Raw genomic sequence first — 71170 nt, 5'->3', positions numbered from 1 at the left:
TGCCTGTGTTTGATTAACTTTGACCTTTAGGCACCAAAAAAGTCTCTATATTGGTTCTAGTGTGCTTTTTATTTTTATACTTGAAGAAAGTAAAGGAAGTGACTGACTGTCTGAAAATATCTTAGGTTGTGGGCACCGTTACTGTTTGTTCTAGTATTTTGTTACCAAAAGCAGGATGGGCTTAACAGGAAGGGCTCTGCTGCATGCTTTTAAAGGTCTTATTTGACAATTCACAGTATAATAGTTTCAGTTAACAAATCCTTTTCAAATGACATGAAACACTTTTATGCAGAATGCAAGAAAGATTATGATAATCATTCTGTATCTGAAAGAACAACTGATGTAGTGTTCATTCAGGCATTTTGTTCAGATATCAGCCCATTATTACAAAGGTTTTGTTCATATCATAGCATATTATGAAATGTTTTTACGTCAAAGTGAGTCTTTCACATTGACAAAACAAATGTGCTTTAAAAATGAAAATCAAGTTGATTTCATGTGTGTTTAAACTATAGCAATCAATCTTTTTACCTAAACTATCCTTGCCCTCTGCAATATATGGATTTGTTAAAGCAAATATGTGAGTAAGAGACAGAAACAATATATTCGCCATCATGCATCACTTTATAGTGGTGTTCACTGAGTTTTATTTTTATGGTTCTCAAATCTCAATTTAAAAACACACACAGAAATCCCGGCCTGTTCACCAATGCATAACCAAGCTGATTTGCGAAAACCTTTAATTTTGTAACCTTAATTTTTCTTGATCCACCTAAATGCAGACAACCACCAAAGGCTTTGTCCTCATTCAGACCAAAGAGGTTTCCATGCGCCCTGAGGATGTGAACCGAGTGTTTCAGAATAATGCAGAAAGCCTCACTGAGTGGATCACCAAAGGTTCAGTAATGTATTGTTACACCAAATAAGAACATGTACAGCCTCTTGTAAATAGTTGCAAATATAAATGTCTCTTATAACACACTGATCTGTGTCCCTGCAGGTCCAGTGGTAGCCCTCGAGCTGAATGGAGATGGTGTGGTGGAAGCGTGTCGATCCATTGCTAATGAAGTGTTCAATGGGACTAAGGTAACTATAAGAGGAAGCTGTTACCTCTCAAGTCTATTTATTGAGGATTTGCACTGACCATCTAAAGCTTTTCATGCTATCTGCTGCTTTTCCTGTAGCTGTTTGTTTCCGAGAGCAAAAATACGTCATCACGTGATGTCGACAACTTTTTCAACTTTGCTGACATGCAGATGGGACTGTGAAACTGGCACAAAGGAGCGCCTCAAATTAATGTGGGTTTATATTTGTTTGGTTTTGTCAATTTTGTCATTTCAGTGAATTGGAATTACTTAATATGTGAAGCCACTGATATCTCAACACTTTTAGGTGTTTATATAAACCACTATTTTAAAAGACAATCTCTGTGATCTGACAATTTTACATATATGGTCATATGGTGGCATATGGTCAGGGTTTTGGAACCAATCATGAAGGCAAGTGCCTTTAGATAGTGAACGAAATTGAGAACTGGAACTTTAGTCTAATCAAATATTGCTGTGGACAATTTATCACTTATGCTGAAAATAATGAATTTGATTATAGATATTAATTAATTTTTTCCCCTAAATGTATAGCTGGAAATTGTGTTTTATTATTCTTTGCTTGTATACATGTCATTTAGTCATTTAGTTGATGTGTACTGGATAGCTGTAAAAAAAAAAATTGTCAAATGCCAGAAAACATGAATTGTTGAATCAGGTTTTTTATATTTTACAAATATATATATATATATGTGTGTGTGTGTGTGTGTGTGTATAGCCATGTTTCTTTTTTTTCTTGTTAGCATGGCTTTTGACTTGTCTCCAAATTGTATTTTCTGTTTTTTTTTTTCAGTATTTTTTTTTATTATTGTAAACAAATGACATTAGTCCTCCATATATGTTTTTAAGGTAACACTGTTCTAAAAAGAATGTAAAAAGTTTGATCTGATATGTTGAATGTACTACTAAAAGGAGCTTTAGTTGTCTCCTTTACACTGCTCTATTTTTGTAGGAACATTTTAGCAAGCACAACTTTCATGTGACCAAAAAAAAGTTTGTACATTTGAGAGAATCACAGTGGTCTTTTTTTATTTCTAAATTGTTCTTATTTGTATGAGACAATTTTGTAGAATTGAATATAAGCTGTAATTTGTCAATACATTCATTTTAGTCAAAAGTTACGTGTCATCTCTTTTTATCTGCAAATAGACACAAAGATAGATTACATCTTGCTACACAAATGAATTAAGACATATCAACTGGTGCAAATATTTTTGTGAGTTGAGTACATGTATGCTTACAGAGATTGTGAGTTACTGGAAAACTCTGGTTAAGTAGCGTTGCATATTGTCAGAAACATGACAGCTTTGAATGCCAAAGTTGAAGGCTAATTTGTCCTGGTTATGTGGGGAACATTCAGACTTTCATAAAGAGGTCAAGAGGCATTTATCTATCATTTATCATCATTTGTCTAGTTAACACTGAGGAAAACTGGGCACTGAAATGCTTGTGATAAGGCTCAGACATACAGTGACAATAACAGGACCATACATAAATAATCAAGTGGAAAACATGAACATTCACAAATATAGACATAAGTGGAGGGCGCTGAGATATTAAAGTGCCATGTGCTATTTCACAGGCAGAACAATAGACGCAAACAGAGCAATAAATACAAATAAATGGCAGTAACAGGTACATTAAGTGTAGACCTTTCTAAGAGTATTAAGCAGTCCTGAGGTACAGAGATAGATTTGAAAACTGATAAGTTTTGGCAGAAAGTACTGGTCATTCACTTTTCCTCCCACCTACAATCCCTAGAGACTCGAACCCACAACCAGTCGGACTTGTAACCCAAAGGTCGCGGGTTCAAGTCTGTAGCTTGGCTCAAGGGCACCTCGGCTGTGTTATGGAGGGGATGGAAGAGAGCCCTGTTCATTCACCTGCATTAAAACTCCTGCCGGTACCGAGACTCGAACCCGTGACCTAGTGCAACTCTCTAACCATTAGGCCTTGACTGGCAATTTTATATAACATTAAAAAACATTTTTTTGTCCATTTCAAGCAAATTGTTCATGTATTGCAAACTACAGATACTATAAAAACGTAAATACGTCACAGTCCTCTATAGTGGCAACTAAAAGATGTTTAACTAACGTTACCCCTGAGAAGAAGTATGCTAAATAGTCCAGTTTCCACTGGTGCTCTCGGTTAGTAGGGCCATGAATTGGGCGGAGTTTAGGACCCAGCGTTCGGATAGTACAATAGAGCTGTTGTGTCGTGGTGAGAGGGTTATTTCTGCTTTTGGGATATTGACAGTGGGACAGAAAAGAAAAAAAATCAGGAAAACACGAGTATTTGCCGCATCTCTGGACTGCTGACTTGAAGACGGCCTTGCGGAGTCTACCGCCTTGTGCCATCGTCCCGAAACACTGGATTTTTGGATGTAAGGTAAGGGTGCAGCACGAACAATACTGCTCGTGTGTTCACACAGGGCTCAGTGTGCCAGTTCTCCAGGCAGCGGGGCCTGCTGCTTCCTACAGATCCAGAGCAGGGTTATACGTTCGTATTGGACAGCTGGGACAATATTGGTTACAGCGATAACACTATGCGTGCGTTAAAGTTTGCGATCACGAACAGAATGTTGTTATGTACACACACAGGAAGCGTTATTATAGCGGTAGACGGTTTTGTAGTTACTGGAGAGGGGCTCGAGTTTGGCGCCAAGGCCGTCCGAAAGTCTCGCGCGTGCAGCAATGGAGGACACGACTGCTCACACAGACGCAGTAGTGATGTTTAGTGAGACTTTACTGTAACGCACTGCTATGTTTACCCTTCCGTTCTTCATTTAGCTGTGTGAACTTGCAGAGTTGATCTGTTCACCCAGCATGGGAATAACTGAATGGGAAATAGTCATAACAACACGAGGACTCGTTAAACATTTCTTTTCGTTGCATCATGCTTTTAGCTTTACAAAGAGGCGATGTGCATTTGGTGAATGGGCACTGGGTTGTTGCATAATTGCACTTACATATTTATTCGCTGGATTTTGTCGCCCACTTTTTATGTAATGAATAGTATAATGAAACAACTTCGTTTTTAAAGTCTTGTGAAATGTATTTGGCTTCCTCGCTCGGTGAAGAACACGAATGCTAAATCATTAGCACAATTCAACCGACAGAACGAATAAGTGTATAGTGCACTCTGTAATTTTTTTTTAAAATGAATAAATTATACGAAACCAATATAACTGATTTTTAATTCTGAATCAGTACGAGCACGGTGCATTGAGTGCAACAAAGTTTGGAGCGGAAGTACTGTTGTTGGAATGCGGGTCGGGAATGCCCTCGTCGAGCTTCCGTTTCCTGCTCACTGCTTCCCGCGAAATCCCTGGCCGCAGGCTTTAATCTGTAAACTTTTAATTTAACGTTACAGAATAATTTTTAAACATTTTGAGGTACTTCTTAACAAATGTTGGTGTTAGTAATTTAGTGCAGCTTTACTAAGATCAGTTTTATAGTGTTTTTAATAGTCACTAAATGAAGGTTTGCTGGTACACTAGGCCAGTGTGGGGTAGGTGCCGAGGTGAAGTAGTCTGGACACTAGCTGGAGGGGTTTTGATTTCAGTGAATCGAGTCTTTTGAATTATTTCACTAAAGACATTTGTTTATAGAATTCAGAGATCATTCATTTAGTTGTCATTGTTATGTAAATGGCCACTACAAAGGATAACAAAGCTGTTTTCTTGTCAACTTTTGAGCTTAACTTTTATAAAGTTACAGAAAAAAATTCTACAAATAATAGCCTAATTAAATTAAGTTTCATTAGCTTTCTTTCTTAAAATATTTTAGGTGGTGTAAATGGTTCAAATAGGTAAAAAAGGTTATTTCGATTTTTTTTTTTAAAAGGCTCTCCACACATACTAAAGGTTTGGTCACATTTACCATTGTTCAGCAAATTCAGTCATTTCAATATGAATCCAGTGAAAGAGGTTCAGGTTGGTAAACTGGATTCACCCCGTTGACCACCAGAAAGCTGCTTGGTTTGAAAGTGATTTCTGTGTGAGATGTTTTAATAAATCACTAAACTTTGACTAAAGACAATGGACTTTTTTACTGTAAAATGTTGCCAAAATAATGCGAAAGCACCTTAAAAAAAGTTCTCTGAAATGGTCTCTAAAAGTGGTTCTTCTACAAAAATAAAAATAAAAAGGAACCCTTATTTTTAATATTATAGCATCATTTTAATTGTGCATGGTCATATGGACTGACTCAAATGACAAAATGAACAAATCAAATGTCCTGTCTTGGCCGGTCAGTCAGCAGTTTCTTGTTTGCAAATAAAATCTCCCAATTTGTTCATATCGTTCACAAACAAGATGCCCTAGTTAATTCCATTCACGCAAAGATATTTTGTTTAGTGCTGCTTCCAAGTCTCATAATACTCGTTCATTCAGTGAAGAGACATGCTTTCAGTAGGTCAACCAAATATTTCTGTGTGTACTCATACTATTGGTTCACACAGTAGTCAGTCTTTGAAAGCAGGAAATGAAGGAAAAATAAAAGACAGTGCATGGGAGTCAACAATAACATATTCTAAAAGATTTGTTCACTAGCAAAACACCACTACTTTAATCTGTATCATTCTTAATGGCCATTTCAACAAAAAATAACATGCACAGGAGAGAAATTTAATTTCAAAGATCACTTCTGCAGTGCATTTCTAATAGAGTCAGTCAATGAGATGGGTTGTTGGCACACTAGGCCAGTGTGGGGTTGCAGTAGCTCTCAGCAAACGCTGATCTGTTATGGCGCTTTTCCACTGTGTGTTACAACTCGGCTCGGCATGGCTCGGTATGCATTTCCACTGCAGTTAAGTGCTGCTTTAGAGTGGGCGGGATTTTTTCATTCTGCATCGCCCAAGTGGTAACCTCCCACTCTCTCTCGAAACCAACAGGGAAGTGACTTAAACCGTAATTTGTTAACTTGCCACTAGAGGCTGGCTGCAAAAGGGAGTCAATCCCATAGACTCTATGTTAAAATGCCCAACTTTACAGCAGAAAAAAAAGTTTACAGCCTGGTTCAAAAAATGATCTTGGTCTATATAACTAATTTTGCCCTTCATGACAACTGTGAGGGGGGTGATTTTTTTTTTTATAACTCATCCGTTTAAATTATATTAAGCATTAAAGTTCTGCATTATTAAGGGCGTGGTCACTTGAGTGACAGGTGGATTGCTGCTGCTGACACTGCCGTCGCGCTTGGTGGGCGTGGCTTCAGCAACCAGTTCCCACCTCTTGCCCATTTTTGATGATCCGGGAGAGAAATGCGGTGATGCGCTGCCAAGATGGCGTCGGCCCACTCCACCCACTTTGAGCTTCAAAAACGCTCTTCAGGGTGACGTCATGGACACTACGTCCATGTTTTTATGCAGTCTATGGCGTTGCCCCATCAAGCTCTCGCTGGATCCGCTCCTCTGCTATCAATGAGAGGACCGTCTGTACTTGGACTCAGTAGACCACGAAACAGCCATTTTTTGGTTGTTAAAAAAGGTGCGCTCATTCAAAACAGTTATGTTCGATCCTTCGCTGGCTGTGCTGTTTTAAATCTAGCGGTTCTGTTGTGTTTGTGTTGCAAGTTCAGTGACGCAGATAGTGACGATTCTCTCCGGCCGATCCGTGATCAGCAGAGTTTACACGTCACGTTTTGGTAACGGTACGGTTCACTTGGAACCTCAACCGAGGTGGTACTAAAAAAAAGTACCAGGTACTGTACCCAGTGGAAAACCCCCCAAAAGTGAGCCGTACCATGCAGTGGAAAAGCGCCATTAGTGTTGGGGTGGGCTGTCTGGGCAGAACATTGTGCTTTATCATGGCGCAGTAGGAGTGGGGGTTGGTTTTAGAACCGTGTCATTTTGTCATGCCATTTTGTACCGCAAACCAAGGCCACCCAGATTAGATAGTCTCCCCTTTCAGCAAATGTGTAGTTTGACTTAAAACCTTGCAAATTTGAGAAAAGCCCTTTATTTACGTTCTTAATCGGTATTGATTGACAGTTTACAGATAGGAGTCAATCACACAATGCTGACTCATTCTAGGGGGATTTGGTGACACTTTTCTATGATACTACAAAACAAATTCTTTAGTATTATGATAGATATGGCCCAACTCCAAATTAAGAATGTGGTGAGCAAGTCACACCAATCTTTTTTTTGTCTCATTTGTGCTGCCTTTTTAAAACATTTGCACTATGTATGGGAGTGTATGTGCATCAGAAGCAGATGTTCCTCTCTGGGTTTGAAAGCCAGTCTGTTACTGTCACAAATATGGCTTTAGATCCACGTCAAAAGTCATTCATGGAGCATTGAAGAGGCACACTGAGTGCTTTTTCTGTTAACTTAGTCTGGAGACATGTAGTGCACAGCAGTCATAATGAGGACGCAGTCTAAAACTTCAATTATAGAGTTTATCTAATTTAGATTGATAATGAAGAATCACACTAGAATTATGTTAACCAAGTGAGGTGTTAGGACAAAGTTTATTACTATTGTTGTGACAAAATAGACAAATAAAGTCAGTGGTTGTCCAAGAGTTGTCTCTGCACAGAAATGACACAACATCAAAATGCTATTTGTTTAATCAAATGTTTGAAAAATCAATCTGAATTTTTTTTGGGGAGAATAGTAAGATTTTTTTCTATCTTCTCTAGTCTCTTACACTCACCAAGACTACATTTATTACAAATAAATAGCATTTGTTATTATTATTATTATTATCAATATTGAAAACAATTTTTTTTGTCTCTTTTGATAATTTGAATGCATTTTTGTTGAATAAAACTATTCATTTCTATCAAAAGAAATACAACTTAAACAATGGTGTATGCAAATCAAACAGCAATGAATATTCAATATATTGTCCAGATTATGCTTAACAGGGTCACATTTTTTTTTTTTTTTTTTTTTTTTTTCTGTAGACTACCATGTCAGAACATAACAGCAGTAGTTTAGTTATGGGACAGGCATTTTATCTCCCTGAATCCTTCATGCCTAAATTACCAATTCTCTCTTTTTCTTTAAACTAAGGAGGTAGTGTTTTAAGGATGAGTGAATTCATCTTAACAGAAATATCATTACTTCTAATAATATGCCTTGCCTGTCAGTTGTGCTTTTTAAGATGTGTCTGGACATAGTTTCATTTGTGTGGTTTGGCTGCAGTTGCTCCTAGTGAGCTTGGTTAATATTTATTTAAGGAAGCCTCTCAGTCAGGTATTGGAGCATAATAAACCACAGTGCATGCTGTGCTTTGCTGGCTGTCTATCACCCTACCACCCCACGTTTTCATTCAGATTGTGAACAGTATGTGTTCACTCCTCATGTTTAGTTCTTTGTTTTCAGGCATGAGCGAAAGGCAGAAGAAGCACAGCAGAGAGAAACAGTAGCATGCTCTTTGAATTTATGGTGAGTGAAAAACTGCTCGGTGAAAGGAAAACCTTTAAAGCTGCCCTCTAATGGTAATAACATCTATTTCAGGGTACTGAAGGATTACTATGTTCATGTGTCATATTTACATGGTACTTTAATTTATGTAAGATAAACTGCAGAACTGTTTTCAACATTGATAATAATTATAAATGTTTCTTGATGACCAAATCAGCATATTAAAATGATTTCTGAAGGATCATGTGACACTAAATACTGGAGTAATGGATGATGAAAATTCAGTTTTTCCATCATAGGAATAAATTATGTTTTAAAATGTATTAAAATAGAAAATATAATTAATAATATTGAATATAAATTTAATATTATAATATTCCGCAATATTACTATTTTGACCATATTTTTGATCAAATAAATGGAGCCTTGGTGAGCATAAAATACTTCTTTTCAAAAAGATGAATAAATCTTAACAACCCCAAACTCTTGAACTGTAGTGTATGTATGCCTGGCTGTAGTATAAGCCAAGGTAAATTACTAGTATTAACTAGTTCTATATTAGCAAACTACTACTTTTTAGCTACTAGTACTTGCAATCCACTACTTTTTGATTTTTTTTTCTTGTGTTATGTGAAAACAGCTCTGTTTTTTTAGTGTAGGTGAAAGCTTTGTACCTAAATGCTTTAAGCAGAAATAGGTCGAGCTGAAGATGTGTTTTAGTTGTACTTCTGTCTTTCGTTGCAGGATACGTCAGGATGAAACGACTCAGGACTTCAAGCAGCAGTGACAGTTCAGACAATGAGAGTGAGTAAAATGAGCATTACAAAATGTAACTTTTATACATAACAAAGATGTTTTATTCTCGGCTCACTCTGTTGTTGTATCATAAAGGTCCCTCGACATCCTTTTCCTCTAACAAGTATGGAAGCAAACCAGGCACCCCCGCCTCTGCTCAGAAGAAACCAGCAGAGGTAAACACCTTAACTTGTTTTAAAACCCTTCATTTTTATCACCAGCCCTATGAATGAGGTTTTTCCTACAATAAAATTAGTTTTAGCACTCATTAAGGATATTTCTCCCTTGTCAGGTGTTCAGAAAAGACTTGATCAGTGCCATGAAGCTTCCGGATTCTCATCATATTTCTTCTGATGATTATTATCTGTTGGCGGACACATGGAAGCAGGAATGGGAGAAGGGTGTACAAGTACTTGCTAGTCCAGACACTATCCCTCAGCCCTCTGTGAGGTATGTCACTTTAAATAAAAGCTGGTAAAAACAGGTTTTTGGACGTGTACCATCTTGCATGTGACTTAAGTTGTTTTTTGTGTGTGTGTGTGTAGGATAGTAGCAGAGAAGCCAAAGCAGGTCCTTTTCACCAAACCAAGGAAATATATTCAGTGCTGGAGTCAGGACTCTACGGAGACGGGTTATGTGAACTTCAAGGAGCTGGCCGAAGCTATGTGCAGATACGACCTTGATGATATGGATCTATACTGGCTCCAGCAGCTCAATACAGAGCTTGGGGTGATGGGTAAGAGAGAAGATGCTTGTAAAAGCTTCCCTGTAAGATTCCATGTAAGAAATGTAATATTTTGGATGTGACATTTAGGTGACGGGCCAGTGGATGAGTTGACGATGGAGCGCGTGATGGAGGCACTGGAGAGACAGTGCCATGACAACATGAACCACGCCATCGAGACTGAGGAAGGGTTGGGAATCGAGTACGATGAGGATGTCATCTGTGATGTGTGTCGCTCACCTGACAGTGAGGAGGGCAATGACATGGTCTTTTGTGACAAGTGTAACATTTGTGTGCACCAGGTGAGATCTTTGTTGCTGTCAGTAAGACTTTTTTGTTCTTTTGTCTAACTATACTGCATATGATCTATATACTTAAATATACTTTTGTGGTAAAATATTGCTGTTGTTTATTATTAAAAGGCAAGGCAAGTTTATTTATATGGCACATTTCAGACACAATGGTAATTCCAAGTGCTCAACATTAAAAAAAGATTGAAAATAATCATAAAATAATCACAACAGATGCATAAGAAATATGAATAACAATAAAAGCAAAGAATAAAAATTGTAAAGTTTGATTTAAAATGTATTTTAAAGAAGAAGAAGATAAGTTTATCATTAAAAATCATCATATTCTGTTGCAGGCCTGCTATGGCATTGTGAAAGTGCCAGATGGGAACTGGTTGTGTAGGACTTGTGTTCTTGGCATCAATCCCCAGTGCCTTCTGTGTCCTAAAAGAGGGGGCGCAATGAAGGCCACCAGGGCGGGCACTAAATGGGCTCATGTAAGCTGTGCCCTCTGGATACCAGAGGTGAGTTGTCTGTCACAAGGATGGAATCACACCTGCATTATTGTTATGATTGTATGCTCTTAATGTTGTTTCATTAATAATATTATGAAATTGAGCTTACTTTCCTATGTCAGCATATTTGTTAGTTTTAATTAAGCATATCATAGAGTTAACGGACATGGACTGAAAGCGACAAAACTGCAGTTTTGAGTTTATAGGGTCTTTTAAAAAAAATAAATTAATTGTATTTGCCTTTAGGTGAGCATTGCATGCCCAGAGAGGATGGAACCCATCACCAAAGTGTCTCATATTCCTCCCAGTCGCTGGTCGCTCATCTGCAGTCTCTGTAAACTCAAGACTGGAGCCTGTATACAGGTAATGCTGTATAGTGCATGAGCATTTCTGCTGATTAACTGGGTAGCAACAATTACTCCATGATATTAATGTCAGTTCGAAAATGATTTATTATTGCTTAGTTGGATATAAGAACTTGGGAAAGAAGACTTCCTTCAGTGACACAATTTTTACATTACAAGAGAATGAGTGTGGTATAATGTAGGTCTAATATTAATTGTATTTAATTTAAATTATCAAGCAAGTAGTGATATTTTTGAATAACTCATTAAAAAACATGTAGTTAATTTTGAAAAATGTCATTCTTAAAATATGTAAGCTGTTTATATTGTAACATTAATATTTGAAACCTTTTTGGTACGCAATATATGCTGCGGCGCCCGGGGAGCAGTTGGGGGTTCGGTGCCTTGCTCAAGGGCACCTCAGTCATGGTATTGCCGGCCCGAGACTCGAACCCACAACCTTAGGGTTAGGAGTCAAACTCTCTAACCACTAGGACACGACTCCCCCCCCCCCCCCCCCACCACCAAAAGTCTTAAATTCTTAAAGTCATGGCATTATATGCTAGAATAATATCTTTCTCAGTATTTTTGTCTTGTTTTACAAATATTAAGATGTCCTTAAATCAAGATACATGTACTTGAGATGCAAAATTAAGATCTTGTTTTCCAAGAAATTGAACAAAATTAAGTGACAGTATTAGTTGGGGAGCAGAGATATTTAAACCCTAAGCTTTTTTGTATGTAAAATGCATTAGAAAAGTAATGAAGATCGGTAAATATTGACTCTAGTTTTGTCTTCCAGCCTGATGTTTTTTAACACTGTCTCTAATCTTCCAGTGTTCGGTTAAGAATTGCACCATCCCTTTCCACGTCACTTGTGCTTTTGAACACAACCTGAAGATGAAGACCGTCCTGGATGAAGGTGACGAGGTCAAGTTCAAATCCTACTGTCTGAAGCATAGCAAACCCACAGCTGGAGAAGCAGGCTTGAGTCCGGCCTGTCATAAACCTCCAACTGAGACTGAGAAACTGGGCTTGAGGGCACAGAAGCTTCAGGAGCTGGAGGAGGAGTTCTACACACTCGTTCATCCCGAGGAAGTGGCCCAAGACCTTGGACTGCCAATCAGCCTGCTGGATTTTGTCTTTCAGTACTGGAAGATGAAGAGGAAAAGCAACTTTAACAAGGCCCTGCTGCCACCTAAAGAAGATGAAGAGAACCTGCTATTGCAACCACAGGAGGACAGCATCCACACACGAATGCGCATGTTCATGCACCTGCGGCAGGACCTGGAGAGGGTATGTACTCCCGTCATCATGGATGAGATCTTTTTTTTTTTTTTAAAGACATAGAATGTTCAACTAGCTGTCCAACAACTGAGTAGTCTTTTTGTTGCTGTGAGCAATTTTCCCTGCATTCCCAGTTCAGCTGGTTTATGTACACTACCTATGTAAGCTTTAATAATGTTTTTGAAAGAAGTATTTTATGCACACAAAGACTGAATTCATCTGATCAAATACAAACTATAACAACACTATAAGTGTATTTACTGTTTACTTTAACAGTTTGTTTAATTGAATTCATGCTTTACAAAAAAAAAATAATAATAATTGACCGCAAACAGTAGTGTAAATGCATGCTTTAACAATTAGTATCATGTTGGGAGTTTTTGATGTTATGGCCTCAATGTGTGTGTCATTTTTTCAGGTGAGAAACTTATGTTACATGGTGAGTCGAAGAGAGAAACTGAAGCTGTCCCAGAATAAAGCTCAGGAGCAGATTTTCAATCTACATGTCAAACTCATTAACCAAGAGTTATCTGCAGGTAATTCACTTTTTTTTCTCTATTTATTATTTATTTTTTGTTTTATTTTTGTTTTTTATTTATTAATTTGTAGGGTGTTTTTTGTAGCTTGGAGGTCAAATGTACTCGTATTTAATAAAAAAAAAAAAAACATTTTAAATAATTGTATTTAATATTTTAAAAGTAGTTAAATTAGTTTAAATTTTAAACTTTTAACTCTATACTACTTATTCTTAAAGTTAAACTCTTTCAGTCAAAATGATCCATGACATTCCAGCACCACTGAATAATTGTCTAACTTCTACTTTTGTTGGTAGGGCTTCCAGCTTCCTCTTCTTTAGAGAACTTATTGTTCCACCCTCCTAGAATAACCCTAAAACTCAAAATGCCCAAAGTGTCACTTGGCAATGGCAAAACCAGCTCCAAATCTGTTAATGGACCCCTGTGCCCGGATAACAGTGGTAATGTATATGACACTGGTGAGGGAGGCATTGGTCTGGGCAAACCGCAACTCCATCTTGGACTGATAAGGATTGAGGAGCGCGCCAATGGTCTCTTGCCAGCCTCCATCTACATACGACGAGATGGTGGGACTCCCCCATTGGTCATGAAGCAATCTGGCAAACCTAAAGCTCTGCATGCTGCCCTCCACGGTCAATCGTCCAATAGGAAAGGTAAAACTGAACCAGAGAAAACCCACCAATTGAAATCCAATGGCATTATGGACAAGCCGGTACTCCAAAGAGACACTTCCTGCCAGACGCCCACTGAAAAGGACACATGCAGTGAGATTTCAGGGAAAAGTCAGCCAGGTGAATTCCACAAAACCTCTCTTGAACACTTCAGTCGATCCCTCAAGAAGGCCACTGTCAGTTTAGTACGGACTGAGGATCTTCGGGCCTTTGAGAAGAATGCACGCAAGTCCTCCGGATTCTCCAAACCAGTTTCTAATGAGCGGCCACTAGGGGGCAGCAAACCATACCAGGAGAGCGACGGTTACTGTCCGGATGCAGAGCTCAGTGACTCTGAGCCCGAGGCTAAAGGGAAGTGCCGACAGGGAGGGAGGGGGCAAAATCAGAGAGGACCAGCTGGAGGCTACGTCAAGTCTGCCAGCCGAGCAAAACTGTCTTTTGGCTCTAGGACGTCAGTGCAAAGGTGACAGTCTTCAAAAGCATTAAAAACATCTCAAACCCACTGCCACAAGTTACTGTAGTCCTCTGGCGGTAATAAAAAGTGCCAGATTCTGTTTTCCTCTGTTGAGGATCAGCCGATGGGTTTTAGTGCTGTGTGCCAAAATGCTCTCTCTGGCTGATTGCATAAGTGCAAGTGATTGGTCTATTTTTGTGTTGGACTGATATATATCACTGTGTCTCTCTAACCAGCCGTAGGGTTTCTGCTGCACTTGGACTCATTACGTGAGAGCACGTATACAGTAGGTTTTATGAGCCGTAAAGCAGTGTTTCTGTACATAAAAGGAACCTCACTTTTTAGACTGTACATAGTAGTTTGTGTTAAGATGTGGAGCACATTGAAATGCTTTCCACATACTTAAACGCTATCATACTTTCTTACTGATATGCTTATGCAAATAAATAAAGACTTAAGAACTCTGGTCTGACAAATCGTGTTGGTTTGATTGTTGTGAGCTGCTGATGTCTGGCAGGACTGCTTCTTTGCCTAATTTGCCTAAACTCTTTGGTCTCTCTTCCTTCACTTCTTTGCTAATGTTAAAATTAGCATGCTTGAGTCGAAGAGAAAGTGTGCTTGTGAAACTGAAATGGTCTTACATCTGTGTCTTCAGAGTGTGAGGGGAAATATCAAACCTTAATGTTTATATTTAGAATAAATTTCATGCTGTTTTTTTTTTTTATAATTATTATTATTATTTTGATCTCAGATCCATTTTTGTCACTTCTTGGCACCAGACCCTTTCAATGTTTGCTAAAGACCATGAAAAATGGCCTGTAATAAAGCGAGAATGGATTTTAATGTGATGTAGTGAGTATTTTAGCACAAGACAAATAACACTTTCTTTAGCATAAAAACATTCATATGTACATCCAAGTCAGCCAAATAACCTAGATTCAGAGTTAATTACCAATAATAATAATTATATATATATATATATATATATAAAATTTGAATTTTGGGGTCAGTAAGATCTCAAAAGATCTTAAAGTATTAAGAAATTAATACTTTTATTCACCAAGGATACATTAAATTGATTTTTGTTTCAAATAAATCCTGTTGAACTTTCTATTAATTAAAGGATCCTAAAAAAAGCCTTGCTCTCACATGAATAAATTACATTTTATAATACAAAACAGTTGGTTTAAATTGTAATAATATTTCACAATATTACTGTTTTGACTAATTTTGAACAAATAAATTCAGCCTTGGTGATCAGAAGAGACTTTTTGAACCCTAACTTTTGAACGGTAGAAAATCCACCACTTTAAATTGTGAGGTCATGTTCAACTAAAGCTCTAGAGCAGTAATAAGTGTTCTGTCATTTTCCTTCAACCTCAGCCCTCTAGCTAGTCCAAATGGAAGTGTTCTCCACAGTTTTAATCATTTTCTCCACTCCAGAAACCACCATATCTGCACTCTGCGGTGTTTCCTCAGGCTGTATCTGCCTCCTGCTGTCAACTAACACAAAAAGAGAAGTCGATAATGAGCAAATCATTTACATTCTGAAGAGGTTTAGTCAGATAAGTTGTGCTTACACTGGTGATTTTATGATTGTAGACCAACTCATGAGCTTGATTCGCCACACTGCCCTTTATCTGTCTTCTAACACTCTTAAAGGGATACTCCATCCCAAAATGAAAATTTTGTCATTAATCACTTACCCCCATGTCGTTCCAAACCAGTAAAAGCTCTGTTCGTCTTCGGAACACAATTTAAGATATTTTGGATGAAAACCTGGAAGCTTGAGACTGTCCCATAGACTGCCAAATAAATAACAGTGTCAAGGTCCATAAAAGGTATGAAAGACATCGTCAGAATACTCCATCAGCCATCAGACGTGCAATCTGGGTTATATGAAGTGACGGGAACACTTTTTGTAAGCGAAGAAAACAAAAATACGACTTTATTCAATAATTCCTTTGTCAACGGTCTCCTCTGTGTCTCTCCATATCACTGTATGCTGTGTATGCTCTTCTGTGTCATCCGCACCACAAAGATGCGCTGTTTCTACGTGTATTTAGCTTTGATTTAAAATAAAATAGCGCATTTTATGGACCTTGACCTTGTTATTTATTTGGCAGTCAATGGGACAGTCACAAGTCTCCCGGTTTTCATCCAAAATATCTTAAATTGTGTTCCGAAGACGAACGGAGCTTTTACGGGTTTGGAACGACATGGGGATAAGTGATTAATAACAAATTAATAAGTTTTCATTTTGGGATGGAGTATCGCTTTAACTTGCTTCAGTTTTAAATATTTAGCTGAGCAGTGTATCATTCAATATTGCTGCCCAGAATCATTTCAGTTTCACTTAAATATTAATATGGATAGATAATAATGCTGAGTACCACTGTCATCTGATGTTCTTTTCAAGCTTAACCAGTTTATCTTTGGACTCAACTGATGTACTGTTGGTTGGGGGGCTGCTGTGTTAGCTGCTCTAGGACTTCAGTGCTGCCTAAGGCTTATTGATCATTTGAGGAAAAAGCTGAGTTTGACTCGAGTGTTAAACCAGCGCAGCACCCGCTCTTAAAAGAGAAATAGAAATCATAGCAAGTACAACAAACATCTACTTCTGCAGCTTTAGGTAAGTAAGGTACAACATACAGTCAGATTATTGCAAAATAAACCCCCCACAGGACCTCGGTGCTAAGTGGATGTTCTCTTTGATCAAAGTCAAGTATTCCAGAGAACTGTGAAATAGTGTTTAATATAGTTCTGAGCATTATGTTGCTTATTTATAACTTATATCTGCAAACGACTGATGTTAATGTATATTACAGTGCAATTCTAGTACTAATATCATAGATAACAATATTAATGTGTAATTTAATCAACATCACAACCGCAGAGTGCTCCTTTTAAAAAGCACCAAATAACCTTTCTAGTCTCGGTTTAACGGTAGTTAAGATTTACATCAGAATTCTCAACAATGATCAACCTGCTCTTGAACACCTGTGTGTAATTTGAGAGAACTCTGACTTTCATTGGCTGGTTGTTTGAATAGAGCTGGATGAACTGGTAACTAGATCTCTATGAACAAGGATGGACACTCCTTGAATAGATGAAATTGTCCACATGAGATTAGAAAAAACTGGCAAATTAAGGTCATGAATAAGAAGTATTAACATTACTGAAACATATGAATCACTAACCAGCTCTAAAACTTAACTTCTTACAACAAATTTTTATAATCCAGGGTGCCTTGAATTTAAAAGTACACTACCATTCAAAAGTGGTCAGTACTTTTTTTTGTTTTTGTTTTTTCTGGAAATAAATTAATAGCCTACTTCTAATCAGGAAGGATGAATTAACTGGATCATAAATTGATCATATTTAACTTTTCATAAATCATAAATTGATCACATTTTTAGTACAAAAAAGACACCTTTCAAAAACATTTAAAACCCTTAGCTGCAGACCCCAAATATTTGACCCCTTCAGTGTCTATACATATATAGACTTCTGTACAAAAAACACATTATCCTGTCCTTTAAATATTATATTATTACAAAGAAAAGAGAAATATTTATAGCAGTAAAGCTCTAATTATGGATAGGATGTTTATTTTTCAAAAGCAACTTGATACTAGAAAATTAACTGATTTTAGACTGATAACTGAAAATATGTTCTTAACTATTCCTAATGAATGAGTTCTGCCTGATTAGACTGATGTGATGGAAATATGCATCCATTAGAATCTTTCTATCACCATGTGGACAATCTAACTAGCCACCAAAGGTTTGGAGCTTGGAGTGTAAAGTCTGATCTACTTGGGTTCTGTATTAATGTAATGAACATTAGACTATTCTTCTCATTGTTTGACAATTTGTGCTATATCTGAAGTACTATTTTGTCTTTTTTTTTTAAACTTTGTCTTTAAAAAAGAGCTTCTTTGTGACATAATACAAAGAAGCCCTTGGAGCCACTTCATGCTGGTCTTATGTGAAGTAAAATGAATGTCAGCTGGACAGCTGCGCCATATGAACTGGATTAAGTTAAAACTGAAAACAATAGAACTGCACAGCTGGAATGAATAGGTTCCAATACTTTATTTAGTTTTTTTGAAGATGATGGGTCTGTAACTGGTCAAATGAATCGGCATTAAAGTGTTATAGAGATGTCTCTTCTGTGTACTGTGGTGGTGCTGTGAGGTATTGGAGAAAGGTCCCGTGTCATCGCGAAACACTGTTTCTCTTACAATACTGAGGTCAGCAGTTTAGCAATCACAGCAGCAGAGAGGAGCTGCATCACCAGTCCCATCTAAAGAACACAATGTAGGAAATTCAACTTGCTCAGTCAGATGTATTCTGTAATAAAGAATGGGGAAAAAGAATATGCGTTGACAGTAATTCATCGCGTGGACAATTGTCATAAAGTATACTACTGTAGCATCTGCCTAAAAATTAAACCCCTCCTCCGCTCATCCGCACAAACTACGAATCCTACTACGGGGAAGGTTTATGAATATTAATTAAGCAAGGCTGACGACGCGTCCATGCGACCAGCCAATTCCCCTAATTAATATTCATGAGTCAGATTTTCCACATTCGGTAATTTGCTAGCTGCCTCTCCTTTCGGCCAATCATTTCGCCCTATGGGGAGAGCGTCTCGTTACGTCATTAATATTTATGAACCAAGCCTTCACCGTAGTCCGTTTCCAAAGCTGTCAGACTGACCGGGTGGAGAATGCAGTGGATAAATGCATCGTTTCTATCTCCATTTCTTTTCTATAATATCGCTGCAAAGGACGAATTTTCGGAACATCAAGCAGATTCGTTTGATGACTAAAATGAAAGGGAAACTCTAAAACAAGTTTAATCTCATCATTACACGGAGAAGAGAGAGTGTCTTCCGGAGTATTTCGGTTATCAACGCGGGATTTTGTTGTGGATACCTTGCCCGGTTCAACCTTGTGCCGCCAATGACAAGTTCAGCACCGCGTAACATCCATCTCACTTTAACACGACCACCATGGGGCTTTGGGAATCAATGAAGTGGACGGATTTCTCGTTTTCTTTTCAGTATCCGAGTCCGAGTCCATCAGAGTCTGTCGAAGCCGGTTTAACCTGTACTCACGTGTCACGTGTAACGAATTAAAATAGTTCAACATATATTTCCTGAAATCTATTCTTTCTGGACTAAGAAACCAAATTTAAAGTCTGGTAAATCCTGATATTTTATAACTCATGATAATGCACATTTCAATTCACTGCATTTGAATGAAATCCTATATTTGAATAGACACTAGTCTTTTCCCTGTTAAATAAGCCACAGTGAATTTCCATGCTGGTCCAAGCTGGTTTGGAGTTGGTCTAGAATAGATGATGGACCAGCATAACCTTGTTGTTGAGCAGCAACGTGGTCTTTTGTTGAAGCTGCTTGACCTAGGAAGGGTTTCTGGTTAAGCTTTATCCAGATGCTGGTGTCTTTTTTTCTGTCTCTTTTTTTCTATCAAGATGAACTTGAATGGTATACATTTTGACAGAAATCCAAGATGACATCAGAGGTCAGCCAAGTGTCATTGAGTGAGCTTCCCATGGACAACTGGATGGCCCATCTGCCCAGTGCACTGTGGGAAACCCCTCTCTGTTACATGGCCATTCCAGGTATTTAACCTCACAATTTCCTTTATACATCCACTAATTGCATGCAAACTGCTTTTTCTTGTTTGGCACTTTTGAATACTGAAAATTAAAATTTTAGTGGGACTTTGACTTTTTTCCTTTGTTTTTTTAATGAGTACCCACAATTCTGGACTTTTTATTGTTTCAATTTAATATTAATCCACAGTTATCTATTGAATGTGTGAATATTGTTATATTAGGAGGGTGCCTTTATTAATTAATTAGAGTGATCACATTTTTTTTTTGCTCTGTTTTGTTTTTACAGTCTGTTTATATTTCTGTTTACATTTTATTTAAGTGCCATTAGAGTTTGTGGTCATTGTGTCATTGTCTTAATTGTAGGGAGCCATAATGCCATAACCTACTGTCTGGATAGGAATGACCGCTCTCCAGTTGACCCCACTCAACCAGATATGTTGCAAAAGCTGGACAAGTACATGAAGCCCATCATAAGGCCATTTGTATACAAGTGGGCAATAGCACAGGTATGTCATCGCAGGTTGTCATCAATGAGTCATTATTCAGAAAGTGCTAAAATTAATATAATAATCGCCATAAATTTTTTTTTTTCATATATGTTTTTGCATTTTCAATTGGATTATTTGGAATTATTCTGGACAATGGTTTCACAATTCACATTTTCATTTACATACAAATAGTAAACTATCTGAGTTCATTGAAAGCTTTGTTGTCCTTCATATATTGAAATACAAAATCACTAATGCTATATCAGAAAATGCATGATCAAATTCTTTATATCCAGAAGTGTTGACTTTTTCGCATTTGAAAAAGCTCAATAATGGCTTAACATATATAAAAGCTGAAAAAAAATTATGCTGGTTATGGTATCAGATCCCTCATGAGGTTATAGACCATTTCATTTCAGCATGCATCAGCAGATTCCTGTAGAGCATGAGTCTCTGAAATCTATGAGCATGAGGGGGAATAAATTGCCGTCTGGTGTCCTGAGGAAATCAATCAAACACTCAGTGGCTTCGCTACAGTGAAAGCTCTGAAAGCACAATTAGATGAGATAGTTAGGACAAAAGTAACACTGATGGATGAGCACATTGTCCCAAATTTGTAGGTCAGATAGAGCGTTATGTCTTTACAGAAATTATTATTTCCCATTCATTGGTTTCACTAACACGGTTTGTCTCCGGCACTATCTGCACCTGCACTGTTCATGATTGTGCTTTACATTATTTATCATAGGAGTCTAGCATTAGGGAGCAGTTAGATTCTGGAGTGCGATACTGTGACCTGAGGATAGCACATCGGCCTAATGACAGCTCGAATGATCTCTACTTCTACCATGGTGTTTATACCACTATAACTGTGGAGGTAAGACACTGACTACACAGAACTATGAAAACAATTGATTAAACATTTAAAACCATTTCCCGTCTAGTCTATTTGTTGTGTAATTTGATAAGTGCAGTAGTTCTAATCTAAGTTTGATGTTTGAAGAATATACATTTTTACTTGAATCTAACCAGTTGTTTGTGTTATTTCAGATGGTATTAAAAGAGATCAGAGAGTGGTTGGATGTTCATCCAAAGGAAGTTGTCATCCTCTCATTTAGCCACTTTCTGGGCCTCAGTCAAGAGCTTCACACACTGCTTGTCTCATCTATAAAGAATGTTTTTGATTCCAAACTGTGCCCCAAAATGGTATGCATCCAGTGTTACTGTTTAATTTTAAAAAACAAATGATTGGAAGTGGCGTCAGTAACAAAATGTTTCCAATATATTACTTTTTTTTTTCGTATAAATTATGACAAATCTTGAAAAGATACTTCTGATTTTTCTGTGGAGTGTGTGACACTACGGAAATTATGGAGCCAGGGTCATCAAGTTATTGTTTCATATGAACACAATATTGCTAACTACCACAGAGAATTGTGGTTTCATATACCTTATTGGTGGGCAAATAAGTGCAAGGCCGAAGCGCTGATCGAGGAATTTGAACGTAGGAAACAAAATGGCCGACCAGGTAATCCTTAATAATATGCCATGAATTTTTTAATATACATTTTATTCATTTTTTTTTTTAATTTAATTTTATTAAAGGGATACTCCACCCCAAAATGAAAATTTTGTCATTAATCACTTATGTCGTTCCAAACCCGTAAAAGCTTCATTTGTCTTCGGAACACAATTTAAGATATTTTGGATGAAAACCGGGAGACTTGTGACTGTCCCATTGACTGCCAAGTAAATTACACTATCAAGGTCCAGAAAAGTATGAAAAGCCTCGTCATAATAGCTCTTCTGCCATCAGTGGTTCAACCGTAATGTTATGAAGAGAAAACAATACTTATTCAAATAAAAAAAAACAAAAACAATAACCAAAAACAACAATTTGTCTCCTCTGTGTCCCTGTGACAAATTGTTGAATAAAGTTGTTATTTTTGTTTTATTCACGTACAAAAAGTATTCTCGTTGCTTCATAACATTGCGGTTGAACCACTGATGGCAGATGGAGTATTCTGACGATGCTTTTCATACTTTTCTGGACCTTTACAGTGTATTTTACTTGGCAGTCTATGAGATAGTTACAAGCCTCCTGATTTTCATCCAAAATATCTTAAATTGTGTTCCGAAGACGAATGAAGCTTTTATGGGTTTGGAACGACAAAAGTGATTAATGACAAAATTTTCATTTTGGGGTGGAGTATCCCTTTAATTATTCTCTTGATAAAACTATCCTTGGAAAAGTGGAAATGTTTCCTGTAATAGTAAGCTTTTATTTTTTAATTCATTCTTGGAAAAGTGAAATTAAACATCAGTTCTCATGTGCATAATTTTCCACAGGTGGCTTCTTTGTGACTGGCATCAATCTTACTGAAGATCTGAAGTACATTTGCTCCCATCCCACAGAATCACTGAAGGATATGGTGATGTCTGCATATCCCATATTACTTAGCTGGGTCAAGCAACAGAAGCCTGGTTCTAACACCGGCTCCCTCAACATCATAGCTGGGGACTTTGTGACAGAGAGCCGGTTCATACCAACCGTCATTGCACTGAATGAAAATCTGCTCAAGAGGACCATAATAACAGAGCCTTGAGCCTCTTTTAGTCTGCACAATGTATTTAACATTTGAAGAAAGAAGTGTTTCTTGTTCTTGTGATGGTTTTTTATACTAGTCAACTTTGCACTTTTTATGAGGGTGCTTACACACTAGAGTTTATGCTGCATCAGCTCTATTCATTTCAATAGGGATGATGCATTGCAAGGATGTAGAGGAAAAACACAAGGGTTTGTGAAAATAAAGCTCCATAATGCAACCAAAAGCACTTTCCATACCCTCAAAATGGAACCTACACATTCCTGTCCGCCAAATGCTCCGTCAGAGAATGGTCTCTAGTGTGTAAGGACCCTGAGGATGATAGATCATTTTGGGTTATGGGTAGAATATTGTAATGTACTGACTTTTATGACTTGAACTTACTGTCTTAAGCTTATTTATGCAGCAATATATACCTCTGATTTTGCAAAAATGTTGATAATTTTAAAATACTTGGTTCCAAATGGATGTCATTATCAAGGTCCGGTTACCACAACTTTATGTACACAAGCACATTACAGGACACAATAAGTTCCCTGTGAGCAACAAGAGTTTGCATGAGAATTGCTGAAGTCTTCTCAGTGCAAGCCAGGATTATCAAACACTCAGGATTGATCATTCTCTACAATATACTTTTTTCTACTGTGTGGAATTGCAATAGAAATATGATTCCAATAAGTACATGTCTGCATGGTGCACAATGAAAAGCATGAAAAGACACTGGAATATTTCAGTAGTTGCACACGTTCTCTGCCATAGTAGCATGCAAGTTACGCCAGTTTAATCAAGATATCAATTTGCATTACAAACAAATATGCTTATACTAACAAAAATATCAACAGTTGAATGGCAAATAAATTATTCATATTTAATATCTGAATATGTAAATAAAACATCTGTCAATATTCATAGAATTGTGTTATGAGTTATTAATAATGAAGTCTTCTCTGGCACACAAACAAACAAGAGGGAGCAAGAATTAGCTGATGTGAAAAGTAATTCACTGCTTGTGCTATTGATTATGGAGTGTGCTGTAAGCCTTTAGTCAAACTTAACCATTGATAATGGGGGTTTTGTGTCTCTTTCCAGCTCAAAGATGACTAGTCTCAGCCTCAGACGTCTGATGCATATGGTACACAAAAGTGGAAACACTTCAGGAGTTTAGAAGTTGTCATCTGATTGGTTGAATTCTACAGGATTTCCAGGAGATGTGTTTGTCACATTCTTTAACATTCTTCCTGGAAACAACGACAAGTAACATGCATAACATGACTATTTTACTGCCATATATTTCTAAAGGGAATATCTCGCTTTCATACATATGCTCTGGTCAAACTTGATTATTTACATAATGGTTAAATCAATAATATGGAAAATGTAAGAGTGTTTACTTGATATTTTTAAATTGCTTTTAAAGGGGTCATCGGATGCTACATGCACTTTTACAAGTTGTTTGAACTGAAATATGTGTTGGCAGTGTGTGTACACAACCACCCTATAATGATAAAAATCCACCCAGTCCAGTCTGTGCTGCATGCTGAAATGCTACTGTCAATCAAACAATCGTGGGAGGGGTCTGTCTGTGTGACGGCTCCAAGCGGCAACCTCCCGCTCTCTCATAAGGCCAACACGGAAGTGACTTAAACTGTAATTCAGTCAACTGGCCACTAGAGTCTCTCCAAAAAAGAGACAAAACCACATACACCCCAAAATAAAAAAAAACACAACAGAAAAAAAAAAACATGTTTACAGCCTGGTTCAAAAAAATTATTTTGGTCTATATAGCTAATTTTGCTCTTCATGACAACTGTGAGGGGGGTGAATATTTTATAACTCATCCGTTTAAATTATATTAAGCATTAAAGTTCTGCATAATTAAGGGCATGGCCACTTGAGTGACAGGTGGATTCCCGTTGCTAACACTGCTGTCACGCTAGGTGGGTGTGGTTTCAGCAACCGCCTTTTTGCCAATTTTCGATTATCTGTGAGTGACACGCAGTGATGCACTGCCAAGATGGCGACGGTCAACTCCGCCTACTTTAGGCTTCAAAAATGCTCTTCGTAACCTATGGTGACGTCACGGACACTACATCCATGTTTTTTACAGTCTATGGATGGCACACAGACAGGCATTTGAGATTGGCTCGATTTGAGAAAGGGGAAATCATTTAACAAGATTAAAAAAGGGGGTGGCCCGATCATCTGCTTGAAACAAAAATGGCAGGTCTGAATGAGGCGCAAATTCACTCTCTGACAGCAGGTGGCGCTTATGAACCAGCCAGGATATGTTTCACTGGTTACCACTGTAAACAAAGCAGAGCAGCGATTAAGGAGGTAAGAGATGAAAATGCCATTGCCATCAAAACTTTTCTCGAGACAGTTCAGTAATACATTAACATAACCCCATACCCCCAATTTAATATTTATATTTTCTTCCTATATTTCGACCATTGTGAACACAGTGGGCTATTGTTCTCTTCCTGCTTACAGTATTTTCTCCTCTTTGCGCTCGTCTTAAGCGTCTTTGACCTCTGTTAATGTCCTGTTGACAGACTAAGGCGTGATGTATTTTTCTTTATCACTGCCCCAGTAGATCCCGAAAATAACAGGAAAATACAGTATAAATGTAATGCATTTTTGTTCTTATTTAACTGTTATTTTCGGGATCTACTGGGACAGTGATAAGATCTACCAGTGATTCCGATCAACGGATTGGCGACCAATGGTTTAGTGTGTGCGTTCAAAAGATTATAAAGCTAAAAATCAGTTGAACTCGAGCGGCAACCTTCCGGTCTCTCTCGTGAAACCAACACGGAAGTGACTAAAACTGCAATTCATTGACTGGCTGCTAGAGTCTGGCTGCAAAAGGGAGTCAGTCCCATAGACTCCCCACGTTAAAATGCCCAACTTTACAGCAGAAAAAAATGTTTACAGCCCGGTACAAAAAGTGGTTTTGGTCTATATAGATAATTTTGCCCTTAATGACAACTGTGAGGGGGGTGAATTTTTTAATAACTTGTCTGTTTAAACTATATTAAGCCTTAAAGTTCTGCATAATTAAGGGTGTGGCCACTTGAGTGACAGGTGGATCGCCGCTGCTGTCACCGCCATCGAGCATGGTGGGCGCAGTTTCAGCAACCAGCTCCTGCCTCTTTGCCCATTTTTGATTATCTGGGAGTGACGTGCGGTGACGTGCTGCCAAGATGGTGACGGCCCACCCCACCCACTTCAGAAATATCTTCAGAAATCTATGGGTGACGTCACAGACACTATGTCCATGTTTTTATACAGTCTATGGTTGAACTGTCTTCTTGTCCGTGGTCTCCCATGGTTTTATAATCAGTTAAGATTTTAATATATATAATTAAAATTATATATAATTATAAATCTATAGCCCCCCTAAAATTGGCCTAGTGACGGCCATGCCCCAAACGTATGAAATTACAGTGTGGCACAAAAAAAAACCACACACAAGAAATAAATAATTCTATATATGCCATGTCACGACATACACGTCATGGGCCTCATTTATCAATCTAACGTAGATATATTGATACGTTATCAATTTATGTAAGAGTTCACGTGATTCATGAAACATTCATATGCCACCAGTCTCATCGCGCGTTGATAAATGTGGCGGCAGAAAACAATCGTCATTTGAATATCACGCCTCTAAAAATACCCCGGTTTAGAAGCCTCGCCCCTAGAGTTTACAAAATGGAGAAATGAAACCCAGCCACAAAGAGGAAGTAATCTCATCAAAGAGAAATTGATCCTACTCCAAAAACACCCGTTAACCTTGTAATTGCAAACAATTAGGCTACATTAATTTATGTAATTTATATGCATATTAAAAACACTGGTAAATATAAACAGCCTATTAAGTTCACCTCACTCTAGAACAAATATTTTAAATTTAATGGTATTCAGAACAGAACAAGAATGAAAAATAAGTAGCTATAAAATTTTATATTAAACTATAAAATAAAACACAAATTAGGCTATAGTGGCATTCATTATAAACAGCATACAAATGTCAAGCAAAACTGAAACGGCATTGGGCTCAGGAGCCTGTCTCATACCACAAGAATCCAAATGTTTCCATTTTTGCCATATCTGTAACATTTGTTTGCATAGCCTAACTATTATTCATTATGTAGTCTAAACATGGCTTTATACTTCACTCATGTTCTATTTTACGTGTAAAATCCTTCACATGTGCAAAAATGTTTGTTTGAGCACTGCACGCTGATTTTTCAGTGGACCTTTTAAAGGGGTCATATGATGCAATTTCTATTTTTACTTTTCTTTAGTGCGTTATGTATCTATTTGTGCATGTATAAGATCTGCAGAGTTACAAAGCACAAAGTCTCCCACAAAAGGATTTATTCTTTCTAAAAGAGAAGGCTGGGTCCAGACCAAGCAAAAACGCCTCATTCAAACATGCCCCCACATGTCTACGTCAAGATGTGGAAATATTTGCATAATGCTGCCCAAATGTTCACACAAAGAAAGAAGGCGTGGTTTAGGAACCGCAGTAGTGTTGATGCAGCCATGTCAGGGAGACGCTGTGTTTCTGTGCGAAAGCACTTTATTTGGACTTCCAAAGGTTGTTGCAATGAGGAATCATTGGTTAAGATTTATTTACAACAGAACAGCACAACCCAGATGTTCGAATTTGTGCAACGCATTTTATGGACGACAGTATTGTGAACCTAGGAGAACCTAGTTCCTAGTTGATAAAACATAATACATCATGTTCTTGATGTGTTCAAAAAGTTTAGACATGAATTTGAATTAACATGTTTAATTTAGACATGTGTAGATGCTTGAAAATAGTTTTGTAGATAAATATTATGCACACATATTATGCCTATGTATGAATTCCTTGAAGGAAACATACAGGAACTCTTTCTACATTGTAGAATATAAAAAATTATAAAAATACATATACAAATTATAAAAATACTGTTAAAAATATGCTATTCTAAACTTAATGACTTTATCTCCTCTAATAAAATGACTAAATGACTTTTGAATGATCTGATATGCTGTATTTCCATGTTGGCAAGACAATTTATCTAATGCAGAGAATCCCAATCCACATCATCACTACTTAATAAATGCATTCTGGAACTATATTGCCCAAGCAGCACATCCCACTGATGAAACCCAAGGATAATGTGGAACGATATCTGCAGGAAATGCAAAAGTCTTTTGTTGCATCACCTGAAGATCTCCAGGCCCATATTTAATCTGAGTTACATTGGAATTCTCTTTCATATCTCTATATTGCATTGTGATGTTTCTTGTTTTTTTCCTTGTTATTGCAACAATAAAACATCTGCCATCTATAATCATTAGGCACTGATATGTAGAAGACTGCACGTCCAATTTAGGAATAAAAAAACAAAACAAACAAACAAACAAACAAACAAAAAAAAAACCCTTAAGATTAATAACTCCTTGCTCACACTGTTGATTATGCTTAACGATGAGGACCTTAGTGGTCATCTTGCATTGTATAAGTGTGCAGAAATATTACAGTAATATACATCTCTACATCTGAATTATGCACATGAATAAATCTATGATAAAAATAGACGTTAATTTTATCACATCATATTTTCGAGGAGGATCAGTCTGCCTCCTTGGTCCAGTGGAATTTTATAGGTTTTATTAAGTTTTCTTGAGATTATTTAATAATTTAGTCTCCATCAATATTTTAGCTAAATTTATAATATTTTCAACAATTGTTTCATTTGAGTGTGATTTTTCACTTCAGACTTTGATTTATGATTTTGCTTCTGTGCAGGAATTGATAATAACGTCAATAATTTAAATAAATAAATAAATAAATAAATAAATAAATAAATAAAAGGAATACTAACCCTTATGACATCACTAGCAGTGACAGTGCTCTCTAGTGGTGAAAAATGCAGTTTCATATTCTTGTACTCAATGTAGCCGATTCTTTATTTCCTGTCAGCTTTTTGTTTTTTATTTTGGAAAATGATATCTTAAACAAGTTATTTTTCTTCCTCGTAATATATTTTGATCTTGTTGGGTCATTAAAAGCAAATATTGAGAAATATCCTCTCTGGACTTCACTTTTGACAACTATGTAGTTTATTATAGGTCTAGTGAAATTATTAATAGGAATTAATAGGAATTTTATGATAAAATTGCATAGTTTAACCAGCTAAATATTGTTAATGAATTCAGCCCTGTTACTGAGGTCATGACAATTCCACGGGATACTTACAGGATCAGACTCTGGAGTCTATACTATTTGTATATTATTTAATAAATGGCAAATTATTATCATTTCTAATAAAAGTTATCTTCTAGATTTAAGGCTAAAGGACAAGTGTAAAGCTGCCTAAAGCCAGCAGAAACAGAAACAAGGTTTTGAGTGATGTGTCAGACCTTATCAGGGCGTGCAGAACATATTTTATCATTTGCTGTTTTATTAGGTCAAATGTTCAAACTTGGGGCTCTGTCTGGTTTAAGTACCTAAGATGGACTTTGAATAATTTGATTATTCAGGATGACTCCTTTTAGGATTTTTGTCAGATTTATATTCAATTATAGGTTAGATATATTTGTTTATGTAGATTTCTTGATTGTTTTTAGGCAGTGGGGAATTCTATTTTAAGTTATAAGTATTTGAATGACACTTGTGTCATGTTAAGTGCTAACTAAATAATATACACATACTTATTTTTACCCATTAAATATTCCATCAAGAAATTCATTAGTGTTTTCAAAGACAAAGTTCCACTCTTATCATTATCTGCACTGAATTTGAGAGTCTGTGGTGGTTGAAGGTATAGTCTGGACTTTGGGTTTCCACTACAGCAATCACCTCCCTAAACTATATAAATACAGATGTGAAACAGCCACCTTCACACTTGTTCTTCAGACAAGACAGCGTCAATTAAAACACACTGACACAGGTAAGAAGACAACCTTACTTTTTAGCCAGTTCAAAATTCAGCACTTTATATATAATAAATGTATGTAAAAGACAGATACTTGAAAGTGTCTTTTACTTATAGACTAAAACTGAACAACATGAAGGTTCTTGTGGTGCTTGCACTTGCTGTATTTACAGGTAAAAAACTGAGAAAATTAAATTTTAATTTTTAAACTTTTAAAAATTAAAAGTTTGATAAATTTGCAGAGCATAATAATGCAATTTGATCATTCAGGTTGCCAGGCCAACATATTCTATGCTGATGAGCCCAAGCCACAGCTGGAGCAGCTGACAGATGCTTTCTGGAGCTATGTTTCCAAGGCAACACAGACCGCAGAGGAAACCGTCATGATGATCAGGTCTTCCCAGTTGGGACAAGAAGTCAAGTAAGTCAAGAACATTTACCTGCATTTACCTTTCTTGTGTCCTGAGATGAAACTGAAATGTTTTTCTTCATATCGTAGTGCTAGGCTGACCCAGAGTGCCGATATGGCCAGCGAATATGCCGTCACCCTCAAGAAACAGATGGATCCTCTGGCTGAAGAGCTGATGACCAAAATCACCAAGGAGGCTGAAGTGTTGAGGGAGCGTCTGGGCCAGGACTTGTTTAACGTAAGAGACAAACTGGAGCCCTATACTGACAACCTCAAGAGTCAGATCCAGCAGAGAGTGGAGGAGCTCAGGACAGCCATGGCTCCATATGCTGACTCCCTGGATTCTGAGACCCTGAAGGCCACTCTGCTCCAGAAGAGTGAGGAGCTGAGAGGAAACCTGGAGCAGAGCGTGAAGGAGCTGCGGGCTCAGCTGGAGCCCTACACTGCTGAACTCAAGGAGAAAGTGGACCAGCATCTGCAGGAGTTTCAGAAGAGCGTGACCCCCCTGACTGAGGACCTCCAGACCCAGATCAGAGAGAGGGCCCAGATGGTCCAGCAGAGTCTCACACCCTATACTGAAGACCTCAAGGAAAAGCTGGACCCCTATGCGCAGGACCTGCAGGCCCAGCTCTCCTCCCTGTATGAGTCCTTCACCAAGAGAAATTAGATGCTTCAAAGACTTCTTCTGTCACTTTCCTCCATTTATTAATCCTACCATGCCCTACACTAAAGCAAAAAATTAAAACATCTGATAAAGTCTCATTAATTATTAATTAATTAATTATTCTTGTAAGTTTACAGATTCCACATTTATTTCAATGATGAATAAAATATTATTTATTAACAGAATGGTGTTTTTTTCTTGAAAGATATATGTCAGAGAAAACAGTATTAGCAAAACAAACAAATCCTTGCATTGCGTTACGAAGCGCAAGGTTGGGGGTTCGATGCCCCGGGAACACATGATAGGTAAAAATTGATAGCCTGAATGCACTGTAAGTCGCTTTGGATAAAAGCGTCTGCTAAATGCATAAATTTAAATTTAATTTAAAAAAAAGAAATCAAACAAACTTTTTTTTTTTTTTTTTTTGAGTAGGCACTGACAACTGTGCCCTAAATTAAACACAAAATTTAAACATACTAATCGCTAATTTTTTTTTTATTAAAAAAATCAAAGTCCTCTTCTAATCTAAACAATAAATTGGCCCTCAAAAATGTAAACAGGAAGAAATTTTTCCAAAATACCATAATTGTTGTGATGCAACATCAAAGGCTGACCTATATTTGTTCTTAAGTGACCACTGCTTTTAGCTACGCAGAGAATGGGAGGATCTGTTCTGACAAAAAGTCCCAATCAGGAAATTTAGTTATGAAGTTATCATAACAGTCAGGCACTACCCACTGGACTTTGGGTTTCCATTGCGACAATCATTTCTCTGTGGTATATAAATGAAGAAATGCAGCCACTACCTCCACAAAACCACTTCAGACAGGACAGCGTGAATTTAAACACACTGACAGATAATTATTAAAAGGGCCAAAACAATTATTTTAATATATTTGTATTATATTCTTATTTTATTTTATATTTAAATGTTTTATTATTATTATATTATTATATTTTTAATTTATATAATTTTAAATTAAAATACTCTTACTGAGATCTATTTTTCTTACAGGCCAAAACTGGAAATGATGAAGATTTTTCTGCATTGGTGGTGTGTACAGGTTAGACATATTACAAAAACAGATTGATCAAATATTATCACAGTGTTAATGAAAATATCTTGTCTTTAAATGTATTACATTCACACTATTCATATATATTTTCTTGTGGATGGCAGGAAATATGCCATGCATTAAGCTGACAGAAATGTTTTTTTTGTGAGGCATAATAATAAAACATTATATTACTTGAAAATATATCTGCAGGTTGCCAAGCCAACCTATTCTTTGTAGATGAGTCTAGCAGCAAATGATGCATTCAGGAGCTGTTTTGATTGAGCCGAGATTAGAACTTCCCAACTGGGGCAAGAAATCAAGTAAGTCAAAAAAATGTGCTTGCGGGAAACTGTAGTAATAACTTCCTTCAGCATTTTTAATGCCATGAAATGACAATGATAGACTAATGCTGTGTCCCAGTTCGCCTAATTATACTATGCCCTAAAAGTATGTACTCTTTTTGTGAAGAAAAAGTACATACTTTTGAGTATGTAGAAGAATACAGTAGTAGGCAAGCTTTGGGACATACTTCGTCATAGCTGCTTCTTTAACGGACGCTCTGTTGCTTAGTTACGTGTATTCTGTCACTGTTTAAACTGCACTGTCAGTCATCTTATCCTAGTTAACATCATCGACATTTCGTTTAATTTGATTTCCTACCGTATTGGAGAGAAATGAAGAGGCATGTTGATCTGCTAGTCGCTGGTCTATCATGCCAAGAACTCTGCTCATGTGCTTGCATAATGATGCATTTAAAAGTTAATGACCAAACGTATTATTATAAAAGTTCATAGTGTTGCTGCAGATGAAATGTAACGTGGACAACATTAAATTGGTATTTTTTCATCAGGTTAGACACTGATTATTTATCACTCAAATCCGTTTATCTACCTGTCCGTTGGTCGCGTATATCCGCCATGTTTGTAGTTTTTTAAACACTTTTAATGCGTGTTTGTAGTTCTTATTGAATCATCCTCCACCACGCAATGTGTTGTGCTGTGGGCAATATTAGCCGTTAGAGTGTCGATCTGCACTTCGAATTCTAACCTTAAATGGATTTACGTGAACGAGAACGATTCGTTCACCTAAAAGATTCGTTCAAAAAGAACGATTCGTTCACGAACGACACATTGCAGTCAGAATTGTGCGACACTCAATCGTCGTTTACGGATGCCATAGGAATGACAAGTGCCGTAAACTGAATCCCAACTGTCGCAAAAAGTCAGTGACTTCTCTTATAAAATGGCATTTTTTTTTCGGTGTAAACTCTGAAAATAGTTCAATCCAAGATTATTGTTTAGTGTAAACGATTTTGAAGATTAGCTGATAGGCTGTCGATTCATTAAATGATAAGCTGTTTCCTATAAAAAGCGGTTTATTCAGGGTAGTGAAGCCTCTCCTCCATTGACATCCATTTAAAAACAGCTTTTGGTTTCCTTTGTACTGCAAAAGCGGAAACGTATGCTCTTGTGTTAACGCTTTTTTGGCTAAAGGTTTCAGGCTTGCCTTCTAGTGGCTCTGATTACTATTACTGTAACGTTACTGTGTCTGTCTGTTCCGAGCAGTGCATCAATGTCTGGTATATTTAAGGCAGTGTCGAGTGAGTATATTTTTTATATTCAGAGTGGTAAAGTTACAATGTTCGGATCATGCTGATTGATCAAATGTAGTTAGCATTTATCTGAAGTTAGCAAAGCAAACATGCTTGATTTCACTTTGCATTGAGCTGTCAACTTTAAGATTGATTAAATGTTCAAACATTTGAACCTTAAAACAGATATCATTTTGTTAATGTTTTGATGCATTTAACTTCAATTAGGGTTGGACCGATAGAAAGTGTTTTGGAAAGGAAATGAAGTGTACTACAGAACTCCTAAAGGGAATAAATAGCCTACGAGATGGAAGGGGAAAATATATATATTTCAATACTTTCTCTCGCAATTATATCGTTGGTTAATTATACTGTATGTAAATTGCGGGCATCAGCAAGTGAGTCGCTACTAATGTGGAAGGCATTGAACTCGCTTTCGAATGCGAGCTCTCATTTTACTTTCACTTTCACTTTGGAGATGAATGGTAGGAGCTGAATGGTAGGTACCACCGCTACCAGACATTTTACAAGATTAAATATTTGTCAGTGGTGCTCAGTATCTGCAAATCATTCGCCATTGTCCTATAAGTAATCTCCCATCACTCTGTGTATGTGGTAAGTGAACTTTTATGGATCAACCTCCCTCTTCTGATGTCATCGTCCATCACGATGTTTCACTGTAGACTTCGACCAACCCTAACTTCAATCACCAAAAACTACAAAGAAACTAAAAACATGTTTTTGTTTTGGCTGCACCATCTCCTTTGACAAAAGTACAAAAGCGCAGAGAGTCCCAAAACAAAATCCAGTAAAAGAGTCTCCTGGTTGAAAGATGAAAGAGTTGTGAATCATTGATCCTTCAGCAGCTAATAAACAAACAATTGATCTTCTGACACCTAGAGTTTCGTTTGGCTTTGGTGCAGTTACATGTGTCAAAGATCAAGGCGGACAATTTGGGAAGAGCACAAAAAATTGTGAAGGAGGCTGCAGGACAAGGTGCAAAAGTTGTAGTGTTACCTGTAAGTATTACATTCTATATCTTAGGTTATATATTGCTCACCACTGTCATAATGTATGTGATTGTCTGATATATTAATATTGGTTTATATAAAATCATGGCATTTAATAATCCGTAATCCAGGAGTGCTTCAACTCCCCTTATGGAACCGGGTTCTTTGCTGAGTATGCTGAGAAGATCCCAGGAGAGTCCACACAGGTGTTGTCGGAGGCAGCCAAGGAGTGTGGGGTCTATTTAGTGGGCGGTGAGACTCTCAGACACAAACCAGCATGTTAGTGTATTTGATGCCATTCATTTCCATGTCCCTTTCATGACTGTGTCTTTTTTTGTAGGTTCCATTCCTGAGGAGGACGGAGGAAAGATCTATAACACCTGCTCAATTTTTGGACCTGATGGAAAGCTGCTTGTCAAACACAGGAAAGTAAGTAACAGTAAAGACAATATAAAATGTATTACAGTTTCAACAAAAATATTAAGCAGCACAACTGTTATCACACTGATTATAATGAGAAATGTTTCTTGAGCTCCACTTCAGCATATTAAAATTATTTCTGAAGGGTCATACGACACTGAAGACTGGAGTATTCACCTTTGCCATCACAGGAATAAATAAAATTTTTAAATATATTAAAAGTTATTTTAAATTGTATTAATACTTTCATAATATTTAGTATTTAATATTTCATAATATAAGTGTTTTAAACTGTATTTTTGATCAAAGTGCAGCCTTAGTGAATTTAAGAGACTTCTTACAGACCCCTACACTTTTGAACAGTTGTGTATAGATATATAATATATTTCAAAATGTTTCAGGATGTATTAACAAGCGTTTGAGTAAACAGTTTGGCTTAGGTAGAAAAAAATGACTCAAACTTTTATGCATTTATACTATTTTATCTTCATTTCCCTTCAGATTCATCTTTTTGATATTGATGTACCAGGGAAAATACGGTTTCAGGAGTCTGAAACACTAAGTCCAGGAAACAGTTTATCCATGTTTGAAACCCGTGAGTGAGTATTATAGAAATATTGTCCATGTTATAAAGGGATAGACAGTATATTAGTACTATATTGCTTTTTGGCCAATATTAGAGTTTTTTTTTTTTTTATCAGAATCAGTGTTTGTATATGGTAGCCATTTTTTTTTTCTGCATGCACATTTCCCTTTATTTTTATATTTAGTAATCTGTAAAAACACTAATGATTTAATAACTTTGTTGTAATCTTTAGCAGAATGAAACTGAATATCAATTCTCCATACTGTTCATTATAATGTTGTGATGTTAAATTTTGAGTGTTATTTTTTTATTTATCTAGGGAAAAAAGTATATAATTTTAATTATCAGCTATAACAGGAGCATAACTATTGCCTGATCAGAATTGGCCAGAATATAAATATTGGTGCATAAATATAAATATACAGTATATATAATAAATATCTGCTCTCTCCAGATGTGAAATCACACAGTTTATGTATTTCTTTGCAGCATTTTGTAAAGTAGGTGTGGGAATATGTTATGACATCAGATTTGCGGAGCTAGCACAGATCTACGCTAAAAAAGGTAAGAATTTTTTAATGCAAAGTTTTGTTAAAATGTAATGTAGGTATACTTGATATGATTTCCTCATATCTCTGTCTATGTAGGTTGCCAGCTTTTGGTATATCCTGGTGCCTTCAATATGACCACAGGTCCAGCTCACTGGGAGCTGCTGCAGAGGGGGAGGTCAGTATCTCAGACCACCTAGAGTCAATGAACTATTCAGTTCCCCATGAATGCTGTAAGACAGTTTGTCTCCTTTTCACAGGGCAGTAGATAATCAGGTCTATGTGGCTGCTGCTTCACCAGCAAGAGATGAGAGTGCCAGCTATGTGGCCTGGGGTCACAGCTCTGTGGTTAACCCTTGGTCAGTGCTTTCTGTCAGGTTATGCACTTACATTACATTTACATTTAGCAGACGCTTTTATCCAAAAAACTGAGGACAATAGATGCAATCAAAACTAACAAAAGAGCAACAATATGTGTAAATGACAAGTCTCGGTTAGCCTAACGCAGTACATGTAGCAAGGTATTTATATATAAATATATTTATATATATATATATATATATATATATATATATATATATATATATATACACACACACACACAGAAACACACACACACAAAAAGAAAAACAAGATAGAATAGAAAAAATAGAATTATGCATGCTTTTGTATGGGTTACTATGATAACTGTGCCCTCTTTCCATGCAGGGGGGAGGTAATTGCCAAAGCTGGATCAGAGGAATCCATTGTATATGCTGATATAGGTATATTTCACCTCTTTACACTGAGAGCTGTAGAGCCATTTTGGCATAATGTAAACATACTCTTTCTCTTCTGCTTGTAGACCTGCAGTATTTGGCTGATATGCGTCAGCAGCTCCCAATCACCACACAGAGACGGAATGATCTATATAGTGTTAATAGTGTTCAGGAGGGCTGAACACTCGTTCACACGAAGCACTGCAGTGGACATTTAGTCCTGACTTAAGACAGACTAAGTCATCACATTGGGTTAGCCACAAGTCTTCTTTAGTGTAATGTGGGGTATTGCACACAAATATGTTTTAATTATTCCAAATAACAAGTGCCTCACAATTTGTATTCTTTTGCTGATTCTTTTAGAACAGAAATTATATTTGTAATAGATAAGAGGTTTTTTAGTGGTGAAAAGATTGGTTTCATCAGTGGGAGAAAAATATTAAGCATGATATTAAGTTATTGATATTATCAAGTGGCTTCCAAATCAAAATAATTAGATTTTACACTGTCATTGTATTAAATCCAAAAGAGATTAAAATATTATCTGGAAATTGTGTACTTCATATTAAGTTACCTCATTTTTTTTCTACCAGTTAATGGAGTAATGTTGTACATATAACATGTATGTTACATATAAATTGCAAAGACGTTTCAGAGCAGAAAACAATTCCAGAATACCAATGCTTATGTATATTTCAATAATAAGGAAGTACTATTAGGAAGTAATATGGGTTACCACAGAGCAAAGACATTTTAATTATTGACAAGAACAAGTGCCTCACAGTTGCTACTAATCCTTTTACAATTGTATGTACAATATATCCCTTAGGTCTTTTATTTTCAATGACTTTGATACAATAGTAAAAATATTATATAGTGATTAAAAGGCAAGTATGTTTTTATATGAAAAAATGTGGCATTAAAATTGTCTTTCTGCCACATTTAGTGCTGCTGAAGAATATATTTTAATTATATTCAGTCTCAACAGCACTCCTTAACAGATAACACAGTAAGAATGACATGACAGTGTTATATGTTACGTCCTTCTTTCTAGTCTAGAGGGTTTGTGGAAGGCTTAACAAAGAAAAGTAAATTAAAATGGATTTAATTAATATTAAAACAAGGAGAACACACATTTTGGCAATTCTGAGCTGTACGCAGGCAGCATACGCTGTTCTGTATCAACCGCGCCACAAGGATACGTTTTTTTATGTGTATTTACGCTTTTGTTCGAAAGCAAACAGCGCATCGGTGCAGCGCGGGTGACACAGAAGAACATACGGCGCCTGCGTACAGCTCAGATTTGCCAAAATGGTGCTACGCTGATTTGGAGAGACACAGAGGAGATGAATTGTTGAATAAAATCATTATTTTAATTGAGTGATGTGACATACAGCCAAGTATGGTGACCCATACTCAGAATTCGTGCTCTGCATTTAACCCATCCAAAGTGCACACACACAGCAGTGAACACACACACACACACCGTGAACACACACCTGGAGGAGCAGTTGGGAGTTCGGTGCCTTGCTCAAGGGCACATCAACCGACTGAGGTGCCCTTGTTTTATTCGCGTACAAAAAGTATTCTCGTCGCTTCATAACGTTATGGATGAATCACTGATGGCAGATGATCTATTCTGACGATGCTTTTCATACTTTCCTGGACCTTGACACTGGGACAGTCTCAAGCCTCCCTGTTTTCATCCAAAATATCTTAAATTGTGTTCCTAAGATGAACAAAGCTTTTACGGATTTGGAACGACAGGGGGGTAAGTGATTAATGACAAAATTTTCATTTTGCGGCGGAGTAACCCTTTAAGAATGATTGTCACAATACATTTTTAGTTACCCACACATGGATTAACTATCAGACAGCACTAACAAGTGGCAATGAGAATCAATTCAAAAAGTACAACAGAGCTACTAGCAAGGGCAAACACAAGAACTGATGAGAAGTGTTCCTTAGCATAGCAGCCTCTGAAGGCTACATTCATACCCCTCCACTCTGTCTCAAGCACGCTCACAACGATTGGCAGCTGGGGGTAATTAACCTGAGAGAGATAGTGAGGGAGAGAAAGAGGAAAGCACAGCACACAACACAAGGTGCAAGGCTTACAATTATAATTAAAAATATCATAAACGCCTTGGGTGTAACATATGACATATACGGTAACTCATGTGCATTTGTGCTCCAGCCTGTTTAACCACTTTGGGTTAGACAGGTAAATGTATGAAAGTTGTTTTGAGCTCTTTCCCAACAACATAGTATGTTGTGAATATTTAACATGGTCTACAAATGTAAATATCTTAAAATGGTACAGCAAGAGTATGTGTAACATGTCTAAATACTTAATAAGAAAGAGTCCTTGGGCTGTTTATCTCTGCATTTTGAATACAAATACATTCATATTTTTTGACCTGCTTTATTCAGTTGTGCTCAGTTGCAGCTCTTTTGTTTAGCTTACTGTATGGAAAAGGGAGGATATTCAATGAAAGCAAAGAATAAACCAGTGGCCTCAAATGAAGTTTGTACCACCTCAAGCTGATTCATCCTCTGAAATGAAACTGTGAATCACTTCCAGTCAATCACAGTTAATAAACATTATGTAAGTTATTTGTATCAAGAAAGAATGCCTTTCCAAACCATGTTACACATCAGTCTCAGGAAGGAAAACCCATTGCTCCATATCGAACAAGATCATGTCAGTGCCCTCGCTGCATGAATCATCTGCAACACAAAGGAATGATTGTCATATACAAATTCACACAGATCGTCTAATAAATAAACTTGGGTACTTCCACATCTGTGTCACTTTAATTTTTGATCTCGGTGCCATTTCTTTTGGAAATTCAGAGATGTAGCCACCAGCAAGAAAACAGTTTAGAAAAAGTTTTTTAAAGTTCAGTGAGGAGTCTGCCATGAAAAAAGAGAACATATTGTGATAAGGCAGAAATAAGATGAAGAGAAACTATTTATATTGCAATCCAAATTTGATGACATGTACTGTAAAAGAGTCCAAGGTGCCACTAACATCAGACCACAGGCTTTGCCGCTATTGTGTTCATAGATGTAAAATTCTGAAACCAACCAACTGGGTGATCAGATATTATTTAGTCATGGTCATGGGACCAATAAGTCTGCTTGTGATGCAATTTGTTTTAATAGGTTTCCAGGTGATAAAACTACATACAGAGCAGATGCTCAGATTTATTGGTTAATGTTGGTTTTAATGCTGCAAAAAGTATATATTTTCATGTATGATCATTAAACGAAATATGTCTATTCATGCTCACATTCATCAGTCTATTCAAACCCTTCATTTATCTATTTTTCGTCCTTATGCTTGACTAGTATTTGTGCTTAATACATGATTATATACTTTGTTTTTCTTGTTTGTGTGACCTAGATGTTTAAGGTGATAGAGTATTTGTTGCGTTTTTCTTAGAACTCCTAGAGGTACCTTTGCTGCAGTTTGCACAAGTAGTGTCTGCAGACATGAGATATGACATACACTTGCTTTGCTATTTCTTCATGAAGTCAATATTTCAACATTCAATTGCATTTCATAGTACGTACACTTTACATTTTTTTTTTTTTTTAGAAAATGACCTAATGTTTTGCTAGATAAGACCCCTAGTCCTCGAATGTTGAACTTTTGACCTCTTCAAGAGTCTGCCATTCTAGTGAATTACTTGTGAACCATAAATAGCCTGTCTTAAACCTGTCACAATTGTTTCAAAAGGTTTTCTACAATGTTCTCCGGGAATTTTTAAAAACTTAATTCTAGAGCATATATATATATATATATATATATATATATATATATATAGATATATATATATATATATATATATATATATATATATATAAAACATTAAGTATGTTCTCTGTTTTTGTGAAATGCTTATGAAAGTATGCTTGGTTGTAAAAAATGTGTATGTATGTGTGAGCCCTAAACATTTTATTTTGGATTGCCACGAGGGGGCGTGAGCGCTTTAATGTTGTAGTAAAAAGAAATTGCAGACACAACACTTTTCTTGTCTGAACAGTTCTTAACAGCCTCATTATAGAACATATTGTCTTTTGAAACATCATTGTGACAGGTTTATGATATTTATGGTTCACAAGTAATTCACTAGAATGGCAGTGATAACGTCACTGAATTATCTCTCGCTAAGACTTCTTGATATCTTTTCCAATGTTTTCATGATTTATCCTGGAAAATCTATCAAAAACTCCTTTTGAGGGAACTTTTTGCATGGTGTGCCCTTTCTTTTCCAGAGCAAGTATGACTCATGCTTCAGTGTCTGAGGATGAGAGGAAAGCTCATTCGTCTGTCAGTGGGCCTGGAGGACGAGGAAAATATTACTGCAGACCTAGACCAAGCCCTCGCTGCTGCAATGAGCATTTAAGAACACACCTTTGCACAAACTTACCTGGTAAGAAATGTATATTTATTTTATATACATTCAGTGTCTGTACATTTTTCTTTATTATTTTAGGAAGGAAGCATTATTTTGTTCAGAGTGACATTAAAGATATTTACAAAAATACAAAAGATTTATATTGTAAAAAAACAAAATGCTGTGCTTTTTAACTATTCATTAAAGAATCCACAAAAAAGTATCTGTCACAGCCACACCATCTACACTCCCTGAATCAGACACTTACGCCACGCCCACTCGTTCCCAATCACCAGCATTCTGAACACCTGTGCATCATCACCAGTGCCACACATAAAGCCCTCAGTCACCATCACTCATTGTCTGGTCTTGCACCGATCTCCCTACTCACCTTAACGCCCTTCGTCAAACCTACCTGAACTGTTGAACCCTCTTCATCCTCCTCTGCCTACCTGTTCCCATCGTCTTCGTCGGAGTCACCATCTGTATCACCATCACCTCTAAGGAAAGTTGTGTTACCACTGTTTGTCTACGTGTCAAGATTCACCTGTGTCTGAAACCTCTGATTAACATTAAACACTTTTGCACTGAACCCTCTGTGTCCTCGTCTGTGTCTGACAGAAGACCAGACCGCATGCAGAGCTCTTCAGACACAGGCGAGGACCGCACCGCGGATCCCTTCACTGAATTGGTTCACGCTGTACGGTCCTCACTCATGCAACTTCCCTCACCTGCTGTCAACTGCTCATCGCCATCAAACACCGCTACAACTCCGGGTCACTTCTTCAGTTGCCCCTGCGAGTCCCATGGCCAAACCAGCGACATACAGCGGCGCGGCGGAGGATTGCAGCGGGTTTCTGCTACAGTGTTCACTCTACCTGGAGTCCAACGCTCACTTATTCACCACCGAACGCAGTCGAGTTGCATTTATCATCAATCTGCTCACAGGTAAAGCTCTCCAATGGGCCCAATCTCTCTGGGAATCGAATTCCTCTGCTACTGGATCTGTTACTGATTTCTGTTCCCAGTTAAAGTCTGTCTTTGGTCAACAAGCGTCTGAATTATCTGTTCATGATCAACTGTTTACAATTCGCCAACAGCGAAATGAGTCCGTGAGTGATTATGCTGTTCGCTTCCGTACCCTCGCTTACATCAGCGGTTGGAATGAAACGGCCTTAATCACCGCCTATCGCCACGGTCTATGTGAGAAAATACAAAGTTTGATTGTTGTATATGAAGATTCACTGGGACTGGAGTGTCTAATCCAGAAATCCATCAGAGCCGCCCAGAGACTCACTGCATGTCGACAACTCACTCCCGCTGTATGTCCTCCGCCCGCTCTACCATCTGTCGCTCCTCCAGCACCTGAACCCATGCAAATAGATTCACACCATCTATCTACCTCAGAACGTCAGCGGAGGATTAACACCGGGCTGTGTCTCTACTGTGGGGGAGAGGGACACCTATTACCATCATGTCCCGTCCGACCTCCACGCCCCAGCGGTGAGTACCATCCATCTACCACCTCAAACTGCTCAATTGATTCAAACCTGGGTTACTCTAAGACATCTCCACTCTTCTATTTCAGTACAAGCCCTCATCGACTCCGGCTCAGCGGGGAACTTCATCAACCAGCAAACATTAAATCGTCTAAGTGTCAAGCGTCATCGAAGCCCCGTCGAACTCAGAATCACGACCATACAGGGAAAGCCGCTGGGCCGAGGTCATATCCGCTATTTCTCCCCCACAGTCATCCTCCACGTGGGTTCCCTGCATGAGGAAGAAATCACGTTCATGGTGCTGGAGGAATCCACCGCAGACATCATCCTGGGACGCCCCTGGCTTAACCAACATCAACCACACATCCATTGGCCCACAGGTGAGATCCTGAAATGGGGAAAATCATGCCATTCTACCTGCATCACTCCACCAGTTAAAGTTCCCAAGGTCATTCCATCCATCAAGAAGTCATCCCTACCGGTCCAGTCCACATCAGTGGAAAGCCCCGAAACTCAGGTGGAACATACCATCCCTCCAGAATATCTGGCGTTCCAGGATGTGTTCAGCAAGCGGTTGGCAACGAAACTTCCACCTCATCGGCCATGGGACTGCGCTATCGACCTCCTGCCTGGAGCAACCCTTCCCAAGGGACGAGTCTATCCTCTGTCCATCCCGGAGCAGAAGGCCATGGAGGAGTACGTACAGGAAGCTCTCGCGCAAGGATTCATCCGACCATCTACTTCCCCTGCCGCTTCCAGCTTTTTCTTCGTGGCCAAGAAGGACGGAGGCTTGAGGCCGTGTATTGATTATCGCCATCTCAATTCTCAAACCGTCAAATTCAGCTATCCTCTTCCCCTGGTCCCAGCTGCCTTGGAACACAACTACGCGGAGCAAAGATCTTCACAAAACTGGACTTGAGGAGCGCCCACAATTTAATCCGTATCCGGAAGGGGGACGAGTGGAAGACAGCTTTCATCACTCCTTCCGGGCACACTATGAATACAGGGTCATGCCGTATGGGTTATCCAACAGTCCTTCCGTCTTTCAGAACTACATGAACGAAATCTTCAGAGAATACCTTAACCAGTTCGTAATCGTCTACATCGATGATATCCTCATTTACTCCACATCCCAGGAAGAACACATCCAACATGTCATACTTGTACTCCGGGAACACCATCTGTACCTCAAGTTAGAAAAGTGTGAGTTCCACACGCCCTCAGTCCAGTTCCTGGGATACATTATCGGCCCACGTGGCGTGAAGATGGACCAGGGGAAGGTGGAAGCCATCACACACTGGCCCCAACCTGGCTCCATAAAAGAACTCCAACGCTTCCTGGGCTTTGCCAACTTTTATAGGAGATTCATCAAGAACTACAGTTTACTCAGCTCACCTCTAACTTCACTCCTCCGGAACCGGCCCAAGTCTCTGTCCTGGAACCCCATTGCCACTGAAGCTTTCCACCATCTCAAACAAGCCTTCAAGACCGCTCCGATCCTAGCTCATCCTGATCCCAACCGACAGTTCATAGTGGAAGTGGATGCTTCATCAACCGGGGTCGGAGCGGTACTCTCCCAGCGGCAGGGGGATCCTCCACGACTCCATCCATGTGCCTTCTTCTCGAAGAAGCTATCCCCGGCGGAGCAGAATTACGACATAGGAAATCGTGAACTACTGGCTATCAAGCTGGCTCTAGAAGAGTGGCGTCATTGGCTGGAGGGAGCCAAGGTCCCTTTCGAGGTGATCACTGACCACCGGAACCTGGAATACCTCCGTGAAGCTAAGAGACTGAATCATCGCGCAAGCTAGATGGGCCTTATTCTTCACGAGATTCGACTTTAAAAGTCACGTATCGCCCTGGCTCCCAGAACAATAGAGCTGATGCTCTATCCCGCCTTCATCAGGCAGACCCAGAACCAGAATCTCCTGAACCAATCCTCCCTCCAGCCGTGATTGTAAGTCCCATTCAATGGGACCTTAATCGTCTAATTGAACAAGAAAACCTTCAACACCCTACTCCGCCGGGAGGTCCAGAAGGGAAACTCTTCGTCCCTCCTCAACATCGGATTACCCTTCTGGACTTAGCTCACACCTCTCCGGGATCTGGACATCCAGGCAGGAGGCGGACCCTCTCGCTCCTGCAACAACGTTACTGGTGGCCCTCGATGAGTCAGGATACCTCCCGTTACCTCAAAGGATGCTCAGTCTGCGCCATAGCGAACACCCCTAGGAGACTCCCGGAAGGTAAACTGGTGCCTCTGCCCATTCCTGAACGTCTATGGACCCATATAGGTGTAGATTTCATGACTGACCTCCCCCTTTCTCAAGGCAATACTTGTGTGCTGGTAGTAGTCGACAGGTTTTCAAAATCATGCAAACTCATACCTCTCAAAGGACTTCCCACAGCGTTTGAAGCGGCAGAGGCACTATTCCACAATGTGTTCCGTCACTTTGGCATTCCAGAAGACATCATCTCCGACAGGGGTCCCCAATTCATCTCCAGAGTCTGGTCAGCTTTCTTCCGCCTCCTAGGAGTATCCGTCAGCCTCTCTTCAGGATACCACCCACAGACCAACGGCCAGACTGAGCGAAAGATCCAAGAGATCGGGAGGTTCCTGAGGATCTACTGCCACCGGAATCAGGACTGTTGGAGCCAGTACCTACCCTGGGCAGAATATGCACAGAACTCCCTCCAGCAATCTACCACCGGGCTCACCCCCTTCCAATGTGTCCTCGGATACCAGCCTCCACTCTTCCCATGGTCGGGTGTGCCCTCGGAGGTCCCAGCGGTAGATCACTGGTTCCGACAGAGCGAGAGGGTCTGGGACTCGGCTCACGTGCATCTCCAGCGGGCAGTTCGGAGGCATAAAGAGCAAGCAGACGCTCGTCGAAGACCTACGCCACAATACCAACCTGGACAGCTGGTCTGGCTCTCGACGAGGGACATCCGCCTCCGGCTGCCCTGCCGTAAGCTGAGTCCTCGATATATCGGACCATTCAAGATCGAACGGCAACTGAACGAAGTGACCTATAGACTCCAGCTACCAGCACAGTACCGTATCTCACCTTCATTCCATGTCTCACTCCTCAAACCATTCACTGAACCTTTGTCTCCTCCATCCACAGAGCCTGGTGATGATGCCGTACCTCCTCCTCCCGCCATCGAAGAAGACAACAGCATCTTCCGGGTGAGAGCTATCCTCGACTCTCGACGACGGGGTCCTCAACTGGAGTACCTTGTAGACTGGGAGAACTACGGCCCGGAGGAGCGTTGCTGGGTTAATCGTAATGACATCCTGGACCCTAGCCTGCTCACCGACTTTCACCGTGACCATCCAGACCGCCCCGCTCCCCGTGGCCGTGGTAGACCCCCGTCGTCGTTCAAGATCCCAGCCGTCAGGAGCCGCCCGTGGGGGAGGGGGTACTGTCACAGCCACACCATCTACACTCCCTGAATCAGACACTTACGCCACGCCCACTCGTTCCCAATCACCAGCATTCTGAACACCTGTGCATCATCACCAGTGCCACACATAAAGCCCTCAGTCACCATCACTCATTGTCTGGTCTTGCACCGATCTCCCTACTCACCTGAACGCCCTTCGTCAAACCTACCTGAACTGTTGAACCCTCTTCATCCTCCTCTGCCTACCTGTTCCCATCGTCTTCGTCGGAGTCACCATCTGTATCACCATCACCTCTAAGGAAAGTTGTGTTACCACTGTTTGTCTACGTGTCAAGATTCACCTGTGTCTGAAACCTCTGATTAACATTAAACACTTTTGCACTGAACCCTCTGTGTCCTCGTCTGTGTCTGACAGTATCACAGTTGGCACAAATATTAAGCAATATTTTTGAGCAGCAAATCAGCATATTAGAATTATTTCTGAGGGATATTTATTTATTTTATTTATCCTTTCTTTTACCAGGAAGTTCCCATTGAGAATCACTTTTTCCAGACAATCCTGGTCAAGATGGTGATATAAAGTTTCACATAAAGAGCACAATACACAATTTAATCAACAAATACAATTAAATATATACAAGATCAATGAAAATAGCACCATGATTCCTTCAGTGCAGCCTGCAGATGGAACTGATTCTAAAGAAATGGTGGCTTGCTTATCATTCCATAACCAGGGTGCATTAAAAAGAAAAAGCAGTTTTACCATGCTCTGAATAAACCCTAGGAACATTCAAATAAATAACAGTATTGATCTAGATGTAAGTAGGAAGTTTGGATTCGCAACAAATAATCCTTTTGCTGGCTTCATATGTAAGGCATTTTTAGAAGAAAAAGAAAGCCAAGCTACTAAAGTTTTGTGTACATTAAAAGCCAACTTTGTAAGACATGACTCATTCTATACTGATACCTTGTATGGTAGGGATAAAAGAAACAGATGTCTTAGTACGACTGTGTGAAAAAAATTATAGATTTAGATTTTTCGGCATTTCATTTGAATTTTAACAGTTGAAAGCAGCAGTGAAAGAAAAGAATCCTGCAGAGGTTCTATGTCTTAATTCAAAGACAGTGCAATTGTATAAATAATGGTGTCATCGGCATAAAAAAAGTAACTTAGCCAAATTAATTCCTTGGCCTAGAGCTTTTATAAATATAGAAAATAAAATTGAGCTAGGCTAGGCTCAAAAGTGCTTTATGAACGTGAGTGGCTGAATAGAGTTAAAAGTAAATATTTGAGAAGGGCAACATGCGACTCATTTAAAAATTTAAAGTCATGTTTTTAAATTATCATAATCAATTGTTGGGCTAGCTAAAATAAAAGAAAAGTGATTTAGTCAATTTTCAGAATTTAACAGGACAATTTATATTTTTATACTTATAAATACTTATGCTTATTTCTTAATGTTCTATAATGTGTCTAGTTTACTTGACTTGTTTTCTTTGCTAATGCTTAATGATTATGCATGATTTATTTGTCTAATAAAGGCTGAAATTAATTAATTAAACCAAGGGTTGTTTCTGCCACTTATCCTGAATCTTCTGAAAGGAGCATGTTTATCACAAATAGCTAAGACATCAGATTTAAAATATTCCATCTATAATATGTGAATCACTGTCACACACATTGTGGAAAAAAGCTTGTTCATAAAATGTCTGAATTGTCTTTTATATATAAAATGAGGTCTACTCTTATGAGTTTTAAAATTTCTCACATAAGCTATTTCACAGTGATCACTGACATTGTTATTATAGAAACTCCAGCTGCAGAGAAACCATGTGGTACATTTGTGTAAATAATATCATGTACAGTAGATTTTTTTTTTCATGTAATGGGGTTGGAGAATTAAAAAATTGTTCCAAAAGTTCAAAGCAGTTTGGTTTACTAATGGACTGAATACAAGTATAGTATTTTTGTTTTGTTTTGCAAAATCTTTTCTAAGGACATTATATTCCTCTATATGTGTCTCATAAACTGTAATTATGTGTTTTCAAAGATGTCTTGGAGAAGATCATATGAAATTGAGCTGAAGAATTCAGATACAGGTAATCACACTCGCTCAGTCCATCTTATAATACTTTAGATAATCCAGTGAGCTTTTAATACAGAAATACAATACGTTTTCAATGAAGCAACTCAACGTTCCTTCATTTGTTCTAAAGTGACTGTTTCAAATTAGTAACGGAGGCTTGCACTTAGCTGTTAAACTGTCAAACTGAGATTTGTATCTGTGGCAGAAGGAAGTAGTTCTGCACAAAACAGTGTTTTTAAATACACTCCTTTGATGTTTCTTATGTATTTACACACTTGTGCCATCTAATTTTTGTATAAAAACAATATCACACTAGCAGTGCGATATGGCTGTATATCAGCACCCTGAGCATTACCTATGGCTGAATCACAGCCGTGCCCAAATACAGCCATATTGCACTGCTATGATATTGCTCATATATATAAACCTGAAAATAAACAGTTTCAGTTCAATTTAAATTTATAATAGCAAAATGATTCAACATTAAGATAATATTGTAAATTAATAGATTTTTTTACACTTAATTCCTGAAATACATTGAGATTAAATAATTTGATTGGCAGATGAATATAAAAGACATAAATAATACAATCCTACAACACAAGATTGAATAACACACTGTAAATCAATATTGTAAAAAAATGGTAAATGACTGGCAGCTCTGGCTGCCAAACAAAAACAGTAAAAATTATAATAAAATATCTTAATTCAAATAAAGTGCAAAAAAAAGTAATTTAACAGAAACTTTCATTAAATGTGTTAGTTAAATTTTTTTTTTACATAATTTTTCTTGTTTCAATTAAGATATTTTACTTTAATTGTAATTTTTACAGGACTTTTTTTTACAGTGCAGCTTTGATTGAGAAGCAGGACTATTATTTATCAAGGTTGAATTTAATGACAAGGTTGGACATGGCATTATAATTGCTTTGCAAGTGTACTGAAGTGTTGTACAAGGCTAATTTGCATCCTTTAATTTCATGTGCAATGTAGGATTATAAATGACTTTGTAAGGAACACTGAATGAAGGAAATTATTTTTAACATATTAAAAACATTGCTCCAGGATTGGGAAGACATTTCCCAGCACAACACAATTCAGGAATACTAGTAGGCTACTTAAATGTAATTTAATCCATACAAATTAGGAACTCGGTATCTAAACTAAAGCGTGAAAAGGAAGGAAAAACAAACAAACAAACACATAGCTGTGGTTTTTGGCTCAGTGACACAGGTACCGTGCATAGATGTATGGGTTGCCATAGTAACTGTGCCCTCTTTTCATGCAGGGGTGAAGTTGACAAAAGCTGGGTCAGACGAGGCTTCTGTATATGCTGACATAGGTGAGTTTGGTAACAGTCGCATTTAGATCATTAAAAGTAAAAGCTGTAGAGAATGTTTAAAATGGCTATCTACAGAATGCTGTTCCAATATTATATGATCATATCACTTGATTTAATGTATTTTCATTTATTGTACATACAAATGAACTACAGACAATGGCAGAAGATATCTCATGTAACCAAACAAGATACAAACAGTAATGAACCGTAATCACATCCATTCAGCATATTAAAATAGTAATAAAACTAAAAGCTCAAAAAGCTCAAGTACTTCACTCATGGTTTTATGCTTCTGTGTTTACAAGTCATTATCAGTTGGGGTAAATAAAAGCAGTTAGGTGTGGTTTACCACAGAACAAAGACATCTGTATTATTGACAGGAGTGAAAATGACATGACAGTGAATTTATAACTAATACAGAACCTCATCTGCATTTGTGCTCCAACCTGTCTAAGTGCTTCAGGTCAAACAGGTAAAGTTATGGAAGTTGTTTTGAGCTCTTTCCCCATATCATGTTGATTTTTATCATGGTCTAAAAATGTAGATAATTCATTCTAAAATATTAAAATGAAACATCAAGAATGTGTATTATGTCTAGATACTTATTAATAAAAAGTGTTTGAGCTGTTTATCTCTGTATTTTGAAGATACATTCCTATTCTTTCTTACATTATTCTTGTACGCAGTTGCATATGGCAAAGAAATAGTCAAATATATTTTTATATATATTTCAAAATATCAAAAAAGTACTATATATTACTATAATATATATATATCTCCAAGAAATTATGTTCATGTATGTCGAATTATCTATAACACGTATGAATATATAACACATCTGAATAAAATTTTATTACAAAATAAGCTTATAAAATAATATAATTATATAAATAGCGATAAAATAATATAATCTTACAAAAATAGCATTATTAAGTGATTATTAATGTAGTTTGGATCTCTTGGCTATTCCATCCACAATTACATTTAGCCTAAATGCAGACTACTGTGAGACTGGAAATGTATTTTCTTGCCCCTGAAATAAATTTGGAAATATATTTTGGTATATAAAATTTTCTATTTCAAAAATATATTTCATTGAGCTTCACTGTTTACAACACATTTTTGGCATATACAGTACAGGTCAAAAGTTTGGAAACATTACTATTTTTAATGTTTTTGAAAGAAGTTTCTTCTGCTCATCAAGCCTGCATTTATTTGATCAAAAATACAGAAAAAAAATGTAATATTGTGATATATTATTACAATTTAAAATAATTGTTTTTAAATTTATTATACTTTAAATTATCATTTATTTCTGTGATGCAAAGCTGAATTTTTAGGATCATTATCACATGATCCTTTAGAAATCATTCTAATATGATGATTAATTATCAAAGTTGGAAACAGTTCTGCTGCTTAATATTTTTTTCAGAACATGTGATATACTTTTTTAGGATACTTTGATGAATAAAAAGTAAAAAAAAAAAAAAGAAGCTATGTTTTCAAAATATAAATATTTTGTAATAACAATATACACTACTGGTCAGTAATCTGGGGTCAGTAATTTTTTTTTCCTTTCTTTTTTTTTTTTAAATAAAATCAATACTTTTATTCAGCAAGGATGTGTTAAATTGATAAAAAGTGATAGTAAAGAAAATATATTATTAGAATATATATTATTAGGATTTTTTTTTTATTTTGAAAAAATGCAGTTCTTTTTAACCTTTTATTCATCAAATATATTAGACCGCAGAACTGTTTCCAACACTCATAATAAATCAGAATATCAGAAATGATTTCTAAATGATCATGTGATAGACTGGATGTTACATGTGACACTGAAGGCTGGAGTAATGATGCTGAAAATTCAGCTTTGCATCACAGGAATAAATTATTTTTTAAAAGTATATTCAAATAGAAAACTATTATTTTAAGTTGTAATAATATTTCACAATATTACTGTTTTTTTTCTGTATTTTTGATCAAATAAATGCAGGCTTGATGAGCAGAAGAGACTTCTTTCAAAAACATTAAAAATAGTAATATATACAAAATAATCTATGATACAAAATCTCAAATATATTTTGGTCACAAATATTTATGTGGAAAAAGGAGGATATTCAGTGAAAGAAAACGACATACTGTATGTATCAAGCCAGAATCAGGAGATTTTAAACACAACCACACAGGACTTACACTTGTGATGCTAAACAGCACCAAACCTCTGTCATCGCTTAAAGATAGATAAAAAAGTGCACCTCAGATAAAAAGACAGAGAAAAGATTCTATCAAACTGCCATCAAACTGCTGTCACATTAGTCCATTGTTATAGACTAGATCATTTTTGGACTGAAAGCCAAAATGACGTCAAACTGCCGACATGCAAAGACCGGTCTAGTTTAGTTTAGCGAGAGTATGATCATGTAGCCTAACGTCCAGAATTTTAGGAACTGTAAAGAAATACACTTGCTTAAAGGGGTCATCGGATGACCATTTTCCACAAGTTGATATTTTGTTGATAGATTCTTTAGGGTCTTAATGAAAAGTCTGTAACATAGTTTGGTTAAAATTTCTCAATGGTAGTGTAAAAACACCTTTTTTGCCCTTTCAAAAACAGATCTTTTCAGAGCAAGCGTTTTGGAGGATTTTCCTTTAAATGTTAATGAGCTCTGCTGACCCCGCCCCTCTCTTTCCAGCCGCTCTGTGAGAGACTGTTTACTTTAGCCGCATTCATAGTGAAACTTACTAATTAGCACATTATTAGGAAAGGAGATTTTCAAAGATTCATTAAAAAACCTTATTCTCACTTTTTCTATATAGGTGAAGCTGGACCATGAATGATTTGCACAAAGATAGACGCATTTAGGTAGCTCGGGGCTGCTTCAGGGGGCATTCCCTTCAGAAACAAATCCACTGCGTCTTCAGCGGCTCATATATCGGGAGTAAATGACGACTGCTATGTTCATTTTTACATCCAACAACAAAACACCTCAATCGCTTAGGAGTCATTCTTGTCTACGTTACACCTGCTCCAGCGTCGAAACAATGGCGGACTGATGACAGCTCATTCAGGGCGGGTCTATGGTAAGATGCTAGTCCAGTCTGCTGAAAGACTTCTGTCAATCAAACTGTCGTGGGAGGGGCCTGTCTGTGTGACGTCACACAGACAGGCATCTGAGATCTGCTCGATTTGACAAAGGGGTAAAGATTTTAGTAGATAATAATATATATATATATATATATATATATATATATATATATATATATATATATATATATATATATATATATATATAAAAAACGCTGTGTGGATTTTTATCATTATAGGGTGGTTGTGTACACACACTGCCAACACACATTTCAGTTCAAACAACAAAAGTGCATGTAGCATAAGAAGACCCCTTTAAGAAAATAAATAAAAATTAATAATATAAATATAAAAATAAATACAACTTTCTAAAAAAGTAAAAGTGTAAAAAGTGACTGGCAATTGATTACTTAAAGAGCTATTTCTGCCTAATTTAATCCATAAAATTTATTTTTTGTTGGTATGCAGTACATTAATGTATTTAGGTTGATTCAGCTATACTAAATAATAGCCTAGTTTTTACTTGAATAAAGCCAGTTAATTTAGATATTAACATTTTAGGCTACATTTTTTTCAGTGATTCTAACTTCTTAATTGCTGATTGTCAGATAGATAAATAGATAGATAGTCGGTTGGGTTATCTTGAATGGGAGAGTACATTATGTAAATAATGTATATTTATTTTTTTGCATTCCCATTTGCTCAAATAGCAAAAGAAAAACTCCACGATAGTGTTTTCATGAATTTCAATAAAGGAAAAATATTGAGAGAGACTGATAACTGCAGTCAGAACAGAGAACGATGTCAAATTTACCGTTCCTCCGCTGCATTAGAAACACCATAGCATTAGCGATAACTGTTTTTGTGTGTGTGTGTGTAATTCGATGCAAAGATGATATAATACAAAGAATAGTGTTATAAATGTACATATTTATTTTAAAAATACAAATATTAAAAACTTTCTTGTGAAATGGGTCGCGCTGAACGGTAACTGATCACGTGACTCAGCACGCCCCGGTGTGATCGCCAATCCACTCCATTCCCTTACTCTACACATACAGTGATTGGCGTGAAAGGGGTTGTTGTAACAACCCTTCTGTTCATTGTAAACCATTTACTGTACAAGAGAGAGCTGTGCACTCTTCTGTGATCTCAGGGACCCGGTGTCTCAGCCTCAGTCATATTCGGAGCACGCATGGCTTCACGCGCGCAGGACGACAGCTCAGCCGGCTACCAGCCGCTCTTCAAATCATTCGCCACAGACGCGATCCACGTCGGTTCAGAGCCGGAGCAGTGGAACTCCAGGGCCGTAGTGCCTCTTATTTCATTGTCTACAACCTTTAAACAACACGAACCGGGGAAACATGCGGTAAGTCATTGAGGTATTTTGTAAGGTTTTGATATTGAGAATATATTCATTGTTGTTTCGTGTCAGCACGACATTTGAGTTTGTAGATTGTGAGTTGTTGTTATGAACGCAATCGGAGCGTGTACTGACAAGGTCCCTTTAATGTACTCTATAATAACAGACTTTGGTACTGATCGAGTGACAATAATAGAGTTCTCATGGATTTTATGGATTTTAAATGGATTTGACGTGAAATGAACAGTAGAAGGATTTTTAGTGTGAAATATTTTTTTATTATTATTATTATAATAAATGAATAAATATCAATTAATAAAACAACCGTAACTACATGAAAGACTGAGTTAAATCTGTAACGTTAGGTGCCTGGCACAGTGACTAAAGTTAAGCACAAAGCATCTCGTATCCTGCTGAAAAACCTGTCTAACTAGCTTACTGGTTTTAAATGGTCTAACGTTACCAAGCTAGTTTGCTGGTTGGTTTTGGAGGGGCTTTGGGCACTTTTCAGCCTCTCCTGCAAACTACTTAGGCAGGCTTAAGTGTTTTTATGTAGAACCTGTCGACTTTGTTGGAAGATTTCAACCTCAAGCCAGGCCTATTTATGTAATTCGGCTATTGAACGAAATTTGCTTGACATTTAAGACAACACCACAGGTTGAGGTCAAGAACTTAATTATTACGCTCAATTGCTCTGCTGAAAGAATTGTACTTAAAGGATTAGCTCAAGGAAAATTCTGTCATCATTTTCTCGACCTGCACTTATTCCAAACCTGTATGAGTTTCTTTCTTTCCGTTGAGCACAAAAGAAGATATTTTGAAAAATGTTGAAACTGCTGATGGGCTCCATTGACTTCCATAGTATTTTTTTCCCCAGAAAGAAAGAAACTCATACAGGTTTGGAACAAGTGGAGGGAGGGTAAATGATGACAGAATTTTCATTCTGGAAGTGAACTAATCCTTTAACTGTTTTTGGCTGTTTTAATCTGGTATTAGCTGTTTTAAAGTGGTCCCTCAACCCAAAATCCATCTGGAACCAGTCAAAAGATAAGAATATATATAGGATACCTTTTCAGAAGAGTGGTTACAGATTACTTCAGCAAAGAAGCTGCAAGTTGAATATTTATTAACAACACGAGTCATGAGAACAGCCAGGTGGTTGAAGTAAAAGCATATGCTCGCAATGTTAACTGTGTCTCTTTGTAAAGGAGTTACATCACAAATCAACAGTATGTATATCTTTAAGTGTGTGTTTTTTTTTTTTTCCTCATTGCTCATTCACAGATTTTACATTTTATTTGCACAATTCTAGTTTATGTAAAGCATTTTTAATTAATTTTTTTTTTCTAATATTTTATCTGCCAGGGTTTTGAGTACAGCAGGAGTGGAAATCCCACAAGAAACTGTCTTGAGAGAGCAGTTGCTGCTTTGGATGGTGCGCAATACTGTGAGTCCATCACCAACACATTTTTATTATATGTTATATGACATTGCCATAAACCTAAAGCTGTGTCTGCTAATAGGTCTGGCTCTTGCCTCTGGATTGGCTGCAACTTTGACCATCACACATCTTTTTAAGGCTGGAGATGGAATTTTGTGCATGAATGATGTCTATGGGGGTGAGTTACTGCTTCTAAAAAATAAATAAAATGATAGTTGGGCTTCAGCGAAAAGAAAGTTAAGAGCTGATATTAAGCTGAGAGTCTTACTGTGTCTTTCATGTTTTTCCCACCAGGAACTAACCGCTATTTCAGAAAAATAGCTGCAGAAGTTGGCTTTGATGTCTCTTTTGCTGATCTCTCAAAGATAGAGGAGATAAAAGCAGCTCTAAAACCAAATACGAAGGTACATCTGGCAGAGAGCATTAGAAAATTATTGGGGGAAAGTGGATGGATGAGTAATTAATTGCTCACATGATTAATTAGCTTTGAGAAGTACCACTCTAACTAAATGTTCTAATTTCTACAGATGGTATGGATTGAAACGCCCACGAACCCTACAATGAAGATTGTGGACATCCAGGGCTGTGCAGATATCGTCCATGAGCACAACAAGGACATAATTGTTGTTGTGGACAACACTTTCATGTCAGCCTATTTCCAGGTCTGAACATTGACATTATTTTAACACATAACCCAGTGCTGCTGGTATTTGATGTATAAATATAATGTGAGAACAAAAAGTAACATTAACATGTCCATAGAACAAAGCCCTAATGTTTCACACTATGCTACGAATTGAAAAGTGAGCCAACAAAGTTAAAAGCACATTGAGTACAGATGACGTGCATCATAAAATTCCAGTGCAGGGATAGTTTTAAATGTTTCACCATTTTTCTCCTTCCTTGGAACAGCGCCCCCTTGCACTTGGAGCAGACATCTGCATGTACTCTGCAACAAAATACATGAATGGTAAAAAACAAATAATAAAGTCAGGTTAGCCTTTTATATTACTGAAAGTTTGTTGATCAAAGTTAAAACTATCCATGTAATTCCAGGTCACAGTGATGTTGTGATGGGACTGATTTCTCTCAACCGTGATGATCTCTATGAACGACTGAAGTTTTTGCAGAATGGTAAGGCTCTACTAATCGAATCTTATCTAACTAATCTAAACAGAAACCTTTAAGATTTAAGGATGAAAATGTGGCTGATAACATCCTTATGACATCCTGTATGCAAACAGCTCCTCTCTTTATGGCATGACTTTGTGACTCAAGATCAAAAGGGCTGTAAGATTATATAAGATGTATTTCACAAGCAGTTTGATTTATTTTTTACCCTTTGAAATAAAGCCAATTTTTTGGAAAGTACAATGTTCACAAAAATCATCAATTTATGATGTGCTAAACCTGATTGATGTTGTACAATAAGCTTTGATTTTTTTTTTTAAATTTTGATAATCACAAGGCCAAAGAATCATAGGCTTATGAGCTTATCACTTAAGAGTATTAAATGTTCAGCTCAATGTTATAAAGTACATAAATATGCAGAAGATGTGTTTTAACATGCCCAAGAGAAGCACCAGGTGCAATCCTCAGATATAAATTTATGAACAAGGAATTCGAGCAAGAATGAAGTTCTTTTATCTGAACTATTGGGAGTCTTTTGCAAGGGACAAGAAAAATGTACTTCATTCACTTGAAAAGAAAGTTACTTGTCTTGAGGTCAAAGTAATATCCTGTACTAATTTCTGCTGGCAATATTTCCCATTTGTTATTACATGTAGTCACATTGCTAAGCAGTTATGTAAAAAAGAGAGAAATTTTCCATTTCCTCTTGATTTCGATGTATATAGCTCAGAAGAAGTGTCAGGAAATATTATTGCTATATCCTTTATTTTAATGTGATTTTTAAATGGTTGAATCACTGTATGTGTACTTTGAGCAAGTTATAATTTTATCAACTTCATCCCATTCCTCCCACCTGTCACATTGTTGCAGTCCTGATGTGATGATTAAACCTTGTGCTTTCTGTTAGATTCTTATTGCAACACATTGCAGATTTATCCTTGACTGTAACAATAGAAATGAGTCAACTGCATAGCAGAAGTAGAACTTTTAAGGTTTGATTTAATCTCGCTTCTTCCCCGTTTACTTCAGCTCTTGGGGCTGTGCCTTCTCCATTTGACTGTTATATGTGCAATCGGGGTCTGAAGACTCTCCACCTGAGAATGAAGCAGCACTTTAAGAATGCAATGGCCGCGGCACAGTTTCTGGAGGCCGATCCAAGAGTGGACAGAGTCATCTTCCCAGGTGTCTATGATATTATTGTCACTTCATATAGAAGTGTATGTTGGGTGATTCTGACATGTAGGTAAATACTCAAATAACCCATCTGAATATAAACATTTGATAATAATACTGTATTGGTGTGACTTTGTGAATTTATGTACAGTACAGAACAAGTTTAGGGTTGGTAATATTTCTGTAATGTTTTAGAAATGTTTTTATTTTTTTTATTTTTTTCTGACAGTGTAGAATACTTCACTGTCACTTTTGATTAGGTTAAAGTGTCCTTGCTGAATAAAAGTTAAAAGAATGTTTAAAGAATTTGTTCAAAGGAAAAATTCATACTGATCCCAAACTTTTGTTTAGAAGTGAAGGTGCTTCATTTATATAGTACCACCTATGGGCAGCCTTGAACGGTGTTGTTCAAAATTAACTAAATATTCCAGTCAGACTTGATTGACTCATGATCATCTCTTTTCCTTCAGGTCTTCCATCGCACCCTCAGCATGAGCTGACAAAGAGACAGTGCACAGGATGTCCTGGGATGATCACTTTCTACATCAAAGGAAAACTGGAGCACGCCTCAACTTTTCTCAGCAATCTAAAGGTGTTTTGAAGCTTCATATTGTTTGAAAGTCTTTTACATCTTACATTTTTGAAGAAACTATATTGTGTTTTGCGTTTCAGTTGTTTGCACTTGCTGAAAGTCTTGGTGGTTATGAGAGTCTAGCAGAGCACCCGTAAGTACTGAGCACACTACTATCCAAATCCACTGACAGTCTGATTTAAATCCAGCGCATACAAAAAACCCCATTAATGTTCACTTTTTCATTTGTGGTTGTAATAAGTGTGCATGGATGTGTGAGCCCCCAAAAATCAAAAAAAGTCTGAGAGGCTTATTTTGGATTGCCACAAGGGGGCGTGAGAGCTTTAATATTGTTGTAAAAAAAATTGTAGAAACACACTTTGTTGTCTGAACAGTTTGTCTCATTTTAGAACATTATTTAGCTTTTGAAACATTGTGACAGATTTATGGTTCACGAGTGATTCACTTAAATGGCAGTGATAACATCTGTATCTCTCACTAAGTCTTCTCGATATCGTACCTTGTCCAGTGTTAAAATGATTTATCCTTGAAAATCAAATCAAAATCAATCAAAACCCTTTTTTGAGGGAACATTTCATCCACCTCCATTTCCCACGGTGGCTTTTTTGTTTTTGTTTCCCAGAGCATGTATGACTCATGCTTCAGTGTCTGAGGATGAGAGGAGAGAGTTGGGCATCAGTGATACGCTCGTTCGTTTGTCTGTGGGTCTTGAGGATGAGGAAGATATTATTGCAGACCTAGACCAAGCCCTCGCTGCTGCAGTGAGTATTTCAGAAAACATCTTATCTGAAAACACACACATACATTCAGTGAAATTTTTACATTTATACAGCAAGGAAGCATTCATTTGCTCAAACATTACAAAGGTTTTTATTTCAAATAAATACTGTTCTTTTGAATGTTCTATGCATTAAAGAATCATATCATTTCCATGGATTAATGACCTCAGACTTTTGAATGAAGTTTGTAAATATAACAGTCCAGACAAACACTTATGTCACCAGCCCCAAGTAGATCTACAGATGGCCAGTGCATTATGTGTACACACCCCGATGTTATTATCTCCATGCTAAAGACATTTAAGTAATCATGTGCATTTCTAATTGTAGAGCTTCATTTTAAGGCCAAAGGTGCTTTCATGCATTTAATGGTGCATACCTTATTAAAATTTATTTTATTCCCTGAAATATGGCTTTTTTTTTTTTAAGCTTGTGACAACATTGAGATCATTTCGGCCGTAAAGTTCAGCGAGCCATCTCTAAAAGCGCAGGCCATTTCCCCTGTCTCTAAAGTGCACTGCAAAATAAGGTTCCAGGAAATAAAGACAAATCGGCTCAGGTCAGAGTCTGAGAATTATTCCCATAGAAACGTGTTTGTGAGGAGAAAGCTAGCGGATTGTGGGCTGTGCGGTCTCTCAGGAAGCCTGTTCGCTCTGTTGGAGTCTTTGAGCGTGGTATCGCAGCGGTGCAGACGTGTGAGCAGATGCTTATTAGAAAGCAAAGGTGCAGCAGTGTAGTTTGATAAGATCTGTACATCGGTACACCATGCACCACATTATTTTGAAGGTCTAGTGATCGTGGCTCAGAGGTGAGAACCCTTTTCCTCTGTCAGCAATTCAGTGCCAGCCCCAGTTCCATATCTGATCCCTTTATATGCCATACTTTTCTGCACATCTGAAGAGAATGGAAATGAAATAATGACTTGTATCAATTGATATCCAATACCCCTCTGAGATCATTACAATAAGAGCTTTTGTGATTTGCTGTGTGCTTTAATTTAACAACATACGTTCTGAGGGGTAAATTCCATTAGGTTCTGGCACGCAGTTTTCCTCAGAGAGCTATAGATCTTCAGTCTCCTCCATACTTTCTGAAAACTGTAGGTTAATTATCTGCACTTTTGTGAGGTTAAGAGCTGTCATTTAAAAAAAAAAGAGTCTGAATATGCTAATGTTAACAGCATTTATTGAACCACTCTGTGGTGAGCCTCAAATTACTGCCTCTGTGGTTCGTTGCTGTTTCAGCCAGTTGGCAGAGACTGTGAGGCGCTAGCTAGTGAACTGAGGACAAACCTTATGATGGTAGATACGATTTGATAAATATATATATATATATATATATATATATATATATATATATATATATATATATATATATATATATATATTTATATATATATATATATATAAATATATATATATAAATGTGTATAACACACACAAACCAATACTTTTATTCAGCAAGGATTCATTGATTTGATTAAAACTGACAGAAAGGGCTTTTACATAGTTACATAATATTTTTGAACTTTCTATTTCAAAGAATCCTGACAAATATGTATCATGTATTCCACAAAAAATATTAAGCAGCATAACTGTTTTCAGCACTGATTATAATAAATGTTTCTTGAGCACCAAATCAGCATATTAGAATGATTTCTGATGGATCATGTGACACTAAAAACTGGAGTAATGGCTGCTGAATTTTTTTTGCCATCACAGGAACAAATTCCATTTTGAAACATTAAAACAGAATTTTTTTTTGAATGGTTGATTTTAATGGAATGAAATAGGGATCCACGATATTTAATGCGCATCTCGTCAGTAAAGCCGGTTCTGTAATCAGAGGTAAATCTCTACACGTGCGCGCTTTCACGTGGAGCAGCATTTACTACACAGAGCCGTTGTTCACTGACAAGCTGTGCAAAACATGCGCAAAATATGATTGTGGTTTTGTGCAGCTTGTCAGTGAATAACGGCTCTGTGTAGTAAATGCTGCTTCACATATTTATCATGCATCCCTAGAATGAAATATCACTATTATTAATTTACTGTACTTTTGGTCCAATAAATGCATCCTTGGTGAGACAACTTTAAAAACAAAACAAAAAAAACTTACTGACCCCATATTTTTAAACAGTAGTGTGTATATAGTGTTTTTCTTATTTATATTGTATACCTATATACAAATCTTTTTCAACCAAATATTAATTTGCTATATTAAAACCAGTTGTTTTTTCCTGTTAAATTTTTGATTAATCTAATGCTGTACAACCTGTTTTATTATTTTTTTAAACAGCATCCAAAAAAGTAAAAGGCTGATCAAGCTCAATCAAGAACAGTGGTGCCACATCTGGACGAGACAAGGACACTCTTTTGTGGCACATTTTTAATTTACCTAGTAAATGACAGTTATGCTTGAAAAACTTGAATCGCATTTGTCAGGGAACAAATATTTTTAAGAAACTCATTTGCCATATTCCAAGAACCGGAGATTTGCTGCTTTTGTGTTTCTACTTTTTGTAATTATAGTTTGATGAGGTAGTTGGGTTCTAAACAGGCTCCACTATTAAAACTTTTAATACAGGAAAAAGCCAGGACTGCAAGGGAAATCCTATATAATGCAAATGAAGATTTTTTAAATCTTTTTTTGTAAGCATTGTGATTCAAGATAATTCAGCAAGACGGACAAGCAGCCTAAAAAACTGTATGTTTTTCAGCATCAAAAAAAAAAATGCTTAGTCACCTCATAGTGTTCTAAATCACTCTTCATTGATCAGTTTGTATTTTAAATACTAGATATTGGTGAGAGGCTTGAACATTTTCAATTCTAAAGGGATCACATCTGATCTTTGTCTGCGCTACCAGACCCATTAAAAGCCATTTGTAATCCCTGCCTCTGTTTTGTCTTCTTCCTGAACGTCTTTGATGGTGGTACACCATAACCAGTCACTTTGAAGTCAACAAGCATCACACATGTAATTACAAGATGAATAGTAAAAGACACATCTAATGAGCTGATCTAACAACACCATCAATAATGCTACAAGGGCAGCTTGAACTGAGAAGTAATTATTTCTCCACAGCATTTATCAGGCTTGAATTGATTTATATGATGGGCATGACATGATAATTACTTCTCTAGTCCTGATATAGCTATTTTTTTGTTTTTTAATTTTCTGAGCAATATAAGATATTTAGGATATGTTGCAAGAAACTAAATAATGGAGAAAATTGTAAAAAAAAAAAAATTAAACAGGATGTCAAATATGCCTTTTTTATATACAGATGTTTTACTGATAAATGACATTTCAGTGGACGTCAGTTTAAGCTTGTCAAGGTGTAAATTGTCAGAAAGCATATCAATGACTTTTTGTTTGTCACTATATTTCAATATATATTTTGAATTTAATCCAGACATACCATATGCAAAATTTCAGGGATGTAAAGTTCATTCTGTAATGTTTATAAGTATATACTGGGTTGAAACCTTGTTTATGTTCATACAGTTTGGGAACAGAATGTGCACGTATTACAGGCTAGTAATAGAATGAAATGGAACATGAGCAAAGCTGAAGTTGCACCTCTTATGTGACCCAATGTTCTTTTCCTCCATCAAAATACATATTTGATTTTGCCAGGGTCCTTTCATGCTGTGTTTTCCAATTTTCACATATCTAAAAGAAAAGATATTGCTTGATTTGTGCCCACAAGCCTATCACAAAGATGATGGGCGATTATTAACAATTCCATGATCTAAGCATTAATTTTCTATTAATATAAAATGCTGTTTAGAAAGATGGTTCATTTATCTAAATATTTTTAGTCAGTTATAGGTTGCACAACTGAATTTTTTTTTTTTTTTTTTTTTTACTTTGCAACAGTTTCACAGTAAGGTTGCTGGCAGCATCAAATCCTTCTCATGCTTCTCCTGACTAGAGATTATACATTTAGCACACATATTTCCTTTCCAGCGTACAGTTTCTTGAATATATCTCAGTGTTAACTTGAACAGAAGTTGGCATAATAACAGATTTTATACACATGAAGTTTGAAAGTTTACATACACTTGATTCTTAATACTTAAAACATTCAGATCTGCCTCTATCCAATCAATGGATAGAATCAAGAGATTTTTTTTTTCTGTATTCTGTTAAACTCAGAAGTGTCACAATTTCAAAGAAAAGAACTGTTGCTACTTTTATTACATTGCGAGAAAAGTCTGCTTAAAAGCTTACCTTTGAGGATTTGATAAAATGAAGGCTTTAACTATACGTATATCATAACTGTTGTGATTCTAAATAGCCATTTATTGTGCTTTCATACCTTGTTTGATTTATAAAGTTTCTTTTCCCTTAAATCGATAATAACAGTTTCTTTCCATAGTAGGTACAAAAAAAAGAAAAAAAAAGAAAAGTGACTTTGGCTGGTATTATGCGTCATATTGGAAATTTTATGTGTGTAATTACAGAATGAAGACACATTTCGTTTCTCAGAGTGTCTTTGTGAAGATGTGCCAGTTCATATGCAGCTCTGGCCCTGTAGGGTCATTCAGATAGATCGAGTGGAAAATTACTTTGTTAAACTCTGAGCCATCCATTTGGTTTAAAAAAAGCAGTTGGATTTAGAGATGAGACATTTTCAAAATGTCTAAATGGTCAATTTTAATTATGGTCATGTAAGGAAAAAGGTATGATTTGTGAATGTTTTTTTGTAGCAGATTTAAGCAATTTCACTGCTGTTTATTTATACACACTGTATGAGTAATTTTTCTCTTTCCCTTAACCTTCTCTTCATGATCCATTACGGTGCACAGATAAACACAATGTAGCTATGAATAAGCTTGGTTCATTCTGATCACTTCTTAAAGATGCTATTTATTTTTTTTTATCTTGGACATCACCAAAAGCTACTGGTAACATAAAATTAACCATCCAAACTAGGCTCTTTGCGTACATTTTTGGAAAAAGGTTACTAATGATCAGCTCATTTTATCCTTGTCGGCGTCAATGCTAATCTTTCCTCTTTTTATTAAACTTTAAGCACTCCAATCATAATAGTGTTCAAGAGCATGTCTGCCAAATCATGCTAAACTATATTTCCAATAGACAAAAACAGCTCAGAGCTTCTCAATCAATAAGGTCCTGTTGTGTACGTGGAACCTCTCATCATCAGTTTTTCTTTCATTTGTACTGGTGCCACTGCAACTAATAGACTCATGCCATGTATCCATCTCTGAGAAACATAATCAAGGTAACTGTTTTGGCTCTTGTGATGCTATCTTTACAAATTGTTTCCTCTGACACTTCTTTGCGTACTTTGAAATACGAGGGAGGCATAAACTGTGTAATTTCAAATAAATTAAAGCTGATGTCTTATGAAACCTTACAGAGTAACCATGCCAGTCCTGCTTTATCCTTGCAACCAAGAGACAGGAAGTGCAACCTTCATCTCTGCTTAAATGCTTACTTTGCCTTTTATTCCCTCAATTATATCTGTTATTTATTATTATTATTATTATTAATAATAATAATAATACAATAGCACTCCAGGTTCAGCTCTGTAATTCCTCATTCTGGAAGGAACATGTTGTGCTGTTCAACAGTGTAATCAAGTCGCCTGCATCACACAGGACACAGAAGCATCTTTTGAATCACAGACTGAAGGTTCATCTACAGTGTACACTTTTACAGTGACGCACATTAGAATGAAGATTACTGGTTACTCAGTGGAACACAATGTTAAATTACTTTGTTTTTCTTTGTGAGGGACAGTATCAAATGCATCACTGCACGAAGATGGTCCACTTACCTGTACACTAAAAGCTGAACTTTATCATTGTGTAAAAGCACTCAGGTTTTGAGTTTCAGACATGGAGAGTATATGCATTTTGTCATGTTTTCTTTCTTTCTGGGATGCATTACACTCTTTTAAGAAGCAAAAACAACACATTTTCTTCTATGTTACAGTAATTTGTTATAATTATCAGTAACAATATATGGCATCACATTTCTGCATGACACACACACAAAAAATATATTTATACACACACACTTGAATATTTACATTCTCCACTGCACGCTAGCTGTAAATTGAAGTATAACTTTAAATTCTAGTTTTTATAGTTCTTATTAATTACCCTAGTTGCAAAATCATTTATTTCCTTCAATTTTTTTAGGTTGTTGATACCTTCTATTGAAATCTGTTTACTTGGGAATTTACGGAGCCTCTTTCATGTCCTTAGACAGGCATTGGTCTATTGTCTGCCCATGTACAAGGTGACACTGACTTTCAGATGAATCATTCAGAGAACATTACAGACATCTAGATAGGGTTTAAAGGAACATTGAGTTCCCTCAAACAGTCATTTCACAGGCTGTGAATCACAAATCAGGAGACATTTTTGCAAGACCAAAACTTAAATGGAGCACGAATGGAAGTGGAAGTAGGTGTGTTATAGAATGTGATACAAAGCAAATAATAATAATAAAAAAGCCACATAATAATAATAATAATAATAATAGTATTTTTTAATATTTTATTTTTTTCTGTTTGTGTTCCTGAAACAGATTGGAATAGAATGTAAGAATTTGGTTTTTATAATCAACTGGTAAAATGTTGATATGCAAAAGCTAGAAAAACATCAACATTTCCTAAAAACATCATGACCAACACACAGCGCAGCACAAAGCAGAGGACGAGCCAGCTCAATTTGGAATGACCTTTGACCTCCATTTGGTGATAGTGGCCTCTCTTTGTAAGCCCTAATAGGATATTGTCCTCTATTCCCGCTGAGATGTACTTGCAACTCCATTTTTCTCATTATCTTAACTCTGTCTGAGGATTTCTGTCACAAACTCATGGTGCGTTTAATGAATGAGACAATTACTTCACTAAATGACGATTCAAGACCCAGTCTTCTTTTGAAATTGCAGTTTGACATTTTCATATATACACTAGCAGTCAAAAGTTTAGAACTATTAAATTTTTTTAATGTTTTTGAAAGAAGTTGTTTATGTTAACCAAGGCTGAATTTGTTTTAAAATTAAAAATATCAAATAAATTTAGCTTTGGTGAGCATAAGATACTTCTTTTAAAAACATTTATTAGTAGTATTATCTCAGTGTGTTCCCTGGGAATTCTTACTTGGGTACAGTAGGTTTTCATAGTACATTAATTATTAAACTCTTTTAAAAAGATAAGGGAAATCCAATGTTTATGATATAACCCCTGTGAGTAAGTGTGCACAGTATAATTTTTTTGTGTATAATACATGTGGAACAGAGGGTACAATTCTGACTCTCTTTGTATATGTACAAGATTCAGTGATACGATTACTGTAGATAGCTCTAAAACAAGTTAATAGGTTTCTCAGTATCCTGGGAAAGCCATAAGCAGCACTTTCAGTGCACGGTCATAAATCAAAAAGCTGCACCACAGCACCAAACGATGGCAGCTTCATAGACTTTGACTCAGCAACATGCTGCGGATTTGCCTGAGCAAAGGGCTGTCCAGTCTGAGTTATAGGGTCTTCACTCACTTAGACAGCATCACCACAGGTCAGGCAGAAATGCACTTAAACACCTTATAATAAACAATCTTCCTTTTATGTGTAGCCTACATTTATTTCATTCTTTCTCAAAATACAGCAGAAAAAATAATCAAAAACAAACAAACAAATCAAAAAGCACTTTTAGTCCTCCAAATCATTTTTCAGACTTTCAGATTTTCCCTGACAGATGTTTATTGAGTATGTACTGAATACATTTTATTACTCTACCTTGACTGAAGAAACATGATGGTACATGACGAATGGACGAACTGCATTTATATCACCCTCAGTGAAAACCGTTCATTGTTAGTTATGCTTGTATGTGTCTGAAAAACTGAAGCCAAATTAAAGTCTAGAAAAAATCAATAAAATTTTATGTGAAATTATAGTTTTTGATTTAGCAAGAGAATGTGGTCAGCCAATCCAGATGTTTAGTAAACAGATGTAGAATTGATTATGGTGAGGTGTGTTCATTTGCATGGATCAATGAGAAAGAGAAGTGATGAGAAATAACTCCCAGATCTTGACAGATGTACAAATACACCCTTAAAAATGAATGGGAACATACCTAAAGTCCTTATAAATTACTGAACATGAAGATCTTATACTGCTTTTGCTCTATTTTATGTATGTGTCATATAGTGTTTTATGTGTAATCTGATTTAATAGTATTAGCTGCTACTTTAGGAAACAGACCACTTTATGCAAAGCACTAAACATAGAACCTAATCAATTCTGAATATGCTTTTAGAGCAGTATTCTGGCCAACACAGCAAGTTATTTAAAGTCCTTATAAACCACATATTTAATGTACTATACTTTACAACCACAACTGCAGGAATGCTTAGCTATCTGCTGTGGTTGTTCAGCCTATATATCAGCTCTGCAGAGGTCAGAAAAACCTGCAGTAGCTGATAAAGTGAGGCGTTTACAAAACACTATAATACGGGTCTCTTATCTTAGTGGACAGTGGGGAAAATATATATATATAGAATTTCTGTGTGATTTCTTTACTACTAGTGTCTGTAGTAAAGAAATTTGAGTCTGTATTTGAGTCTGTGTTATCTTTAGATTAAAAATAAAAAGATAATTGTGTCATAAAGTAACATTATGAGATATAAAATTGCAATTACAAGACCAAAAGTCACAAGAGTTACCTATAAATTTGCAACTCTGCATTCTTTTTTTCTTCTTCTTTTTTTTTTTTTAAATCAGCTACAGTATTCACCTTTAGTGAAAGTCACACGGTTTTTAAATTACATCAGAGTGAATAGATGATCATAGTGAATAAATGATACTAAATAAAATTTTATTACTTTATTACTTTTATTACTTTAAATTATAAGTTAAGCTTAGATCACGGTTCCTTTTTATAATCATGGTTCCTTTCCAGACAGGACACATTAAATTGACTAACAGCTAATGCCATTTCTCTGTGACCTTTCTCACATCTAAAAACTGAGATTGAGACTGGCAGTCAGTCAGCCTTTGATGATGGCCTAGTAATGTTATCCAGAAAACAGGTCTAAATGGACCACAAAACCGATGGGAGGTAAAGAGTGATTTAGTATAAAACCTTAGATGACACAGTTCATATATGGTCTCAGATTCTGTAAGTTAGGCCAGGGGTTTTCAAACCTGTCCCTGGAGGCCCCCCAGCCCTAGACATTTTTGCATTTCTCCCTCATCTAACACACCTGATCCAACTCATCAGCTCATTAGTAGAGTGTCTGACTACTCTTACCTTTTAATAAAACTGGCTCTGAATACTAATCTTACTTATAATATCCAAGAGCCAGGATACACCTGGATAAAACAAAACTGTAATTTTAGGCTGTAAAGCAATAAAATGTGATTATTTGGGGGGTGACTATTAATAGGTTGATATCTAGACACAATAAGTATTTTTTGTCAGCTGTGTTTGTCTTCTATCTCATTCAGATTGTATTGCCTGTCAAAGCCCTTATGTCTAAGTTGCACTGAGTAAAAACAGCTGGATAAAACGAAAACTGTGTCTGTCTTCATTTCAGGCTGCAAAGCAACAAAATGTAATTATTTTAAAGGGGGGTGAATTTTTTCTGTACCCACTGTTGATGACAATGTGTGTTAGCAGAGCCAGAATATTCTGTCACAAAGTTTTTGTCAACCAAATATGGTAAGAATGAAGTTGTTAAATAACAGCACATTTTTACATTTTTAAACACGTCCCAAAAAATTCTACAATATACACAAATAAAATGTCATATATACGTTTTATAAACACTGTAATTGCCTGTTTGAGCAAAAGAATAAACAGAGACAATGAAGCTGTCATAAAGTTATTTTTAGATGATTTCTCTAAGGGAGTGGGCTACATAAGAGTACATAATCCTCTACTAATAATGTTTTATAAACAGGCCAAATATGCATAACCTTTACTATATCTGTGTGAACTTGTGGAAGGGACCTTTAAACCGTGGTTGTCTAATGAATCGAGCTTATGTCTCTGTAATTACATCTCTGTAGATTAATTTGTGCTGAATGTCCTAATGATTTTTTTATGAAGTCAGAAGACTGAATCTAAACAGCTCGATAGCGTACAGCACAAACAGCTCACTGCAATCATATTGGACTAATGTTTGTTTCATTGTGATTATATTTGATTCATTTATGGCCAGCGTCATATTTTCTGCCCATTTCACATCGATGTTTTCTGACACAATGCGTTCCATGTCCTTTATGATGTTTTGTAAATCGTTTAGTAAGATTATGTACAAAAACATAAAAAATATATTTAAAATGGCACTATACTGACAGTGTAGCTACTGGACCCTTACGTATTGTTAGAAATATGACTGTTTATCCTATTGCTAAATAACACCCCTGTCGCACTCAAGTTTAACATTTCTCCAGCCAGCTGGTGTATTTGTGGCCCCTGCTGCTAGAACATTTATATAAATTATTCTATGATGGTTTCTGTTGCAGTGGAGGCCATGGTTGGTAGATCCTGACAGTCTCCTCAAGCACTAATTTATTAATGCAGAGCCCTGAGCTACTGGTAACATCAGCTCCATCTGTCTCTAGAGCTGGAGAGGAAGCATAATCACTGCTGGGTTTTGTAAAATGCAGATATGTGCGTGACAACTAACAACTGGTCTGAATAATCAGCTATTAACACACCATATGGTCTTTTTAAATGTCTTAAGTGAGCTTTATTGTGACAGTGTTTATATAAAACAGGCTATAATGAGACAAAACCAATGCCAAATGACAGAGTTCCACCTCTATTATAGAAATTCTGATAACCTGCCAGGATTTAATGCAAGTTAGATTGGCAAGAAGTCTTTCATTCAGACCCTGGAGGACCTCAGCCATCATTCCAATTAGTCTTTTCTTGTAATTCTCTGGACATTCAGTTGCATATGATGAGTATAGACATCTAAGTATGGACTCATTTTAATTCAGTTCACTTCCAAGGGTCTATACAACAGAATTTTTTGAAGACGGCTGACATCTGAAGAGATGTGTATTGCTTTTTTCTTCCCTGTATTGCATCATGCATCAATAACCGAGAAATGATTTTTAGATTAACTTTTGATCTCTGTGATTTGTTGAGTTCAAACTTGTGACATATTGTTCTATTACATTTAAAAAATGTCAGAGCAATTATTGATCGTTTCAGGTCTACAGTCCTTCAGAATAAAAAAATAAAATGGCATAGAGAGTTATCGTTGGCACACAGATTTTGTAAAGCTGCATGATTTAAAAAGGTAGTACATGAAAAGGAAATCTGATGTTATTGGTGTTATCTGGTGTTTATGCTGCATTCTATAAAGATATTGGTGTTATCTGGTGTTATTGTCTGCATTCTATAAAGATGTGAACAGATCTGCTTGGATCCAGAAACCAGCCTATATTTGATTCATGGATCTTTTTGTTCAAATTGAAATTCACATATGGACCCTAAATTGAATTTGAACAGATCTGACAGCCTAATTAAATGGCTACGGCTGGTTCATTGTTCTGCTTCTGCAGTGACATAAAGAAACCTTGCTGCTGGTCACTCTGGTTGCCACATGATACATGGATGCATGTGTTTTTATTTGTTTAAGAAAAAAAATCAATGCACTTCCCAGTGGTAGAATTATTGACTTTCTTGATTCTCTGTTGCAATTTGAAATACAATATTTTCACAGACAGTTGGTATCTTGAGATAAATCTTGATTTATTTTAGAGGGGACTATGATATGTTGATTGTTATTCTTAAACAAGATGGCAAATCTGCAAAATCAAACCCAAACAGTAAAGACAAATCATTTTTTAACCTGTGTATATTACAACTAATTAAATTAATTAAAAGAGTGCTTGTATAAATAACATCATTCTTTCTTTATTTTCAAATTGTATTCCACATCTTTGTTTGAGCTTCAAATCGCAGGGCCCCTCTAGTAATGCGCTTACATTTATCATTCAGACAGGCTGACATGAATCACTGTTAC

General features: G+C 36.8%; 6 protein-coding genes across 7 annotated transcripts in view; all 6 read left to right on the top strand.

Annotated features, from left to right (window-relative positions):
- LOC109080839 (protein XRP2) overlaps positions 1-2223 on the top strand; it is a 6119-nt gene extending 3896 nt beyond the window's left edge. The window contains exons 3-5 of the mRNA XM_019095850.2: positions 783-897; positions 1001-1086; positions 1185-2223. Of these exons, the coding sequence (XP_018951395.1) occupies positions 783-897; positions 1001-1086; positions 1185-1268 (285 nt within the window). The 3' untranslated portion in view covers positions 1269-2223. The remainder of the gene's footprint in view (positions 1-782; positions 898-1000; positions 1087-1184) is intronic.
- A 1028-nt stretch (positions 2224-3251) lies between these two features.
- On the top strand, positions 3252-14937 carry LOC109080841 (protein Jade-3-like). The gene is made up of 12 exons (XM_042758502.1): positions 3252-3497; positions 8442-8504; positions 9228-9287; positions 9375-9454; positions 9571-9728; positions 9824-10014; positions 10093-10304; positions 10649-10816; positions 11054-11170; positions 11989-12447; positions 12857-12974; positions 13271-14937. The coding sequence occupies exons 3-12, from the start codon at positions 9239-9241 to the stop codon at positions 14110-14112; spliced, it is 2394 nt and encodes a 797-aa protein (XP_042614436.1). The 5' UTR covers positions 3252-3497; positions 8442-8504; positions 9228-9238; the 3' UTR covers positions 14113-14937.
- Positions 14938-18771: 3834 nt separating this feature from the next.
- LOC109080830 (PI-PLC X domain-containing protein 1-like) lies at positions 18772-23765 on the top strand. 2 transcript variants are annotated; one of them, XM_042758500.1, is made up of 7 exons: positions 18772-19309; positions 19633-19753; positions 20114-20256; positions 20987-21115; positions 21289-21444; positions 21586-21766; positions 22588-23765. In XM_042758500.1, the coding sequence occupies exons 2-7, from the start codon at positions 19642-19644 to the stop codon at positions 22842-22844; spliced, it is 978 nt and encodes a 325-aa protein (XP_042614434.1). In that variant the 5' UTR covers positions 18772-19309; positions 19633-19641; the 3' UTR covers positions 22845-23765. The 2 variants fall into 2 exon arrangements, with proteins under 2 accessions (XP_042614434.1, XP_042614435.1); XM_042758501.1 differs by having other exon boundaries at positions 19604-19753.
- Positions 23766-29785: 6020 nt separating this feature from the next.
- On the top strand, positions 29786-31003 carry LOC109091840 (apolipoprotein A-I-like). Its single transcript, XM_042757446.1, has 4 exons — positions 29786-29803; positions 29906-29961; positions 30059-30209; positions 30288-31003. The coding sequence occupies exons 2-4, from the start codon at positions 29922-29924 to the stop codon at positions 30862-30864; spliced, it is 768 nt and encodes a 255-aa protein (XP_042613380.1). The 5' UTR covers positions 29786-29803; positions 29906-29921; the 3' UTR covers positions 30865-31003.
- A 2135-nt stretch (positions 31004-33138) lies between these two features.
- LOC109091293 (omega-amidase NIT2) lies at positions 33139-37395 on the top strand. Its single transcript, XM_042758499.1, has 10 exons — positions 33139-33519; positions 34411-34529; positions 34652-34772; positions 34861-34949; positions 35442-35535; positions 36016-36090; positions 36174-36252; positions 36335-36433; positions 36783-36838; positions 36919-37395. The coding sequence occupies exons 1-10, from the start codon at positions 33492-33494 to the stop codon at positions 37011-37013; spliced, it is 855 nt and encodes a 284-aa protein (XP_042614433.1). The 5' UTR covers positions 33139-33491; the 3' UTR covers positions 37014-37395.
- Positions 37396-53663: 16268 nt separating this feature from the next.
- LOC122133984 (cystathionine gamma-lyase-like) lies at positions 53664-62038 on the top strand. The gene is made up of 12 exons (XM_042758498.1): positions 53664-54031; positions 55391-55472; positions 55549-55644; positions 55761-55870; positions 55994-56128; positions 56379-56436; positions 56523-56600; positions 57627-57779; positions 58241-58362; positions 58443-58495; positions 58985-59123; positions 61440-62038. Exons 1-12 carry the CDS (start codon positions 53858-53860, stop codon positions 61452-61454), a joined length of 1215 nt encoding a protein of 404 aa, XP_042614432.1. The 5' UTR covers positions 53664-53857; the 3' UTR covers positions 61455-62038.
- Positions 62039-71170: the final 9132 nt, after the last annotated feature.

Source organism: Cyprinus carpio, chromosome A6, assembly GCF_018340385.1.
Source record: "Cyprinus carpio isolate SPL01 chromosome A6, ASM1834038v1, whole genome shotgun sequence".
NCBI classification, from domain to species: Eukaryota; Metazoa; Chordata; class Actinopteri; order Cypriniformes; family Cyprinidae; genus Cyprinus; species Cyprinus carpio.
The sequence above is the reverse complement of the archived record's forward strand: the minus strand, read 5'-3'. Positions and strand labels throughout refer to the sequence as shown.

Bases quoted from the DNA above. Each gene is read 5' to 3' on its own strand.
- LOC109080841 (XM_042758502.1), top strand. From the start codon at position 9,239: ATGAAACGACTCAGGACTTCAAGCAGCAGTGACAGTTCAGACAATGAG. The intron at 10,015-10,092 runs GTAAGAGAGAAG...TGTGACATTTAG, and splicing joins TACAGAGCTTGGGGTGATGG to GTGACGGGCCAGTGGATGAG. The intron at 10,817-11,053 runs GTGAGTTGTCTG...ATTTGCCTTTAG, and splicing joins GTGCCCTCTGGATACCAGAG to GTGAGCATTGCATGCCCAGA.
- LOC109080830 (XM_042758500.1), top strand. From the start codon at position 19,642: ATGACATCAGAGGTCAGCCAAGTGTCATTGAGTGAGCTTCCCATGGAC. The intron at 21,116-21,288 runs GTAAGACACTGA...GTGTTATTTCAG, and splicing joins ATACCACTATAACTGTGGAG to ATGGTATTAAAAGAGATCAG. The intron at 21,767-22,587 runs GTAATCCTTAAT...AATTTTCCACAG, and splicing joins GAAACAAAATGGCCGACCAG to GTGGCTTCTTTGTGACTGGC.
- LOC109091840 (XM_042757446.1), top strand. From the start codon at position 29,922: ATGAAGGTTCTTGTGGTGCTTGCACTTGCTGTATTTACAG. The intron at 29,962-30,058 runs GTAAAAAACTGA...TTGATCATTCAG, and splicing joins TGCACTTGCTGTATTTACAG to GTTGCCAGGCCAACATATTC. The intron at 30,210-30,287 runs GTAAGTCAAGAA...TTCATATCGTAG, and splicing joins CAGTTGGGACAAGAAGTCAA to TGCTAGGCTGACCCAGAGTG.
- LOC109091293 (XM_042758499.1), top strand. From the start codon at position 33,492: ATGTCTGGTATATTTAAGGCAGTGTCGA. The intron at 34,950-35,441 runs GTAAGTAACAGT...ATTTCCCTTCAG, and splicing joins TGCTTGTCAAACACAGGAAA to ATTCATCTTTTTGATATTGA. The intron at 36,253-36,334 runs GTCAGTATCTCA...TCCTTTTCACAG, and splicing joins GAGCTGCTGCAGAGGGGGAG to GGCAGTAGATAATCAGGTCT.
- LOC122133984 (XM_042758498.1), top strand. From the start codon at position 53,858: ATGGCTTCACGCGCGCAGGACGACAGCTCAGCCGGCTACCAGCCGCTC. The intron at 55,473-55,548 runs GTGAGTCCATCA...GTCTGCTAATAG, and splicing joins TTTGGATGGTGCGCAATACT to GTCTGGCTCTTGCCTCTGGA. The intron at 55,645-55,760 runs GTGAGTTACTGC...TTTTCCCACCAG, and splicing joins CATGAATGATGTCTATGGGG to GAACTAACCGCTATTTCAGA.